Source organism: Bubalus bubalis, chromosome 14 (genome assembly GCF_019923935.1).
Source record: "Bubalus bubalis isolate 160015118507 breed Murrah chromosome 14, NDDB_SH_1, whole genome shotgun sequence".
Lineage (NCBI taxonomy): Eukaryota > Metazoa > Chordata > Mammalia > Artiodactyla > Bovidae > Bubalus > Bubalus bubalis.
The window spans coordinates 5,838,900-5,906,472 of NC_059170.1; the positions used below are offsets into that span (position 1 = coordinate 5,838,900).

General features: G+C 48.9%; 1 protein-coding gene and 1 long non-coding RNA gene across 3 annotated transcripts; one reads left to right on the forward strand and one right to left on the reverse strand.

Moving 5' to 3' along the window:
• The first annotated feature begins 7,705 nt into the window (after positions 1–7,705).
• On the forward strand, positions 7,706–58,096 carry PTGIS (prostaglandin I2 synthase). Of its 2 annotated transcripts, none has more exons than XM_025263307.3 (10): positions 7,706–8,253; positions 23,401–23,524; positions 25,382–25,560; positions 28,351–28,494; positions 33,862–34,013; positions 43,675–43,856; positions 52,104–52,272; positions 53,232–53,413; positions 54,533–54,684; positions 57,269–58,096. In XM_025263307.3, exons 1-10 carry the CDS (start codon positions 7,721–7,723, stop codon positions 57,411–57,413), a joined length of 1,962 nt encoding a protein of 653 aa, XP_025119092.3. In that variant the 5' UTR covers positions 7,706–7,720; the 3' UTR covers positions 57,414–58,096. The 2 variants fall into 2 exon arrangements, with proteins under 2 accessions (XP_025119092.3, XP_044783493.2); XM_044927558.2 differs by lacking the exon at positions 7,706–8,253 and adding an exon at positions 12,100–17,809.
• LOC123329131 lies at positions 35,974–42,004 on the reverse strand. Its single transcript, XR_006544307.2, has 3 exons — positions 41,882–42,004; positions 41,498–41,618; positions 35,974–36,305 (listed from the first exon to the last, which is right to left on the reverse strand). It is a non-coding gene; the product is annotated as an uncharacterized LOC123329131 (long non-coding RNA).
• Positions 58,097–67,573: the final 9,477 nt, after the last annotated feature.

Genomic DNA, 67,573 nt, shown 5'->3' on the forward strand with positions numbered 1-67,573 from the left:
TTGAATTGGATCTACATATTTGTCCTGTTCACTTATTTTGTGTTTCTCCGCTGTAGTCTCTGATTATGCATACATTGGCTCTCCCTTACCTATTATTTCCTTTCTAGTCTTTCTTCAGCTTTTCCCCCTCCTTTTTCATTTTTCCCTTTTCTCTCCTCTGTCATCCATGTCCCTCGCTGTATTTTCTGCAAGGTCTGTCCTTCATGCTGTTTCCAAGTCTGTCTTCATTTCCGTAGTTTTCTCCCTTCTGTTGTTCTCTGAGCTCTGCCAGCTCACATTCATTACCTCCTTTTGCCTGCCAGCTTCTTCCTGAGTCGTTCAACTATATCTGTTTTATTATTTTCCTTCATAGAGGTAATTGCTCATTCAATTTTTTAATTCAAGCCAAAATTATTTGGATATAACATTTTTCATTTGTGATAGATTTTTATGCTCTTTTCTTCATAGTTTTTTATAATACCAAGGTATCAAGGCTTTTACACTTGTCTTTTTTTTAGCATGTCATTGAAAGGGCTTGGTCTTCCTGGGTCAGGTATTTACTGACTGTCTCTATGGGAAGAAGGAGGGTACTTTCTTGGATTTCATAACTAAAACATTATCTCCTCTCTGTCAAAGAGACACACTGTTCCCTAAAAATATGTCTCCTTTCTCCAATTCCTTGTTACATCATCTCTGTTTCTCAGAATCAAATCAGGTCCAACAGGGCTTTGGCTACTCACCCTGGCTCTACCTTCAGTTTTATAAATAAAGAATCCAGTTTTTCATCTCAAGATAAACACTCCTCCCCAGAAAGTACACCTTTGCTGATACTTTCTAAGATTTGCCATCTCTGAACCCACTCGCCACCTCCTGTATGACTTCTGCCCTATTTCAAAGCCACTTTTGGAAATTTCACACATAGTATAAAGCCTATGAATTATAACCCTCTCCTGTGTGTGTTAGCCACTCAGATGTGTCTAATCCTTTGCGAGCCATAAACTGTAGCCCTCCAGGCTCCTCTGTCCATGGGATTCTCCAGGCAAGAATACTGGAGTGGGCTGCATTCCTTTCTCCAGGGGATCTACCCAACCCAGGGATTGAACGTGGGTCTCCCACAATGCAGGCATATTCTTTACCGTTTGAGCTACCTGGGAACGTGGTTTTCCTAAAAATGGAGTTTGTGGGTTTTTTTCCTTTTCATTCTCTTTGATATTTTGGTATAATTTCTAGAAGGAGGAGGGGAATATGTTACCTTCTGCAACCATTTTCCTATTCCCATCCTCTTATTGGGTCCTTTCAGTTCCTCTGAGACATAAACAGAGTAGTTTTGACTGTTGTCCCCTTTTTAACATGAGAAAGCAGAGGTCCGAAGGCTCTCAGGGTGCTGCAGGTGACAGGAGGGCCAGCACTTGAGGTCCGTCTGTGGATCTGACCAACACAGGTCTTTTTTTTCCTTATCTTCTGGGTCAGGCTGGCGCTCAGGCAGGGCAGCAGGGAGTTGAGGAGACTGAAGTCTGGCGGCCTCATTTTTTCCATTCCAAAGTGCCAAGGCAGCTGGTTGGGAGCCATGGGGCCGCCTCAGCCCCTTTTCCTGGGGCATCAAAGGAGCGCACACTCACTGCAGCCCCATCTCCCCTAGCCCCCAGTCCCATCCCTCCCCTCCCGCCCATCGCTGCCACCCCCCCCCACCGCCGCCCCCTGCCCCCCCCCCCACCCCGGCTCCCCCCCCCGGCAGATAGCCTGGAACAAGGGCAGGACAACCGGCGAGCATCATCTCTCAGCCCCAGATGAGGCACAAGTGGAATTCACCTGGGAAAGTGGAACAGAAGCCCACCCAGCTCAGTCCTGCTTCCATCTGGGTAGCTGCGCCCTCCCCCACCACCTGCCTCTGGGCTTTCTGCCAACTCCATTCCCTACATAATCCTGGCTCTCCTCAGGGAAGGACGCTGGAGGCTGGCCTTATTATAGCTGAAATCCCTGTTCATTAGAGACCCTCAGGTGTCCTAATCCACAGACATGCCCCCACCATACAGACAATTCAGCCCCAAGGCCTGGATGTGAGAAAAGAGGTCGTTTCCTCCATCCCTCTGCCTCTAATCCTTTTCTACTCCTGTTGGAAAATGGAAAAAATGGGGGAGGTTGGCCTTCTCTATTTCCTCCTCTAAAATTCTTGACAGAGAGGCTAACAGAGTGCTGGTAAATATATGGTCAGCAAGCGAGTGCTGAAAGAATTATACTTCTCTAATAAAATCCTTTTATTAAGGGCCTACTATGAGAACTAGACCCATGACCTTCTTGAGTCCTTTCAACCACCATGGGAGGGAGGCCCTGCCATTATCACCTTGTACAGATGAGAAAACCAAATATGAAAAGTATGAAAAGTAGCCTATTCTTTGTCAAACTGGTACAAAGAACATCTAACCAAAGGGACCCCAAGATGTTAAGAGATAAAGCCTAGAACAGTCAGTTTTTGCGGCCTAACAAAATCCTCAAAACCTCCATGACTTTTAATAGCAAATTCTCATTTTCCTCACTCCCAGCTCTACAGGTCAGCTGTGGAGTCTTGCTTTAGGCTGCAGGCTAAGTTCAGTCTTGTTCCATGGATCGTGGCCAATGGCAGAAACCAAGAAGGTCACATGGAGATACTTGGTTCCTTTGTAGGTTTTGGTTTTTTTTAAGGTACACACATTTAAGTGTTTTTTTTTTTTTAATATGAAGTAACTTGATTTTATTTATTTATCAGTCACATCGGTGGCATGTGAGATCTTAATTCCCTGACTAGGAATCAAACATACAGCCCCTGCAGTCAAACATGGAGTTTTAACCATTGAGCACCAAGGGAGTCCCCCTCCTCTTGTATCTTTACTCAGAACTGGCACCCCATCATGGCTAGGTGAGGGGGATATTCTCTGTCCATAATGGGGGGCACTGCAGACGTGTGGCAGAGAGTGTGTGTGTTTAATTCCAATCCAGGGAAAGTGTCAGAATTAGAGACCGAGTTCTAATCTACCACAGGACAGTTCTGGGGTAGTTAATTAGCTGTGTGACTTGATGATGACTCTCCTCAGGGTCTAAGACCGCAGTCAGTCGCTAAACCAATCTCCGGCCAGCCTCATCCACTCACGCACTACAGATGTGGGCTGATAGTGTGACCAACTTTCGTGCTTGTCCAGGACTGAGGGACTTTCTGGGATGTGGGACTTTCAGAACTAAAACCAGGGAAGTCTGGGCAAGCCAGGCTGAGTTGGTCATCCTGTGTGTGTAGCCGACTGTTTGGTTTGTGACCTTTAGGATGCAGACATGAACCTGGAAGAGAGGAAGCAGGGGCATGGGGTAGGAAGGGCTGCCCTTTCCCAGGCGACGCCCCCTCGTTTTCTGAAGGAGTCGGTGCTTGACATTATCCTTATGACCCGACAGCATTCAGATAAGAGAGTGGAGGTCGGGCGGGCTTGGGGATTTGTCCAGATGTCTCTGCTCTAGTGGACAGCGGACATCTGGACATACCGAGACGCCTACAGGGGAAAGTCCAGGATGCTTGTCACTGGGTGGCAGCCTCTGATGGAGCTGGAGGGAAGGAATCATTTCCTGAGGTTCACCTGACATGTGGGCTTCACTTTTCAGATGAAGGCTGAGATGCTTCACTTTCTACTGGATGTCTGCCTGTGAACATCACTACCAGCAACATGCCCATTGCACAGATGAGGTAGTTGAGGCTCAGAGAGATGAAGTGACTTGCTTAGTTTTTTTTTTTTTTTCCAGTTCAGTTCAGTCGCTCAGTCGTGTCCTTATTTATTTATGGCTGTGAGGAGTTTTCATTGCCACACACAGCAATGACATCGTGGCAAGTGGGGTCTACTCTCTAGTTGCGGGGCTCAGGCTTCTCATTGTGGTGGCTTCTGTTCTGGAGCACTAGGGCACACAGGCTTCAGCAGTTGTGGCTCACGGGCTTGGTTACCCCGCTGCATGTGGGAACTTCCCGGACCAGGGATCAAACCTGTGTCCCCTGCGTTGGCGGGTGGATTCTTAACCAGGGAAGGCCTTGCTTAGGTTTCATACAGCAAGCGAGTGGGCAATGTTGGGGTTTGAACCTGGTTCTCAAGCCGTTCTTCACGGGCTGAGGGGTCACCCTTAGGGCTGTCGTCCCTCCTCTTTATTCCTGAGGCCACACCAGCCCTGCCCTCTGCAGGGCCCTGTCAGTCCTCACGGGTCAGGAGAGTTTGGGATTTTTCTACTACTTTTCAGAGCCTGCCTGTTCCTGCAATATGCCATAACTGGAGAGCTGAATCCTCTATTAGCCTGATAAGCATAGAAAGACTGAACTGTTAAAAAAAAAAAAAAGCAAAACTAACGAGGAGAAGCGACATTTTTGAATGCTCCCCGGGGCCAAGGTGCTTTGGACGCCTGATGACCTCATGTGGTCCTCAGCACAGCCATAACTGAAGTCATCTTAGTTGGGGAAGGTTTTGGCTGCAAGGAAGAGAAAATCTGACTCATGGTGTCCTCAGCAACACAGGCGTTTGGTTATCTCATTAAACAATAAGTTTGGAGGTGAGTGGTTCCAGGGACAGTTCTTCAGGAGCTCTGGTTTGGGGTTCTGTCATTTTCCTGGCCTTCCCTCAAGAAATGCCCCCATCACAAATGCCTTACACAATGCCCCCCCCCCCCCAAAGATAAGGAGGCAAATAAGGAGGAAAAAATTCCCAGAAGCGCCCAACAAATGTCCAGACGGTGCCCATCTAAGAGGGATATTCCTGGCTGGCTCAGGCCGTTGCTGGTTCACTGCATGGGAACAGGGGTGGGGCCATCTCCCTAAACACCTGTTTGATGCCTGAACAAAAGCAGATTCCACTAGATTCCACTCGCGAGGGAGAAGCCCCCAGATGTTCTTCTCTCCTTGGTATGTGAGCCGTTGACCTCCTTCTGGGTGGGGGGGTACCAGAGAGGGGAAGAAGGACATCTTATGGGTGGGGGGCATTTGGGCTGAGGCTATGGTGGTTTGCACTCAAGGGTGTGGGATGGCCGAGATAACATTCACTGAGCACCTACTGTGTACCAGGCCCTGTGCTAAGGGATTTCATTCCCTCATCATTTAATTCAGCCCTTATAATAGTCTTATGAGGAAGGAACTGTCCTTCCCATTTTTCAGACGAGAAAACTGAGACCAAGCCTTGATCTCGTATGGTGAGAGGCTGGGCTGGAATAAGTGCTAATGGCAACCGACTCCCACTGCCGCTCACTGAGGGTCCGGCACCCTGACAGGTGTGCCACCTGGATCAGGTCACCTCCTCCTCACTTCATCCCCATTTCACCCATGAGGCATCTCGGCTAGAGGATGAGGTGCAGACCACCTGGGGTCACCCTGTTTAGCACTCGCCCAGATAAGCTGTGAACCCCGTTGCCAGAAGGCTGCCCTGTGGGGCTCCCCAAATTTGGAGAAAACCCTCCAGGGCCCGTTCCATGGCCTTTTTGGGATTATTGGCTTCACCGGCAAGTAAGCTGGATAAATAAACAAGTGGTTCAAGAAACTCCTTTTGACTCTTGATGTTCTAAATCTGCTGGAGGCCGCACGAGGGTCATCCAACTGCCTTGACAGCCAACATTAAACAGGCAAATAAATGAATCTTTAATATGATAGCAGGAAATGTTAAGTACTGTCAAGAAAAACAAACCGGTTCAAGGCAACAGACAAGGTTGGTGGGGCTGCTCGAGAACAGACAGGCAGATAGGGAGGGCTTCTCTGAGGAGATGACAACTGAGCAGGGACGGAGGGGTGAGGGGTGCAGTGGAAAGAGCCAGCTGTGCACAGATCTGAGAGGAGTGGCCAGCCAGAGGGAGGAGCGAGTGCAAAGGCCCTGAGGTGGGAGTGAGTCTGGCACACTCATGAGGGCACGGGAGGTGGGTGTGGCTGGAGCAGAGCTAGGAGAGAGGACATCAGGGAGGTAACAGTGGTTGGGGGCAGGTCAAAGTCCTTACAGGACCCTGTGGGCTGAGTGACGTGGAGCCATGGAGGGTCTGAGCAGGCTTCACTAGAGGATCTGACTGAGGTTCTAGAAAAGTCCTTCTGACTACTGTAAGAAGAATGCATTGCAGAGAGATGAGGGCAGAACCCAGGAGGCCAGGGGAGAGTAACAACTCCTCCAAGGGCTATCAGTAAGATGAAACAAAACCTGCCTTAATTCACCAAGCAGTGAGTGGCAGACACAGGATTAGAATCAGACCTCCTGGGTCCTACCTCCAGGCTCTGCCCCACGGCCTCGGAAAACTCACATGTGCGCAGCACTCCTAGTTTGCAATTCCCTTTACTGACAAGCTCTCATGGATTCTTCACAGCAACCTGCCAAGATAAAGTACAACTCTGACCCCTCTGTTCCCAGATAAGGAAGTGGCTTAAAAGAGGTGAAGTTCCCTGGCCAAGGTTAGTGCTAGTACTTCAGTTGTGTCCAACTCTTTGTGACTCCATGGACTGTAGCCCGCCAGTCTCCTCTGTTCATGGAATTTTCCAGGCAAGAACACTGGAGTGGGTTGCCATTCCCTTCTCCAGGGGATCTTCCCAACCCAGGGATTAAACCCGTGTCTCCTGCACTGCAGGCAGATTCTTTACCGTCTGAGCCACCAGGGAAGCCAAGGTTTCCCAGATGTAAATGGGGGTGGGAGGTGTGTAGGTCCAGGCCTTCCAGCTGGGAGCCCGGTTCTCGCCAGCCCCCAGGGGTGGTCTCCTGCAGAGCCACTGGCATCAGAGACCAGCACTCTGTGTCTGACTCTTGCGACCTCATGGACTGTAGCCCACCAGGCTCTTCTGTCCATGGGATTTCCTAGGCAAGAATGCTGGAGGGGGTTACCATTTCCTTCTCCAGGGAATCTTCCTGAGCCAGGGATCGAACCCATGTCTCCTGCACTGGCAGGTGGATTCTTTACCACCGAGACACCTGGGAAGCCCAGCCAGCACTCTAAGCACCAGGTACTGGTGACAATGGCCACCGTGTTCTGAGTGTGTGCTGTGCTCCGGAACAGGTGGTGGACTCAGGCTCACTGGTTTGTCCATTACAATTGTGAATGGGAGACTCAGAGCCAGATGCCCTGAGCTCTTGCGTCCCCTCCACCGTAGTTCAGTTCAATTCAGTTCAGTCACTCATTCGAGTCGGACTCTTTGCAACCCCATGGACTGTAGCATGCCAGCCCTCCTTGTCCTTCACCAACTCCTGGAGCTTACTCAAACTCATGCCCATTGAGTCAGTGATGCCATCCAACCATCTCATCCTCTGTGGTCCCCTTCTCCTCCCGCCTTCAATCTTTCCCGGCATCAGGGTCTTTTCCAGTGAGTCAGTTCTTTGCAATCAGGTGGCCAAAGTATTATTGAAGGCAATATAGGGGCGATATAATCCAGCCCAACTCCACTGCACTTGGACCAACAGAATAGAAAACTAATTAATGGTCTCTAGCCCTTCTCACTTTCATGCATTGGAGAAGGCAATGGCAACACTCCAGTGTTCTTGCCTGGAGAATCCCAGGGAGGGGAAGCCTGGTGGGCTGCCGTCTGTGGGGTCGCACAGAGTCGAACACGACTGAAGCGACTTAGCAGCAGCAGCAGCAGCAGCAGCCCTTCTAGGGTGGGGATGGGATGGTGGGGGGAGGGGGCGAGGGGAGGGCAAGGGGAGAGTCTTCCGTGGTGGCCGATACTTAGGTGGAGGGTGGAGGAAAGGCCCCTTCCTGCCCCTCCCACTTCTATCTCTCCTCTCCCACCATGGGACCCCTCATCTTAGCACTTGCCTCTCTATCCCCGCCACCCCTCCGTCCCCCCCATACTCCTTTCCTTCCTCTTCTTCGGGTCCCCCATCCCTGCTCAACAGCTGCCCCCGCCCCGCAGGACCCCTCCCTCCCTGTAGTCCCCCCCCCTCTCTTCTACATCACCCCTCCCGTCGTCCGCTTTCCCTTCCAGCTAGCATCTCCCCTTCCCGGCAGCCGCACTTTTCGCAAGCCCCGTCTCCAGGGCCAGCGGGTGGGAGCCTGCTCCCGGGAGCTGAGCCCGGGAGCGATCCCACCCGCCCTGGGGACACAGGAGCGCTCGCGGGCCCCGCCCCCGGCGGGTGGACGGGGCGTGGGCTGGGGGCGGAGTCGGCCCCGGGACCGGGTCCCCTTTGCCCCGAAGCCCCCGAGCCAGCCTCCCGCGCTCCGCCGCCTCAGCCTGGACTCCAGCCCTGCCATGTCCTGGGCCGTGGTCTTCGGCCTCCTGGCCGCGCTGCTGCTGCTGCTGCTGCTGACCCGCCGGCGCACGCGGTGAGTGCCCCCCAAGCCGGCCGGGTCCCGGCTCCCCCCACAACCCGGCCGGCCCGCGCGGCCCCGGGCTAGACAAAGGGGCGTCTCCGCTCGGGCGCGCGCCCCCCGGCTGCAGCCAGGGGGTCGCCGAGCCCGCTCAGGCCCGTGTCGGAGCCCCTTACCCCTGCTCTAGTTCCCCGGGCAGGAGGGGGTCACCTTCCCGCTGTCCCCACCATCCCCCAGGCGAGGCTGGAGGTGGGGGTCCAGGTTCTGGTCAGGGGGGCTTCTGCGCTCATCTCCCGCCCTGGGGAGAGGGCCTGGCCCAAAGCTGGGGAGACGCGCGCGGGAAGGTGCCGGGACAGGGGTCCCAGAGGGCTGATGACCCACCGCACACTCTAACAGGGCTGGACCGCAAGAAGCTCAGGCCTGGCCCAGAGCTCCACACCAGTACCTGAGAAGGGGTTTCAGTGAGAACCCTGAGGGGTGCAGTGGGTGCGTGGACACGCTCCGTGTGACTCCCGGGTGGAAGAAGCCCTCTCCTGCCCTTCAGCTTCTGACTGCGTCCTGCACCAGCTCCGCATCAGCCCCCAGCCCCGCTCTCAGCAGCGTGTGGGCAGCCTTGTTCCTCTCCCCATTACACAGATGGCAGGGTTGAGGCCAGGAAGGCAGAGGCTCTGAAGGATGCCCTCTTACCGGGCCTGGAACCACCTTCCACAGGATTCCCCGACCCAGGGGAAGGGGCTGAGTAGTCTGGGTGTTTCCTTCTGCCTGAGAAACGCACTCCTGGAAAGGGGGCTCCCTTCTGCTGAGGTCCGGTAGCCTGGCAGAGAAGGAGAGCCAACTGTCTCATCTTCCTATGATTCTCCTGCTCCTTTGACAATCTGCCATTTAGGAGAAAAGAAAAATTTAAATCAAGGAGATGGCAGTTAAGTCTCTTTTTAAAAAATGTTTAAAAGATTAATTTGAACTGAACAAGGAATTACATTTGACTTAAGCATTTATCCCATTATAGATAAGACTGAAGCCCTTCTAACTACCCTCCCAACAATTCGGTACCTCTCCTGTTGATTAATTTGGGAGGAACCTTCCAGATCTTTTTAAAAGTACGCCTTTTATTTTACATTGGTTTTATATTACAGGAAAGTTGTACAAAGAGTTCCCAGATACCCTTCACCAAATTCCAGCTATTGTTAATGGCTTACGTTATCGTGGTACAATCATTAAAGCTAAAAAAACCAACACTGGCCTGTTAAAATTAGCCAGACTCCAAGCTTTATTTGAATTTCGTCTGTTTTTCCATTAACGTCTTCTTTCTGTGCCAGGATCTCATCCAGGGTGCCTCAGTGCCTTTGGTTGTCATATCTTCTCAGCCTCCCAGCTTTTCTCATCCACACAGACATTTGCCCGTAGAAAACTCAGGGCAGTGAAAGTGTGTTTGAATCAGTGTGTCTGAAGCTTGCAGAAATTTTCTGGAAACCTTTTAGTTTTAAACAGTGTTGGTTGAATTTCCAAACAATGATTTCACCCTAGTTTTCTTCAACCTCTAGACATCTTTCCAGGTGAAACTTAAAACCATACATTCAATCATTTGCCTGGAAAAATGAAAAAGAAAAAAAACCACAGATAAGTTTCCCCATGGATTATGAATTATTTTTCCTAAGTTGTCAGGCTTTTTGGAAATGCTGTAAAGAGTTGTTTTTGGACTGCACCTCTGCTGTTTCCCTCTAGAGTTTCGTTTTGACATCTGTCCATGTAGCTCTATGGACTTGCCTGGTGGCTTAGCTGGTAAATCCGCTTGCAATGCAGGAGACCTGGGTTTGATCCCTGGGTTGTACAGATCCCCTGGAGAAGGGAAAGGCTACGCACTCCAGTATTCTGGCCTGGAGAATTCCATGGACTGTACAGTCCATGGGGTCGCAAAGAGTTGGACACGACTGAGTGACTTTCACATATAGCTCTATGGTGGGTATGAGGGTCACTGACAGCTGGTGGGGAGCGTTTTGTAGACCATGGGGGCAGTTGCTTGGACCCTTGGAAGACCCCACAGGGACCCCAATTGAGACCCCCAGTCTCATTTTATTCTTCCAGCTCAGCAAGGGGGTACTCTTGTTACCCCTGTTTTACAGAGGAGGAAACTGAGACTGGGTTACCTGGATTAAAAATCTAGGCTGTAAGAATTTTTAATTTTCAGAAGAAATGAATTTTCACTCTTCCCACACATTTTATTCATGATCTGAAAGCCCAAAAGTCTTAAACCACATGATGTTAAGATAGTAAGAGAAGCAGCTACAATCAGAAGATTCTTCAGTTCAGTTGCTCAGTCTGTCCGACTCTTCGCGACCCCATGAATTGGAGCACGCCAGGCCTCACTGTCCATCACCAACTCCCAGAGTTCACCCAAATTCATGTCCATCGAGTCGGTGATGCCACCCAGCCATCTCATCCTCTGTTGTCCCCTTCTCCTCCTGCCCCCAATCCCTCCCAACATCAGAGTCTTTTCCAATGAGTCAACTCTTCGCATGAAGTGGCCAAAGTATTGGAGTTTCAGCTTCAGCATCAGTCCTTCCAAAGAAATCCCAGGGCTGATCTCCTTCAGAATGGACTGGTTGCATCTCCTTGCAGTCCAAGGGACTCTCAAGAGTCTTCTCCAACACCACAGTTCAAAAGCATCAATTCTTCGGCGCTCAGCTTTCTTCACAGTCCAACTCTCACATCCATACATGACCACTGGAAAAACCGTAGCCTTGACTAGATGGAAGGAAGGACAAATAATCAAGTGTTGGAAAAGAGAGACATGAGACTGATGCTGTGTAGACAGTGATTCAAAGTTTGAGTCAAAACACTCAAAGCCATGCTTCTCCCACGGCTCATTGCTCGCGCCTAATCAGCATCCCAGGTGAGGTCCATTACCCTACCTGACAGCTGGGGCTTAGGAAGGCTAAGTGACCTCCTTATGTCTGCACGAAAGTTATACTGTACATCTAGCTGGTTCCAAAATTGTTGCTTTTCTCACTCAAAGAAAAAAAAAAGCACTACTTCAGTCAGTCTGGAAAATCCCATGGACGGAAGAGCCTGGTAGGCTATAGTCTGTGGGATTGCAAATAGTCGGACACGATTGGGCAACTTCACCTCACCTTCACCTTCAGTCCAGTCAGTTACTCTTGTCTTTACTTTTGGCCTTTAAAAAAAAAAATCAAAACATTTTTAATTATGAAAAATTTCAACTATATAGAAAAAATAAAAAGAATTGTATAGGAAACCCTTGCACCGGGCACTTGATTTCACAGTTGATAATATTTTTAATTACAGATATTATGATATCTCAACACTAAGTATGTCAGCATACATGTTAAAATTTCTTTAAAAAAAATAGATTTCTACTGTCTTTTATTTTTTTAAGATGCACCACACATCTTGTGGGGTTTTAGTTCCCTCACCAGGGATCAAACTTGGGCCCTTGACAGTGAGAACAGAGTCCTATCCACTGGACTGCCAGGGAGTTCCCTAAAAGATCATTCTTTTTTTTTTTTAGTTTATTATTTTTTTGGCTGTGCTGGGTCTTCACTCCTGTGTGGGCTTTTCTCTAGTTTTGGTGAGCAGGGGCCACTCTCTCGCTGTGGTACACAGGCTTCTCATGTCGGTGGTTTCTCTTGTTGAGGAGCAGGGGCTCTAGCGGCCATGGGCCAGTTGTAGCTCCCAGGCTCTAGAGAGCAAGCTAAGTAGTTGTTGGATGTGGGATTTTCCTGACCCAGAGATCAAACCCGTGTCTCTTACATTGGCAGGTGGGTTCTTTACCTTTGAGCCACGAGGGGAACCGCCCCCACCCCCCACCCCCCGCCCCCAACCCAAAAGATAATTCTTTTTTTTTTTTTTAACCATTAAAGATATTTAATCAATAGTAAAAAAAAATTTCCCTTAAAATTCCAGGATCACAAAGCTTTCTTTTTACCAATCTAATATTCCACAAATTCTCCCATAGAAAAGAATAGGAGGAAACCTACCTCAACGAACATAATCTGTACATCAGACTCCAACAAGGCTAACAGAAGAAAGGAAAACTGGATGCCAGTTTCCTTACTGTACATACAACACATCTAATAAAAATATTATCAACTGATCCAGTAACACTATTAAGTGTACCTTGCTGTCCTTTTCACTACCTATATTCCATGTGACTTATATAATTAGGAAAAGTAAGAAAAATAATTTAAATTGAGCAGGACAAACAAACATGTAACAGAGACAGCTAGTATTACTCGCTCAGTCGTGTCCTACTCTCTGCGACCCCATGGGCTGTAGCCCACCAGGCTCCTCTGTCCATGGAATTCTCCAGGCAAGAATACTGGAGTGGGTTGCCATTTCCTTCTCCAAAGATAATTCTTAATATCTAGTTCCCAGTCCAAATTCAAATTTCTGCCATCAAGGTAAAGATTTTTCAAACCTGGCTCAGTTACCATGAATGTTTCCCCTGGTGTGAGTGTGGAGTTAGGAGGTCTTGGGTTGGGACTTGGAAGTCTAACTCCTGGGCCCTCTGGGGCTAATGCTCTCCCTTGTGAGTATCAGAAACATCCTTCCTACTTTCTGGGCCTTAGTCTCCCCATCTGTGCTCTGAGATGGCTCACGCAGCTGGTCTCCCATGCCCCATCCCACTGCAGCAGGCTGAATGCATTGGTCTTCCTCTTTGTGCTTCTGTGGCTGCTGCAGGGAGCATTGGAAGAGGTCTCCTGGGTGGGAGACCCTTTTCGGTGGCGGGGGCGGGGAATCAGAGGTCATGGTGGCATCAGATGAGGGTTCTTAGAGGCACAAGGGCTGCTCTGGGCCCTTCCAGGATATAGAATTACTGGGCACAAATAACTGTCTCATTTCAACGTGCAGTAACTGGAGGTCCCCAAATGGTAGTCCATGGCTGGATTCAGATCCAGGTGGGTCTGGTGTGCACCACACAGTACAAGGGGAGAAAACTGGGGGAGCCCACACACACGGTTCCAGATTTCCTGCTTCTCCTGGAAGATCTCACGGCAATTGCCTGGCACTCAGCAGCAGAACTCTCTCTAAACCTTGCCACAGTCCCCACCACTCCCTATTGCCTCTTCAACTTTTCTACTTATCGCTGTGCTTGCTCTACTGTATCTTTCTTTATTATGCTGAGAAACAATTCTATGAATCTGTGTCCATTGCAAAAATGGGAAAACAACAAGCTAGAGCAAGACAGCCATGTGGTTTTTCTACACCCTGGAGGCAATGAGAGGGAAAAGTGGAAGAGGGTTAGGGGGAACCCTTGGTGAGCAGCCAGCAGCTTGCAAATGAATCCTGGGGAAGGAACGGGTTAAACAGTTTAAATAGAAGCTCAGGAGTTTCCAGCTCAACTGGGCAGCAAACAGCGTCTCTGGTCCCCCATGGAATCCACCCTGAGGCCCTGAAGGAGTTGAGACTCCTGAGCAGAGAAGCCCGGCAATCCACCTACCCACACTGCTCAGCTAAAAGAGCAGCTTCTGTTCTGGGCCATCCAGAACATGGGCTGTGTGTCAGGCACCTGACCTGCACTAGCTCCCTGAACCCTCTTTTAAGCCCGGGAGGCAGGTGCTGCTCATTGAGCACCAACTATGTGCTTGACTCATTCAACTGAGACATATGCATTAAGCGCCTACTATGTCCCAGACAGAGAAGGAAATGGCAACCCACTCCAGTATTCCCACTGTTCTCAGTACTAGGTCTACAAGAAGTGTCCACATTCTGTACAGAAAGGATGGGATACGTCAAGGGGCCCAAAGGTGGGTGATATCCAGGCATGACTTCCTCCCTGATTCTCTCAAAGTTTCAAGGGAGAGAGAGACGGGACAGGACGTGGGATTGGTGGTGGGGTCTGTGAGCAAAGAATGAGCAGGTTTTGAGGAACTCCTGTGGTGAGAATCAAGGCTCCCAGGAGGATCAGAAGAGCTGCCTCCGTATCTGAACCAGGAAGGGCGGGCAGTGGTCCGCCGAATGGGCCGGAGCTGCGGATGAGAGGGTCAAGCCCGGCATCCCTGTCCCCCACGGTCTGGCGGTGCCTCAAATCAGTGAGAGTGTCAGTGGGCGAGGCTAGAGACCACAGACCCCAAAATAGAGCCTCCTCCGCCCTGCTGGCCTCTGGCTGAGTCACCCTGGAATGTGACTGGGGCCTGAGTTGGATTCCAGGCCCGTGGGCTGAAGGAACCGCTGGCACCTCAAGGGTCAGACGCCCGGGCCCCCAGCTTCCTGCCTTTGTCTGCACCTCCTCGGGACTTTACTGGGGAAAGATGACTGACGCCAGCAATAACAACGGGCTCTCTGGGGAGCTCCGGTGGCAGTCTGAGCGAAAGGATGGAAAGGAAGCCCCACCCACTCCCCAAAATATGTCTTGGGCGAAAACCTCCTGCATCTGGGCAGGTCGCTGAAACCTCTCTGTGTCTCAGTCTCTTCACCGGAAAAGTGGGGGTCCACGTGGCCACTTGGGGTGAATTGGGGCCAGGGTTGGATAAAGACTGTGGGCTCCGTAACCAGGCCTGCCTGGATTAGAGACCTAGACCCTCCACGGTGGGCCCTCGGGCAAGTGGCTTAGCCCCTTCTGGGCCTCAGTTTCATCTGCTGTAAAATGGGCTTGATAGGAATACTTCCTTCTGCAAAGAATACTGAAAGGTTGTTGCTGAACCACGAAAAGATGCTGATATCCTTGCCCTCTGGAGGAGAATTCAATCCGGGGCCAGAGACGAGGCTTGATCGCTCAGAGCTTTTGTGTAATAAAGTTTTATTAAAGTACCCAGCAATTAGACCGATTGTGGAATGCAAAGTAGCAATGAGCCCAGGACGGGAAGGCATTGCCTGGAGGGTCAAATGGCAGACTCAGGACTTTTGGAGTCAGCAGAAGTAGGCTCACATAGATTATCAGGCCCATCTGAAAAGTACAAAGTCAGAGCAAAGACATAAAATGACGCCACTTATTTCTGGTCAGGGTGCCACCTCTTAACTCGAGTGTGATGCACCCATGAATCAATTCCTGGCACTTTGACAGCAGTGGGAGAAGAAAGAATAACCTGGTAAGGGCCTTCCCAGAGGGGCCCAAGCGATTGGCCCCTAGATCCCAATGTTTTTATCAGGACCTCGGTTCCTGGCTCAGATAGAGGCTTGCTCGACTCAGACTGGGTCAGGAGTCATCTCCCGGAGTTCAGTTAGTGCCTGTTGGAAAGCTGAGAGCTGAGTTACATGATTAGCTAATTCTAAAGCTTTAGGAAAACTTTTCCATTGAGCAATTTCAGGAATTACTAATCGTCCATCCTCGGACTGTAACCATCCTTTATCAGTCATCTTTGCTCCTCTTATCTCATATCTTTCTAATTCTTCCTCAGTGTACTGTGGTTTTTCCTGTTTACAGTACCTGTCCAGATCAAAGGCATCTGCAGCAAGGGGTTTCGTTCTGGCTTGACAGCCAGCCAGCTGATTACCTTTGGCTTCTTTACTCGCATCCCTGCTGTGCCCTTTGCAATGCATAATAGCTACTTCTTTAGGACAATATATAGCAGTTAAAAGTCTCTGGATCTCTCTGAAATGCTTAATAGGTTCTCCTGTTGCCATTTTAAATTCTTTCTTTCCATGTAGCAGCATGAGCATGTAAAATCAAATAAGCATACTTAGAATCAGTATATTTACCCGCTGCCCTTTGCTTAACTCTAGAGCTCAGGTCAGAGCCACAAGCTCCGCTAGCTGAGCGCTGGTTCCCTGGGGGAGAGATTTTGCTTCTAAAACCTGTTCAGCCATCACCATGGCATAACCTGCTTTACGCTTCCCCTCCCAAACAGAAGAACTGGCATCTGTAAATATTTCCATGTCAGGATTGTCTAACAGGGTATCCATTAGATCTTCCCGAGCTGCATAAAGTTAGGAATTGGGAAAATCGTGATCAGGTGTTTCATTTTCCTTCTCAGGAAGGAAAGTGGCAGGATTTAAATTTACGCAAACTTTAAGCTTAGTTACTGGTCCTTCTAACAACAATGACTGATATTTAAGAAGCCTACTGTCTCTCATCCAAGTATTAACCTTAGAATTTAAGATTCCACTCACATCAGGAGAAGTCAGTTCAGTAAGGTTTCGTCCATTAATTATTTTTAAAGCTTCAGGTGCTAATAAAGCCGCTGCCCCAATTACTCTTAAGCAGTGGGGCCACCCACGTGAAACTACATCTGCTTCTCAACTTAGATAAACAATAGGTTGCAGGTGAGGCCCTCGGGGTTGTGTCAAAATTCCCGAGGCCATACCTTTTCTTTCAGTGACAAACAAATTAAATTCTGACCCTGTGGGCAAGCTCAAAGTGGGAGCTTGTAGGAGAGCAGTCTGAAGAGCCTTAAAAGCCTTTTGAGTATCTGGAGACCAAACCAGCTTGTCGGTTTGGGCCTGCTGAGTCTCAGCTGTAAGTTTATATAAAGGCCGGGAAAGTTCCCCATAACCTGGAATCCAAATGCAACAGTAGCCTGTGATTCCCCAAAATCCCCTCAATTGTCTTAAAGTCATAGGTAGGGGATGATTTAGTATAGGTTTAATTCTCTCGGGGCCTATGGCCCTAGTCCCTTCTGATACAATTAGGCCCACATATCTAACAGATTGTTGACAGAGCTGAGCCCTTTCTCTTGATGCCTAGTAACTGCAGCCTGCCAGAAAGTTTAAGAAATCTTCTGAGGCTTGTTAACAGGCTTCCTCTGTCTCAGCACAGAGAGAATATCATCTACATATTGTAGTACCACTGCTTCAGAGCTTCTTATCAACCTGCCTAGGAACTGGCTCTCTCAATACCTGAGTGAGCCTCAGGCCGCATCAGGCATCAGCGTTATCACCAAGCAAGGAAACCTTTGGAAAATTCATGCTGTTGTTTAATCTCTCAGTCGCATCCGACTGTTTTGCGACCTCATGGGCTGGAGCCCGCCAGGATCCTCTGTTCGTGGGATTTTCCAGGCAAGAACACTGGAGCAGGCTGCCATTTCCTTCTTCAGGGGAATCTTCCCAGCCCAGGGATGGAACCTGCGTCTCCTGCACTGGCAGGTGGGTTCTGTACCACTGAGGCACCAGGGAAGCCCCCTTGGAGAATGCATAGGACCTGCCATATAGCCGACGCACCCAAGAGTCATGTTGGTCCTGCTTCTCGGACCCGCTCCAGCTGCCCCCAGCTGCCAGGCACCAGGCACTGTTCTGTAACCGCTTCATCTTTGTCACAGCCCGATGTGCTCAGTAGTGTCAACACTCCAGTTTTACAGACGAGGAAACGGGCAGGAGAAGCAAAGTCTCGTGGCCAGCAAGAAGCAGGGCTGGTTGGAAGCCAGGAGGTGCTCAAGTCGGGCCCCTGACCTGTCCTGTCCCCTCCGAATCCCCGCTCTGGTGCAAAAGTCTCCACTCCTGTGTCCTTGGGCTCCGACCTGAGCTGGGTGGGGGCTGGTGCACACTGGTTTCCTCCCACCCGTGCTCTGCCATCCTGGAAACGGAGCCTTCGGGAGATGCTGGCTCCCAGATAGATGACGGGCGAACAGAAGGGTCCTCCGCCGCACCCGCTTCGAGTCCCAGAGCCGCCTGCACCTTTGTGAGTCTGCTCAGTGAGGGGCTCAGGGGCAGGGTGGGGGTGGGGAGAGGAGGCGGTGGCTGGGGAGGTGCTTCCTGCTGCCCTGTGCCCTCACACCTACTGGGACTTCCAAACTGCCCGGACTCCAACCCTCCAGTCTAGCCAGTCTCACCATCCACCATCTGTCTCCCTGTTTGGGTTATGTTGGGGAACAGTCAGATCGAGGAGGCAAGAGGCCATGGTGGAGGAAGATAGACTGGGATGGGGAAAAGGATGAAGGGAAGGTGGTCCCCCCTGGTCTGCTGGGCAAGGCACCAAAGCCCCCTGTCCTGGAAGCAGGGAAGTCGGATGCTAGGCCTGGCTCATGAGGGACTGCAGCCTCCAGTCCCACCTATGTTGATTTAGTCTCCTGACACATCTTCCTCCTGCCTCTCACTCTTGCAACCTTTTTTGGGGGGATGGGGGTGTGTTGTGTGGCATGCACCATCTTAGTATCTTAGTTCCCCGACCAGGGATCGAACCTGTGTCCTGTGCAGTGAAAGTGCAGAGTCCTAATCACTGGACAGGCAGGGAATTCCCTCTTGCAACCTTTTAAAAGCATAACCACATTACTTCCTAAATCCTATTTCAAACCCTCCAGAGGGTCTCCATCACACTTGAAATAAAAGCCAGACTCTCTCCTTGGCCACTGGCCCTTCTGGTCCACAGGTCATCTCCAGTCTTTCAGCCCCACAGTCTTCTCCATTCCAGCCACATGGGCTCCTGCTGCCTTGAGAGCCTCGCCCTGTGTGCTCCTACCCCAGGGCCTTTGCACTTTCTGTCCCCTCTGCCTGTAAAGTTCACCCCTCTCTTTCTTCAGGTCTCTGGTCACATGGCACCTCCTTGGAGAGACCCTCCCTGACCACCCTCTCACTGTATCATATCACCTTCCTTTTTTCTTTAATGAGATACAGTTAATCTATTATAAGATTCAGTCTTTCAAAACATATAATGAATTATGTGTTTTTAGCATTGTTTTTAGTAGAGGTTTTTAGTATCGTCACCGGTGGTGTGGGCATCACCGCTATCTAACTCCAGAGTATTTTCATTTCTCCAAAAAGAAACCTGGTCCCGATGAGCTGTCCCTCTCCATTCCCTTCTCCCCTCAGACCCTGGAGACCACAAATCTACTTTCCCTCTCCATTGGTTTGCCTTTTCTGGACATTCTATAGAAATAGACTCACACATTGTATGGCCTTTTGTGTCTGGCTTCTTTTGCTCAGCATGGTGGTTGCGAGGTGATTCCACATTGTGGCAGGAATCCAGACTCCACTCCTTTTCATGACTGCATAATATTCCACGGGATGAATACACCAGGCTGTGTTTGTCTATTCATCAGTCAGTGGGCATTTGGGTTGGGTCCACTTTGGGGCTATTATGATTAACGTTACTATGAACAATAGTGTGTGTCTTGATGTATGAATGTGGTCCACTGGAGAAGGGAATGGCAAACCACTTCAGTATTCTTGCCTTGAGAACCCCATGAACAGTATGAAAAGGCAAAATGATAGGATACTGAAAGAGGAACTCCCCAGGTCAGTAGGTGCCCAGTATGCTACTGGAGATCAGTGGAGAAATAAGTCCAGAAAAAATGAAGGGATGGAGCCAAAGCAAAAACAATACCCAGCTATGGATGTGACTGGTGATAGAAGCAAGGTCTGATGCTGTAAAAAGCAATATTGCATAGGAACCTGGAATGTCAGGTCCATGAATCAAGGCAAATTGGAAGTGGTCAAACAGGAGATGGCAAGAGTGAACGTCAACATTCTAGGAATCAGCAAACTAAAATGGACTGGAATGGGTGAATTTAACTCAGATGACCATTACATCTACTACTGCGGACAGGAATCCCTCAGAAGAAATAGAGTAGCCATCATGGTCAACAAAAGAGTCTGAAATGCAGTACTTGGATGCAATCTCAAAAACAACAGAATGATCTCTGTTCGTTTCCAAGGCAAACCATTCAATATCACAGTAATCCAAGTCTATGTCCCAACCAGTAACGCTGAAGAAGCTGAAGTGGGACGGTTCTATGAAGACCTACAAGACCTTTTAGAACGAACACCCAAAAATGATGTCCTTTTCATTATAGGGGACTGGAATGCAAAAGTCGGAAGTCAAGAAACACCTGGAGTAACAGGCAAATTTGGCCTTGGAATATGGAATGAAGCAGGGCAAAAGCTAATAGAGTTTTGCCAAGAGAAAGCACTGGTCATAGCAAACACCCTCTTCCAACAACACAAGAGAAGACTCTATACATGGACATCACCAGATGGTCAACACCGAAATCAGATTGATAATATTCTTTGCAGCTCTATATATGGAAAAGCTCTATACAGTCAGCAAAAACAAGACCAGGAGCTGACTGTGGCTCAAATCAGGAACTCCTTATTGCCAAATTCAGACTTAAATTGAAGAAAGTAGGGAAAACCACTAGACCATTCAGGTATGACCTAAATCAAATTCCTTATGATTATACAGTAGAAGTGAGAAATAGATTTAAGGGACTAGATCTGATAGATAGAGTGCCTGATGAACTATGGACTGAGGTTCGTAACATTGTACAGGAGACAGGGATCAAGACCATCCCCATGGAAAAGAAATGCAAAAAAGCAAAATGGCTATCTGGGGAGGCCTTACAAATAGCTGTGAAAAGAAGAGAAGTGAAAAGCAAAGGAGAAAAGGAAAGATATAAACATCTGAATGCAGAGTTCCAAAGAATAGCAAGAAGAGATAAGAAAGCCTTCCTCAGCGATCAGTGCAAAGAAATAGAGGAAAACAACAGAATGGGAAAGACTAGAGATCTCTTCAAGAAAATTAGAGATACCAAGGGAACATTTCATGCAAAGATGGGCTCGATAAAGGACAGAAATGGTATGGACCTAACACAAGCAGAAGATATTAAGAAGAGGTGGCAAGAATACACAGAAGAACTGTACAAAAAAGATCTTCATGACCAAGATAATCACGATGGTATGATCACTGACCTAGAGCCAGACATCCTGGAATGTGAAGTCAAGTGGGCCTTAAAAAGCATCACTACGAACAAAGCTAGTGGAGGTGATGGAATTCCAGTTGAGCTCTTTCAAATCCTGAAAGATGATGCTGTGAAAGTGCTGCACTCAATATGCCAGCAAATTTGGAAAACTCAGCAGCGGCCACAGGACTGGAAAAGGTCAGTGTTCATTCCAATCCCAAAGAAAGGCAATGCCAAAGAATGCTCAAACTACCGCACAATTGCACTCATCTCACACGCTAGTAAAGTAATGCTCAAAATTCTCCAAGCCAGGCTTCAGCAATATGTGAACCATGAACTTCCAGATGTTCAAGCTGGTTTTAGAAAAGGCAGAGGAACCAGAGATCAAATTGCCAACATCCATCTGCTGGATCATTGAAAAAGCAAGAGAGTTCCAGAAAAACATCTATTTCTGCTTTATTGACTATGCCAAAGCCTTTGACTGTGTGGATCACAATAAACTGGAAAATTCTGAAAGAGATGGGAATACCAGACCACCTGACCTGCCTCTTGAGAAACCTATATGCAGGTCAGGAAGCAACAGTTAGAACTGGGCATGGAACAACAGACTGGTTCCAAATAGGAAAAGGAGTACATCAAGGCTGTATATTGTCACCCTGCTTATTTAACTTCTATGCAGAGTACATCATGAGAAACGCTGGGCTGAAAGAAGCATAAGCTGGAATCAAGATTGCCAGGAGAAATATCAATAACCTCAGATATGCAGATGACACCACCCTTATGGCAGAAAGTGAAGAGGAACTAAAAAGCCTCTTGATGAAAGTGAAAGAGGAGAGTGAAAAAGTTGGCTTAAAGCTCAACATTCAGAAAATGAAGATCATGGCATCTGGTCCCACCATTTCATGGGAAATAGATGGGGAAACAGTGGAAACAGTGGCTGACTTTATTTTTTTGGTCTCCAAAATCACTGCAGATGGTGACTGTAGCCATGAAATTAAAAGACGCTTGCTCCTTGGAAGAAAAGTTATGACCAACCTAGATAGCATATTGAAAGGCAGAGACATTACTTTGCCAACAAAGGTCCATCTAGTCAAGGCTATGGTTTTTCCAGTGGTCATGTATGGATGTGAGAGTTGGACTGTGAAGAAAGCTGAGCGCCGAAGAATTGATGCTTTTGAACTGTGGTGTTGGAGAAGACTCTTGAGAGTCCCTTGGACTGCAAGGAGATGCAACCAGTCCATTCTGAAGGAGATCAGCCCTGGGATTTCTTTGAAAGGAATGATGCTAAAGCTGAAACTCCAGTACTTTGGCCACCTCATGTGAAGAGTTGACTCATTGGAAAAGACTCTGATGCTGGGAGGGATTGAGGGCAGGAGGAGAAGGGGATGACAGGATGAGATGGCTGGATGGCATCACTGACTCGATGGACATGAGTCTGGGTGAACTCTGGGAGTTGGTGATGGTCAGGGAGGCCTGGCGTGCTGCGATTCATGGGGTCGCAAAGAGTCAGACACGACTGAGCGACTGAACTGAGCTGAACTGATGTATGAACATGTGTTTTCAATTCTTTGGGATCTATTGCTGGATCGTATAGTCACTCTTCCTTTCAAGAAACGGCCAGTTCAGTTTCTGGAGCAGCTGCACCATTGTACATTCCCACCAGAATACACGAGGATTCCATTTCTCCACATTCTTGCCAGCCCTTATTTTCCTTTTTCTGTTTTTATAACGATGGCCTCTTAGTGGACTTGAAGTGGTACTACATGTTGTTTTGATTTGCCTTTCCCCAGTGATTCATGATGTAGGGCATTTTTTTCATGTGCTTACTGACCATTTGTGTATCTTCCTTGGAGAACTGTCTATGCAGATTCCTCTGTGTATTTTTAAATCGGGTTATTTGTTTTGTTCATTGCCATGCTCTCCAACCTCATCCTCTCTTGGTGGACATGACAGGAAGTATGAGATGACCAGGACCCTGGTCCTTGCTGGCTCAAACAGAGAGCTCTGTATCCTTATACACCTGCAGGGAGATGACCACCTTGATTGGACCCCCTGATATGTTGCAACATCAACTGGTTCCCCAGCTTCTACTCTCAGCCCCCTGTGGTCAGTTCCCTACTCAGCAGTAAAAGACATCTTGTAAAAACCTGAGCCAAATCCTGTCCCTCCTCTGCTCCCACCTCAGAGAAAAAGCTAAAGACCCAAGCGTTGCCTCCAAGACCCCATTTGGTCTGGCCTCTGTTACCACCCTGGCTCAACTTCCGCTATTTCTTGCTCCTGCCAATCCAGCCACACTGGCTCCCTCACTGTTCTTCGAACACACCAGGCATGGTCCAACCTCAGGGCCTTTGCACTTGCTCTGTCTGCCTGGGAGCTCTCCTTTTAGCCCTCCATGTGGCTCCCTCCCTCTCTGCCTTCAAGTCTTTGATCAAGTGTCTCCTCAGGGAGGCCTTGTTGCTGTCCAGCTGCTAGGTCATGTCCCGCTCTTCGTGACCCCATGGACTGCGGCACGCCAGGCTTCCCAAGGTCTCTGCCTTGCACTCTTTTTCTTCTTCTCGGCTTTATCCAATGGTGACAAGTGCTGTGACTTCTGCAGGCGACCTGGCGAGCCTCCCTTGGACCTGGGCAGTATCCCCTGGCTGGGCCACGCCTTGGAGTTTGGAAAAGATGCTGCCGGCTTCCTCACTAGGATGAAGGAGAAGCATGGGGACATCTTTACTGTAAGTGCCTCTTGGGAAGGAAGGGGATGAGCAACTGGACCTGCTGTTTACTGGTTTCTTCAGTATCCATCCATACGCTAACTGTCCAGTGGGCCAGCCAACTTTCTGTATGCCTATCCAACTGTACTCCAACACTCACCTAACACACATCCCTTCATTATCCCTCCAGCATCTTCCCAACACCCGGCTGTGCATTCAAGATCTATCAAATGCGTGTACATTCATCTAACTGACCTCTATCCATTCATTCAACTTCTATCTATCACATATCCACCCATCCAGCATCTTATCCTTTGTGTCTCTGCCCAGTATCTAAGCAGCCTTCTTCCATCTTAGTATCTATCTAGTATTCATTTGTATATTCCATTTCCATCAAACCTCTACCCACCTTCCTAAATATCTATCCATTATCTGTCTGTTCATTTATTTGTCATCCAATCTTCCATCTGTCTACTCAGATTTATCTGGTGTTCTTCCACTCATGGACCCAGCATCCCTCCACCCTTCATCCACAGATTCAGTTTCGAGCAGCTTCCATTCTCCTGCTTACCTGCCCATGTGGCCATTCATCTGCCACCGCCACCCAGCATTCGGTTATCCATCCTCTCAACATCCAGTGTCTGTCCACTTCATACACATCTATTTATGTCTGTCTCCATCCACCACTTCAGTATCCTGACAGTCAGCTGATCCATCCACTTCCATGTATCCTTCTAACTTTCATCTATCCAACATTCTCCTTTCAATCTGTTGGCCCAATGTCCACTTAGCACCCTGCCATCCGTGTACCCAACATTCATTTATACGTTTCATTTGCAACCAACTTGTAGCCACCCATCCATTCATCTTTCCATCCAGTGTATATTCAGTGATCTGTCCTTCCACTTATCCACCCATCTAACTATCCATCCAGAAGCATTTTTTTCTTGGGTATTGGGCCTGCCTTTTATAAGAGTTTGATTAACATGACACATTGACCACATTTTGAAAACAGGGCCAAGACAATGGGTAGTTACAGTTGTGCCCGACATCTGAGGGGAAACACCCTTACGCTTGTTGACTACAGGATCACAGTTCTCCAGTTTCCTTCCCATCTTGAGTAGGTGTTATATACAGAGTTCAGCCTCCCGAAGAAGTAGATAGTGCTTTCACATACACTAGCATTTACCCAACAATATCCTTCCTTCCTTCCATCCATGCACGCACACATACACACACACACACACACCTGTAATGGACCCACTACCATTTATCCACCAACATTCTTTAATCCCTCCATCCATCCATGTATTCATCCACCCAGTTCATCCATCCGTCCATCACTCCTTCTGTCCTTCCATTCATTAGCCCATTCATCCATCCATACATTAACCCACATGAACCTATAATGTATCCACCAGCATTTATCTACCAACATCCATCCATCCATCCTTCCATCCATCCATCCAGTCCATCCACCTGTGATGCACACAGGTCCATCTGCTGCCTTCTGTGGACAGACTGTCTCCTGGCTGCTGGAAATACAACAACCAAGACAACCAAGGCAGATGCTTACAAGTGAGGTAGTTAAGAGCATAAACTCTAGTGCAAAAAAGTGCTGAATCCCAGTCCCAGCTCTGCCACTTCTCAGCTGTGTCATCTTGGGCACAATTTGTGCCCTCTCTAAGCCTCACATGTCAGCTTTAAGTGGGTAAATGATAGTCCCTGCCTCCCAGGGTGGTCGTGAGGGGTAGATGAGGGGACCTTGTCTGTAACGTACTTGGTGGGGCCAGTGCCTGGCACAGGGAAACCCTCGGCCCCTGAGAACCGATGTTGCGCACGGCTGTGCTCCTCGCTCCATCCCCGCCTGCTCCCCAGGTGCTGGTGGGCGGCAGGCACGTCACGGTCCTCCTGGATCCCCACTCCTATGACGCGGTGGTGTGGGAGCCCCGCAGCAGGCTGGACTTCCACGCTTACGCCGTCTTCCTCATGGAGAGGATTTTCGACGTGCAGCTTCCGCATTATAACCCTGGTGATGAAAAGTCCAAGATGAAACCGTGAGTGGCTGCAGATGGCACCCGATGGGTGGGCCCAGGTCAGCAGTCGGCGTCTACCTGTGTGGTTCAAGTCCTGCATGGGCTGAACTGGTCTCCACAACAGGTGTCCAGTAAAGATATTTCATTTTGGACTTCCCTGGCAGTCCAGTGGTTAAGACTCCTTGCTGGAATGCAGGGGACATGGGTTCAATCCCTGGTTGGGGAAGATCCCACATGCCTTGTGGTGTGACCAAAAAAAAAAAGATGTTTTGTTTTGAGAAAACAAAAACAAAGCAAAAAACAAAATGCAGGGAATTGAAATGAAGAAGAATTCTTTCCTTTTCAAGAGGCAGGGCTGATTTTTAGTAGAAGACTGGGGTTGGCGTCAGCCAGACATGGATTCAAACCCCAGCTTTCCCACTGCTTATCTTTGTGACTTTGGGCAAGTCACCCACCCTCTCTGAGCCTCTGTTTCTGCATCTGTCAAATGGTGGTGGTAGGGTGATTAATGTTTTTGAGTCCATACTCTGTGCTGGGCATCATATGATCTCTTGAGTCTTCCTAGCAATTCTGAAGGGTAACTTATGGCCCCATTTTATAGATGAGGACACCGGGGCTCAGAGAAGAGAAGCAACTTGCCTGAGGTCACACAGCAGGTCCTGAAACATAAAGGATGTTCACATCAACAAAAGGACCTGTGAGCACATCTACTGTCTTCACTCACATGTTGGTCATTGTCTTAGATTCACAAGCACAGAATGACACCAACTTCCCTTTGAAAGTGAAAGTGAAGTCGCTCAGTCATGTCCGACTCTTTGCGACCCCATGGACTGTAGCCTACCAGGTTCCTCCGTCCATGGGATTTTCCAGGCAAGAGTACTGGAGTGGGTTGCCATTTCCTTCTCCAGGGGATCTTCCCAACCCAGGGATCGAACCCAGGTCTCCCACATTATAGGCAGACGCTTTGCCCTCTGAGCCACCAGGGAAGTCTGGTGGCTTCCCTTTGAAGACATCTGCCAAATGCCAGGTGTTTTGATAGGCACGTGTTCATATCTGTGCAGCAGCCTTAGAGGTAGGTATTTTTTTATCCATATTTTACAGATGAGGAAACTGAGGGTCAGAGAAGTGACAGGACATTCCCAAGGTCAGCTACTAGCAAGTGGCAGAGCTGGGATTTGAACCCGGGTCTGCTGTGTCCACAGCCCATTCTCCTCCCCACGAGATACTGAGGAGAGAAGACTGCATCTGCGCCTAAACAGTGCATGCAGCCTGGCGGTCATCTTTAGAAAGAGCCACCTCCTGGAGTCAGGAAAAGCATCTAGGGGTCTGGGTTTTGCAGGACTGCTAACGCTGAGGAGAGGCCAGCATCATAAGGTGAATATTGATGAGAGGCAGTACTCTGTCTGACCTTGGCTTTGTGGAGCAGATTTTAGGAGTATTCCTGAGCCTGAGTGTCCTGGAGCCCGCTATTCCAATGGTCCCGTTAGCAACAAGAGTCCACAGTTAGTTCACTGCATGCTATCCCCTGACCCAGGGAAGATCCCAGTTTCCTCCAGCGTCTGCTCCCAGGAGCTTCTGGGCTTTTCTCACAAGCTGGCATGAGGTCCTCTGGGCATGGCTGCTGCCTCTGTTGATGACCACAGTCCCCACTGAGGACTCACGCTTGGAGTCGAGAGATCAGTGTTGATCACTGAGCCAGCAGCTCCCAGGTACCGAGCACTGTGTTAAGCCCTTTAACGTATTGTCTCACGTGGGTCATGTCTATTTTTCCAGTAATGAAACATCCAAAATCTTTTATTATCTGGAAGTTCACAAAACCCCCCTGGAAGTTTTCCCATCTTGAATTCTCAAAAAAAACCCAGGGGCTTGCTCTATCTAAAGGGATCTATCCTATTTCCAAACAGCAGGGGGCGACAGAGAGCTGGGACGCCTGACTGTGCCACTAGTGCTGTTCTTGTTGTTGCCACTAGGTGGCGCTGTTGACCATTGGCTCTGCACCACCCCGTGGACTCTTCACTAGACGCAGTGGTACCCTTTGCGGTTTAGGTTCTTGCAAACTGTAGAGGGGCCTTAAACTTAGATAGAAGATCTCATCTTTACCAGCTTCTAATCATATGCTCAGTCATGGCTCAATGTTGAATGTCGTGGAGGCTCAGTACAGAGAGGCTTCTAGCTTCAGCCACACGTTCTCCCAGAACTGGTCCTCTCTGCAGAATCCTAGGTACATAAATAATGAGACCAGATCACCAGCCATATTCCCTTACTCTGCATGTAGCCTCCACTCGGAGTCATGCCTTATCAGCAGTCCTTGGTCGGAGACACTTTATCCAAACAGATCTCCCTAACTTTGAATCTCAAGGAGAAATGGTAGGTTTCTTAGTTATATCTCTTCTGTAAGTCTGTTGGGTTCCTTATCTAAGCAGGGATGACTATCATGGTTAAGCATTCAGACTCTGGAGTTGGGCAGATCAGGGTTTCAGTCTCAGCTCTATCACTTACTGTCTGGGTGACCTTGGGCAAGTTACTGTCTTCTCTGTCCCTCAGTCTCTCCATCTGTAAAATGGGTATCATAATAGAAACTGCTGTCCCTAGTGTGGTCAAAAGATGAAGTGAGATCATTGTGCTTGGCACAATAAATAGTAACTGTTGCCATTGTTGACAGTGATAGAAATAATAATACCATTCTGTTTAAGCTTGTCATCCAAAGAGGAACGGGAGCCCCGGGACTCTGAGGTCTGGGGAAGGAGGTGCTTGGTGCATATATATATATTTTTGGAAGCTACACTCTCACTCCTTTGTTCCTTGCCCCAGGACTCTCCTCCACAAAGAACTGCAGGTGCTCACGGATGCCATGTATACCAACCTCTGCACTGTCCTGCTGGGTGACACCATGGAAGCAGGCAGTGGCTGGCATGAGATGGGGCTCCTTGAGTTCTCCTACGGCTTCCTGCTCAGGTGAGCCCTGCACTCTGGACTGCTGTGAAGAGTGGCCAAGGGGACCAAGAGGACTTTATGGGTGCAGAAGCAGTTTGGGATGCTCCAAAGCCAAGGCTGCAAGATGCCATTCTGTACCTGGGACTCCGAGTGGTTGCCTGGTCCTCAGCCTATGGGCTGTAAAGGAGACACAGGCCAGGAAAGGGGCCTTGCTGGGCACCCAGATGCTTGGCAAAGACGGCCAGTGTGACTGGAGCCTAATGAGCTGAGGAGATGGGGCAGGGCAATGAGGATGAAGTTGGCAGAAACCAGGTCTCACACAACCTCAAAGCTATGGAATTTATTCTAAGTAAGATGAGTGACATTGGGGGTGTAAGCAGGGGACGTGACACTACTGGACTTAGAACTGTTTATTTGAATATTTATTTATTTCTCTGGCTGTGTTGGGTCTTGGCTGTGCACGTGGGATCGTCATTGTGATGTGCAGGCTCAGTAGCCCCATGGCATGTCAGATCTTAGTTCCCCAACCAGGGAGCAAACCTCTGTCCCCCTGCATTGGAAGGCGGGTTCTTAACCACTGGACCACCGGTGAAGTCCTGGACTTAGAGTTTTAAAAGCTCTCTTTGTCTGCTGGATGGAGACTGGATCATAGCTCGGGTGGGTCACAACAAAAGAGAGACCGGGGGACCTGTTAGAAGGCTGCTGTAGCTGCCCAGGTAGAGAGGATGGTGCTCTGGACCAGGCTGTGGGGAGAACTGGGGCAGCTTTGGGATTCCCTGGTAGCTCAGTTGGTAAAGGACCTGCCTGCAATGCAGGAGACCCTGGTTCAATTCCTGGGTTGAGAAGATCCGCTGGAGAAGGGATAGGCTACCCACTCCAGTATTCTTAGGCTTCCCCTGTGGCTCAGCTGGTAAAGAATCCACCTGCAATGTGGGAGACCTGGGTTCAATCCCTGGGTTGGGAAGATCCCCTGGAGAAGAGAAAGGCTACCCACTCCGGTATCCTGGACTGGAGAATTCCATGGACTGTATAGTCCATGTTGATGGGACCTGCTGAAGGACTTGATGGCCCGGTGGATAGAGGAACATGGCCACAGGTAGTGAGGAAAAGAGATTCAGTAAGGACAGTGCATTGATTTTTGGTGGCACCATTAATGACCAGCACCTCATAAAAGCAAGACATTTCAACCACTCGAAAAAATTACAGCAACACAGTTTCAGAATAGAGGACAGGCATTTGCTGACACATATGAGTACCCTGGGATGTTTATGACACATGTGTACATGTAGGATCAGTGGGTGCTAATCATTTAATCTGCACAATAGCTCTATGAAGCAGGTGCCTCAGAAACCCCATTTGATGGATGAGAAAACTAAGGCCTGGAGAGCCTAGGTCATTTGCCCAGAGTCTCACAGTTGGGACCCGGAGGGGGCTGCCTGCAGAGCCTACACCCTCAAGCATGACCCTTGCTGGGTTCATTTTTTCTCATTTCACCCTGGACTGGCGCAGATACCTTCAAGGGCTATGACTGGTCTGGGTGATGCTGGTCTGGTCCACCCTGTCATCGTATGGTGGGGAGACTGAGGTCCAGAGAGGCCCAAGGCAAGATCACAGTGGGGAGCCCCCAGATCTCCTAGTTCCTGCCATCCTGTATGCTTGTGAGGGCAGAGAAGTCAGAGGAGAAGCTGAGGCTCTGGGGGAGGTAGGGGACACATGGTGGCAGCTGGGTCTATTTCAGTTCAGTTCAGTTCAGTCGCTCAGTCATGTCTGACTCTGTGACCCCATGAATCGCAGCACGCCAGGCCTCCCTGTCCATCACCTACTGCTAAAGTCTACCCAAACCCATGTCCATTGAGTCAGTGATGCCATCCAACCATCTCATCTTCTGTCATCCCCTTCTCCTCATGCCCTCAATCTTTCCCAGCATCAGGGTCTTTTCCAATGAGTCAGCTCTTCGCATCAGGTGGCCAAAGTATTGGAGTTTCAGCTTCAACATCAGTCCTTCCAATGAACACCCAGGGCTGATCTCCTTTACGATGGACTGGTTGGATCTCCTTGCAGTCCAAGGGACTCTCAAGAGTCTTTTGTTTAGGTCCGTGGTAAGAGCAGGCTCAGCGCCTGGGGCAGGTGTAAGTGGATTCCCGTGTCTTTGAGGCCTGAGCCCTGGCTGCAGCTCCTGTCTCCCGGCTTGGCGGCAGCCTCCGGCCTTTTTGTCGCCATCTGCAGCCCCTGAAATAGAGAGGCAGTGGGTGAGCTGGATGACAGGTGCGCTGATGGGGAGGCGCATCTTCATGGAGCCCAGCTCACGGGATCCTGCCCGCCCTGTGTGCGCCTCAGCCCCCCTCAGTCCCATCCAGAGTTCTGACTTTGATTCCTCTGGGATCACCTCACCAGCCTCCTTGCTGAACAGGCCAGGCACGCTCCCGCCTCAAGGCCTTTGCAGTTTCCGTTCCCTTGCCCAAGAATGCTGTTCTCTACACGTCTGCATGGCCCCCGCCTCCCTTCATTCAAGTCTCGTCTCAAGGGTCATCTCCTCAGGGAGGCCTTTCCTGACCCCTCATTTACTATGATGTCCCCAGGGCTTCCCAGGTGGCTCAGTGATAGAGAGTCCACCTGCCAATGCAGGAGATGCAGATTTGATCCCTGGGTCGGGAAGATTCCCTGGAGAAGGAATTGGTAACCCTCTCCAGTATTCCTGCCTGAAAACTCCCATGACCCGAGGAGCCTGGGGGGCTACAGTCCAGGAGGTGGCAAATAGTCGGATATGAGTGAAGAAGTGAGCACCTCTTATTCCCAGCCTTATTCCAGCTTTTTCTGCCTGGCCCCTAGCGCCACCTATGGGTCAAACATGCATTTACAGGTCATGTAATCACTTCCTGCCTGTCTTCAGCTGTTAGGTTTTATTTCAAAGTGAAGGAGACTTAGAAAGGGTGTCACGTCCACAGTGTGAAATCTCGTGGTTCTTCCTGGTTTTCTTTTTTTTTCTTTTCTTTTGGGAGGGTTTTTTTTTTTCATTGCCTATTTTTGGTAGAAATTTTATCTAAGGAACTAGTTTTCTGCTTTAAGAAAAAAAAAAAAAAAAACCAGCAGAACAAGTAGGGTGACAAATGGTGACAGGTGTTTAACTGCGTGTCACAGAGGCCTCAGGGCCGGGGAGGGCCGTGTGACTCTGCCCGCTCTTCCCGCCTGAGAGGGGCGGCAGGGACTCCACTCCTGCCCGGGGCTGCCAGGCAGGACTGCAGGCTGCCAGTGGCCGGACTCTCCCCTCTCTCGAGACGAGACAGAGGGGCAAATCCGGGTTTTGTGTTCAGTTCAGTTGCTCAGTCGTGTCTGACTCTTTGTGACCCCATGGACTGCAGCACGCCAGGCCTCCCTGTCCATCACCAACTCCCCGGGATGACTCAAACTCATGTCCATTGAATCGGTGATGCCATCCAAGATTTTGTGTGAATTTCCCCAAATGTTTAAACATGCATTCAGTTTGTTTTTAGGAAAACACAATTAACCAAACCAAATACGTTTCTGGACTGAATCCAGGCTGTGGGCTGCACCTTTACAACTTCTGCCATAAGGGGGTACTGAGGGCGTTTGTCTGTGTCTGAAGATGAGGATCCAGGGCTTACACGTTTGGAGGAGGAGGAGGGAATTCCTTCCGGGCTGATGCAGCAGCATCAGTGGGGGCCGGAGGTAGACTCTGGAGGGAGCTCGTTCCAGCCGTTCTGAAGGAAGGGTTGCTTCCTCTTAGTCCAGTGGGATGGGCAGGTCTTGAACTTGCCATCTCTAGGGGGTGTGGAGGCCAAGACGGGAGGAGGGGAGGGGAGTGGGATGCAGGGAAAAGGTAGGAGAACAGCTTGGATAACTGAGCTCAGAATCATGGTGGCCCTGTATTGTCTTCTAAGATTGGTGTTTTGGGGATTGTGTTCTAGCTATCCATCCATCCATCCATCCTCCCATCCATCCTCTACCCATCCTCCCATCCACCCAGTCTCCCTCCCTCTTTACCATCCGTTCATCTGTCCAGCGATTCTTCCATCCATCCTCCACCCACTCTCCCTCCCTCCTTCCCATCCATCCACCCACCCTTCCATCCATCCTCCACCCACTCTCCCTCCCTCCTTCCCATCCATCCACCCACCCATCCATCCACCCACCCAACCATCCATCCACCCATCCACCCACCCACCCACCCATCCACCCGTCCTTCCCCTCTTCGTCCCATCCATCCACCCATCCATTGATAGAACGTTCATTGAAGACTTATTGCACATTTGCACTGTGTAAATGAGGGGTTAAGTGGGGACTAGACAGGCGTCTCTCAGCCCCCCGCCCCATCCCTGCTTCCATTCTCTCCTCGGGAGAATCCCTGTCCTGGGCGATCCAGGGACTTAGGAGGACCTGCGGGAAGCTGGTCAGGGCCTCTCAGTGTCTCTCTCAGAAGTCCTGTTCCCTCTCGCCACGTGGAAAAGGTGAAAACCTGTGGTTTCCCTCCCAGGACTGAGGCCAGTGGGGCTGGGCTCCTGGAGCTTTGAAAGGGAAAACCTGGGTGGTGGAGACATTTCCTCTGGGAGCATTCCTGCGGGCAGTATGAATGTGTGTGTGTTGTGTGTATGGTGTGTGTGTGCACACGCCACACACACAAGAGCTTACACTTGCTCTTGTCTCTCATCCTCTCTCTCTACTCCCCCACCAGGCCCTGGCCCTCTCCCGCTCAGACGCCCCTCGGTTGCCCTTGAGGTCAGGGCCAGCCTTCCCACGTTGACAGCCAGCCCTGTGTGATGGACCCTGGCGACTCCCAGGCCACTCCAGCCCAGCACCTGGCAGTCCTCGGACCCAGCCGTGGCTGCTCCCTTGGCCCCAGGCCTTTGCCTGGGCTGTGCCCTCTGCCAGAACCCCTGTCCCCTGCTTATGCTGCAGGTTCCAGCTCAGATCCTGCCTCCTCCAAGGAGCCTGCCTTGACTTCCTCTCCAGGGGCAGGAACCTCTTTTCCTGACCCAGGGCCCCCATCTCGCCCTTCCACCTGCTCTGCTTACCCGCTTCCAACAGCGCATCTGTGCTCCTTCCTGCGGCAGAGGTTGGCTCTTCCCTGCGCCCTGGACCCCTCCCTCTGCCTATCCTGCAGCTTGACGGAAGGAGCGCTCCTCCCCTCCCTCTCCCGCTTGCCCTTCCCTCTGAGCCCTGGCTGGCCCACGACTCCTCCCCTCCTCTGTCTTGCGGGTTTTGTGTGTTTGCTTCTCTGCTGACTCTGTGGCCCAGAACCGTCCCTGACACAGGGTAGGAAAATCTGGTGCTCCCCAGGGATACGAATGAAGAAGAGCTCGTAGGCCGCCCTGAGAGCTCAGCTGGGACCATTCAGAGACGGCCTGCTGACCCTCTGCTTGCCACCCCCAGAGCCGGCTACCTGACCCAGTACGGCGTTGAGGCACCGCCGCACACCCAGGAGAGCCAGGCCCAGGACCGCGTCCACTCAGCCGACGTCTTCCACACCTTCCGCCAGCTTGACCTGCTGCTCCCCAAGCTGGCACGTGGCTCCCTGTCAGCGGGTAAGCACCGTGGGGTCTTCCGTGAGCTGTGGGGCTGGCAGAGGGGCCCAGAGAGGAAGTCCACCCTCAAGCTGAAGGATCATAGATGACACGAAAAGGAAAACATTCTAATGCCTTTGAGGTAGTGAGGTCCCTGTCCTGGGGGGGCGGGGGGTATGTAAGAGCACACTGGTGGGAGGCAGGGCCTGGACCAGAGCTGGGGCTCCTGTTGGAAATTCTGATACAGCACATCTGGAGTGGGGCTTGGGGACCTTTTGTGTCTGTGTCCTTCCTTTCCAGGTTTAAGATTTAATTTGCTTTAAAAATTCTTTTCTTTTTTTCTTTAGAAATTCTTACAAGTAGTTTATGCTGGTTATAAGAAATTCAAGCCAAATAGAATAACTTAGACTAATGAAAGAGTTCTCCACCTTCTCCTCATCCTGGTCTACCACTTCCCTTCCCCTCCACAGAGGTGACCTTTATTACTAGCATGGAGAGTTTTCTCTAAACACACACACAGAATTCTTTTTTTTTTTAATTGAGGTATATTGTATATACAAGAAAGCACACAGTCCTAAATGCACAGCTGAGAGATAAATCTGAACTTGCCATGCCCTTTCCCGGTCAGTATCCACCCCCTAGAGTTAGCCACTGTATGGATTTCTTCCACCTCGGCTAGTTTTACCTGTTCTTGAACTTCCTATAAAAAGAATCATAGAATATGTGCACTTGGATGTCTTTTTGCACTCAACTTTACATCTGTAAGATTCATGGAGATTGTTGTATGTGTCTATGGTTTCTTTTTCGTTGCTCTGCAGCATTTCATTGGAGTGACAATCACACTTGGTTAAACGTTGCCAGTTGCGGGGCACCTGGGCACCTCCAGTTGTGGCTATGGCGCAGGCGGCTGTGCGCGTTCTTGTGCGTGCCTTCCCGAGCGCAGATGCCTTCATGTTTAGCCCTGTTTAGCCCTGTGCTTTTGTAACATCAGTGTAGCGCTCTGGAGCAATTGTTCTGCTACAGAGTTTTCACTGAGCTCCACATCTAGAGCTTCCCACATGGGTTTATAAAAACCCACTGCCTTCATTTTCATGGCTACAGAGGGGAATCAAGATCGGTAGAAAGGTTCCTGCTGGATTCAGGGCACCAGGCCCATAGGAACCCCTGGGGTTCAGTCTCCCCCAGCCACTGTGTCTCAGACTTCCCCAGGGAGAAGAGTCCTCTCGGGCCCTTGTTAATAAGTCTCCAAGCGCCATCCCAGTCCTTTTGATTTGAATGAGCTTCCCTGGTGGCTCAGAGGGTAAAGAATTTGCCAGCAATGTAGGAGTTGTTTAGTCACTCAGTCGTGTCTGACTCTTTGCAACCCCATGGCCTGCAGCATGCCAGGCTTCCCTTTCCTTCACCATCTCCTGGAGCTTGCTCGAACTCATGTCTATCAAGTCGGTGATGCCACCCATCACATCCTCTATCGTCCCCTTCTCCTCCTGCCTTCTGTCTATCAAGTCGGTGATGCCACCCATCACATCCTCTGTCGTCCCCTCTCCTCCTGCCTTCAGTCTTTCCCAGCATCAGGGTCTTTTCCAATGTGTCAGCATCAGGTGGCCAGAGTATTGGAGCTTCAGTTTCAGCATCAGTCCTTCCAGCGAATATTCAGGACTGATTTCCTGTAGGATTGGCTGGTTGGATCTCCTTGCAGTCCAAGGGACTCTCAAGAGTCTTCTCCAATACCACACAGTTCAAAAGCATCCGTTCTTCGGCGCTCAGCCTTCCTTATGGTCCAGCTCTCACATCCATACATGACCACTGGAAAAACCATAGCTTTGACTAGATGGACCTTTGTAGGCAAAGCAATGCAGGAGACCCAGGTTCGATCCCTGGGTCGGGAAGACCCCTTGGAGAAGGGCATGGCAACCCACTCCAGTAATCTTGCCTTGAGAATTCCATGGACAGAGGAGCCTGACGGGCTACAGTCCGTGGGGTCGCAAAGAGTCAGACAGGACTGGACAACTAACACTTTCACTTTCTTCAGGAAGACTGGGACATGCATTTTTGACAAGTTTCTGACAACTCAGCCATGGGAAGGCGGAGAAACACTGTGTCCTGGTCTCAGAAACTTGCAGCAAAACCTGGATTTGAATCAATACTTTGCTTCTTCCTTGCTGGTGATTTAGGGCAAGTTACTTAACTTCTTTTTGCTCTGAGTCTTCTCTCTGGAGGGGCAGTTGAAGGCAGTGGTTAAGACAGACTCTGGGCTCAGGTGGCTTGAGGTGGTTTACTGGCTCTTATGTATTTTCTCCGTGCCTCGGATCCCATCTGTAAAATGGAGAAAACAGTAGGATCTTCCCAGAAGGTGGCTGTTAGGATTGGCTGAGGTAATAAGAAAAAAACATTCTTTGTTGAGCAGTTTCTTTGTGCCAGATACCAGCTTAAATATTGTGCCATTCAATGCTTACAACAGTGCATGACCCACTGAGCCCCTGAGCTGCAGCTGCTGAAGCCCGCTCACTAGAGCCTGTGCTCCACAGCAAGAGAAGCCTCTGCAGTGAGAAGCCCGAGCATCACAACAAAAAACAGCACTCGTCGCAGCTAGAGAATGCCCGTGCAAAGCAACGAAGCTTCAGTGAAGGCAAAAATAACAATATAACAAAAATAAAATAAGTAAAAATTTTCAATTATATATATATAAAAAAGAAAGAAACAGGAACTTCCCTGGTGGGTCTAGTGGCTGAGACTCTGTGCTCCCAATGCAAGGGGACCGGGTCTGATCCCTGGTCAGGGAACTAGGTCCCACGTGCCTCAGCTAAGAGTTCACATGCTGCAAGTAAATGGCCCTCCTGCCACAACAAAAATCGAACATCCCGTATGCCGCAGTGAAGACCTGATACAGCCACATAAATAAGTATGTTTTTAAAAAGAAACACAGTCTTGTGATAGAGGTAAACAGGAAAAAGTAATAATACTCTTCCAAACCCATCTTCCTATGGAAACCAGTGTTAACATGCTAATATATCCCTACAGTGTTTTGTAGGGATACTCTATTTTAAAAATGGAGACAAATATATATATCTAAAGTTTCACTGTGTGTATTTACAAAAATGGATTATATTTATTATCTACAACTTAATTTTCTAACCTAACAATATAGCTGCATAATCTCCCTTGTTAATTCAAACATCTTCTAGAGGCATTAGCCAATGCAATTAGATAAGGGAAATCAATTACCGATATAATAATGAGTAAAGAAGAAATAAAACTATCCCTATTTGCAAGTGATCTGATGCTATACCCAGAAAACCCCAGAAAATCTATAAAACTAACTCAAGCATACTATATATATACACACACTGCATAGCAAAGCAGAAGGATGTGAAAATCAGCATAAAAAATCCAGACATCCTTCTGGCTCTTTTAGGTCACTATTTAGATGGCCACCCCACTCCAGTGGGTATTTATAATTGTTTCCTTTGTGTGTGTATGAGTGTTCTAGCATTTCATTGTGCTTGTTATCTCTTCTACAACCTGGTGATTTTATTTTTCTCTAACAGTTTCCTGCAAGTGGGTTTGCCAGGTTAAAGGGCATACACATTAAAATTTTTATTAGCTGTTGCTGTATCTTTTACAAAGCCATGGAGCAATTCATACGCCTACCCAAAGGGAAGGTGTCTGCTCATTCCTCACCAGATTTTATCAGTCTTTCCAATGGTTTGCCAGTCTAATGGGCAGAAGTGAGTAATTGGTCATTTTAATTTGCATTTTCCCACAACCTTGTGAGCGTGCAGTTATGAGACTTTGCTGCTGCTGCTGCTAAGTTGCTTCAGTCGTGTCGGACTCTGTGCAACCCCATAGACGGCAGCCCACCAGGCTCCTCCATCCATGGGATTTTCCAGGCAAGAGTACTAGAGTGGGTTGCCATTGTGTCTTTAAATCCTTATTAATCTGATGGGCAAAAAAGAGCATCTGGCTTTATGGGCATTTCATCCTATGATGAAAAAACATCTTTTAGTGCTACCAGCCATTTGCTTTTCCTCTTTGTGAGTTGCTTGTTCATGATTCTTAATGTCTTTTTTGAGACAGCTCCTTATCTTATTGAATCCTGACATCAGTGCTGAAAAGTTGGTATTGTTGTTGTGCAGTCGCTAAGTTGTGTCCAATTCTTTGCGACCCCACACACTGTAGAATGCCAAGCTTCCCTGTCCTTCACCATCTCCTGGAGTTTACTCAAACTCACGTCCATCGAGTTGGTGATGCCATCCAACCATCTCACCCTCTGTCGTCCCCTTCTCCTCCCGCCCTCAATCTTTCCCAGCATCAGGGTCTTTTCCAATGAGTCGGCTCTGCGCATCAGGTGGCCAAAGTATTGGCGCTTCGGCATCAGTCCTTCCGATGAAAGTTGGTGTTATTAAACTCTTTTTTCAGGTAAAGAAACTGAGGCTCAGAGAAGTGAAGTCATTTTTCATAGACACATGGCTGGTAGGTGGCAGAGCAGCAAGGTAGAAGCTTGATCTGTTTGATTGTGAAACCTTGTGCACGGAGCACGGCCGGCACTGATTGCTTCTCGCGGGAAGAGCGGTTTCTCTGTTGCTGTTTCTTCCGTACAGATGCCCTGGAGGAGTCTGGGTAGATGCAGAGAGGGACCCTCCCTTTTATCCGCGGAGCAGCTGTGGGCTGGGTATGGGAAGGCTGCATTTCTCAGTATGGGCAGCAGGTGGCAAAGTGGGAGACTCTTTCTCAACTTAGACTGGGAGGCTGGGGTGCCGAAGGGCCCCCAGAGCTTGCTGTGGGGCATGTGAAGCTCTGCAGCTACTTTGGAAAAGCAGTTTGGTAGAACCTATCAGCATAAAACACACACACCTTTGATCCTGTACTTCTGCTTCTTGGAGTTACCCCACAGAGATGCTCCCATGTGTCGACAGATCCACAGATACTCATTGCCATGTTATCTGTGGAAAACTGTTTTCCCTGGAAAATTGAACTGATTCCTGGTGCCAAAAAGTTTGGGGACCACTGTCTTAGAATTTCTTTTTCTTTTATTATTATTGTTGTTGTTGTTGTTTACTATTTTCATGCATTATTCCTCCTCTGGTTTTAGAAATATAAACATTTTAAAAGAAGATTGAGCTTTTGGGGATACTTAGACAATTGAATTTGGTGCTTCTCATACAGGAGAGAGTTGGGGGGCAGTAGGGAGTTAAATGGAGCCCTGAGCTAAGCAAACCACTTCTTTTTGGAATAATAATTTCACTGGATTATTGACTGTTTTATTTGAATATTGTTTGGGGGTGGAGTATTCCTATATTAAAGAATCACAGGGTCTAATGCAAAAATCAAATGCATTTTAAAGGTGAAACACAAGACTTTAAAAATATGTCTCCACTGGGGGCCTTGCTGAACTGTACTCTTGGGTCTCCAGGGGACAGAGGTGTTTCCAAACCTAGACCTCTTGCTTTACATGGGGAGACTGAGGGACTTCCCTGGTGGTCCAGTGGCTACTCTGAACTCCCAATGGAGGGGGCCCTGGTCAGGGAAGTAGATCCCACAGGACGCAGCTAGGAGCTCACATGCCTCAACCAAGGATCTGGCGTGCCTCAGTGAAGAGTGAGGATCCCGAGTGCTGCAGCTGACCTGGTGCAGCCAAATAAAAAAAGAAATGTTTGAGAAAAAAAATGCGACTGAGGCTCAGAGATGGACAGGGCCTCAAGCCAAGCCCACACAGCATGGGAAGTCTGGGATTGAACCTGTTTCTCCTGCTTCCGACCAAGTTACCGATCATATGAGCCTGGCGGTTCTGATTCACAGCCTCAAGTCATTACATGGGGGCTGATAAATAATACCTTATAAGAATGGCAGGATATAGCCAGTGCAATTTGCCAAACCCCTTCCAGTACGGAGTATGTTCCATGTGTGATCTTTTTCAGTCCTCATAATGGTCCTCTGAGCCAGGTTGCCCCCGTTTTTCAGATGGGGAACTGAGTCTCAGAAATAGAGAATGATTTACCCAAGATTATCCTCCTAGGAAGGGGCAGAGCTGGGATCTCAACCTGGGTCGCTGTGGCTGCAAACTAGGTGATCTTTATTTCACCATTTATTATGTCTTAATTATGGAAATAATACATGAATGCATTCCTCTAGGACTAATAATTTACTAACATTCATTCAGCTTTGTTTAATAATATAGCTAATGTTTATTATGCCTGGGCCAGGCATCACTCTTCAGGCTTTATATGTGAATGCATTCAATCCCTGTACAACCCTATGTGGTGAGTACTCTTACCCTAATTTATAGGTGAGGAGACCGAGGTGAGGTGCCTTATTCAAAGTCAGGCACTCTGCTCCAGAGCTTGGGCTCTTAAATGGGCTCCCCCGCCTCTTGTGAAAAAATAAAATATTGCAGAGAAGGCATATACTGTTTTGACCTCACTCCCTCTACATCTATCTCCAAGGTAACTGTTGTTATCAATTGAGTGTTGTACTGCTGCGGTTCTTAGGGTCACGAACAGTTGGACAGGACTGAGCGACTGAACAACAATGGCTAAAACAGTGCCATCCTGTAGAAATAGGATGCCGGCCACATACGTAACTTTACATTTTCTAGTAGACACATTTAAAAAAGAATAGTAAGTGTTAGTTGCTCAGTCGTGCCCAACTCTTTGCGACCCCATGGACTGCAGCCCACCAGGCTCCTTTGTCCATGAGATTTTCCAGGCAAGGATACTGGAGTGGGTTGCCATTTCCTTCTCCAGGGGATCTTCCCAACCTAGGGATCAAACTCGGGTCTCCTGCACTGCAGGCAGATTCTTTACCGACTGAGCTACAAGGGAAGCTGTAAAAAAGATAAATAAAGAGGAATTCCACATCATTCCAGTGGTTAAGACGCCAAGCTTCCACTGCAGGGGACACGGGTTCGATCCCTGGTTGGGAAACCAAGATTCCACATGCCACAGGGTGCAGCCAGGGGGAAAAAATCCCATAAAAATAAATACACAAAATTAAATTTAAAAAAGAAAGAGGTGAAATCAACTTTAATAATATTTTTCTTTAACCCAATATATCTAAACTATTAGCATTTTAGCATGTAATTAATATAAAATTACTGTCATATTTTACATTTTGTGTCTGTCGCCAAGACTTGAAATCTGGTAGGTACTTTTGACTCACAGGACATCCCCATTCTGAGTGGCCACATTTTATGTGCTCAGTCAGCATATGTGACTTGTGGCTTTCTTTCTGGACAGAGTTGGTCTTGACCCTTCTCCAAGTACACGTGTAAAATACAGTACACCCCAGTTATACTCAGATCCAAATACAGCAAGCCCTGGTTTTCCCAGCAGGAAGGGCTTTTTGTTTTTTGTTTGGTGTGGTTTGTCTTTTTAGTCAACCTAAACGTGGAAATAATTAGGGCTGGAAATGAAACAACATCTCCTTATTGATGTTGTCGAGCAACCGTGGTTAAGCTCACACGTTGTATAAACTAACCGTTTAGAGACGTCGCTCTCTTCTCACCTCACCTTTCAGGAAGTGGCTTATTCAGACTCCATCTCAGGCACCTGTGTCATCTCCGTCAGCGGGCTGGCAGGTGGAGTCACCAAACTCGGTTTTCCAGAACCTCTTTCTTCACTCCTGTATCATCTGATTGAAATATAGAATGAACTTTTTAGAATCTATCCATCCATGAATCTATTCTCTTTCGCTGGAAATTCTTTACGGGGCTGGGCTTGGTGCCAGATTTTGGTTCACGTGATTAAACGTTGGAAATATAGAATGGTGACAGTGAGGTGTCTCCCATCCGTCCCCCCACCCTGTCCCCCCACCCCGCCCGCCCATGAGGCGTCTCCCATCCGTCCCCCCACCCTGTCCCCCCACCCCGCCCACCCACGGTCGGCTGGTGTTACCAGTTTCTCCTGGATCCTTCCAGAGTTCCTTCATGCGAATACAAGCGGACATGATGTTGTTCTTTCTTTTCTCTTTTGCCCACAGATGCATGGCAAACACACTGGTGTGGACACTGCTTTTTCCTAATAGAGTAGCTATGATGAAATCTTGTGTAAGATCTTGTGTGTCCTCTACTAGTCTAAGGGCTCTAAAAATGTTAAGCTGATTTTACCAAATTGCCAATATAGTTGTTGGGTTTTTTGGGGTTTTGTTTGCTTATTTTTTTTAAGACTTTTTCCTGGATCCTTTGTTTTATTTATTTATTTTATTATGATTCTTTTTTTTTTTAAGAGCTGCTGTAGGTCTTCGTTGCTACAGGGGTTTTTCTCTAGTTGCGGCAAGGGGAGGTACTATCTAGCTGTGGTACAAGGGCTTCTCATTGTGGAGGCTTTTCCTGCTTCAGAGCACAGGCTCTAGGTGCATGGGCTCGGTAGTTGCAGCTTGCACGGGCTTAGTTGCTCTATGGCCTGTGGGATCTTCCTGGACCCGGGATAAAACCCGTGCCTCTGGCCTTGGCATCTTTACCACTAAGCCACCAGGGAAGCCCCGAAAATACACATAACACATAGCAAATATACATAACAGAAAAATCATGTATTTCAGACGAATAGTTGGCCACATTGCTTTAAATTGAGGAGTATTTCACCTGAAAAAGTGTCTAGAGGTGGAAGAAAAGCATATGGAACGTATTATGTGAAAACCTAATTAATGTGCTTAAATAAGCTTTGCCTCCATTTTACATTCCATCACATGAAGCCTGATTTAGAGCCACTGGGTAGCTGGGTCTTCCCGAAACACTGCTTTATGGCTCAGAAAAGTCAGTGAGAGAGTTGCTAGTATTTTGGAATTTTGTAGCAATCCGAGTGACTCCTTCTTTTCCAAAGGGTGATTTTGGGGAAAGAAAAGAACAAATTTCATATTTGCACGTGTGTCAATGCAGCATCATCTTGTAGCATTAACAAAATATATGAATAGCAAGCACTGACTTTATGCCTTCGAGGGTCTGCCTGTGTGGGCCGCTGCACAGTTTTCCAGAGTGTAAACACGCAGTCGTTTACTTAATGGTGTTTGTGAATTGGTGATCCGGGTGCCAAAGCGGACCCTCAGAGAAGTTTTTGTGACCCGCACGGTGATTAAAAATGACTTACTGAGATGCTAACTTTAAAACACGAGAGGATTCCACGTGAACATTTGGGTTTCAGCTTCTCCTGGAATCACAGGCTCCCTGGCTGTGCCTTCTCTGTCAGGCCCGAGGGGCTGGGGGGTGGAGCTGAGTGCAGCCCTGGGACCCTCCCATCAGGCCCTGCCTGACCCTCCGCCCTCGTGCACTCCACCTGCCCTTTCCTGCAGGTGTTGAGTTTGAAGCCCAGACCCTTCTGTCCCCTCTTGATGGTCCGCTCAGTCATTTCTCCTGGCCGACGCTGTGCCCTCGGGGTCTCCACACACACATGGGCTGGCCTTCCTCTGGGATCAGGCCCCGGGAAGGAAGCACACGGCTCCCTGTTTCCTGTTCCCTCCCCTGCTCTGCGAAGAAACCCATTCATTTAACAGATGCTGGCGGAGCACCTCCTCTCCACCTGGCCCGCATTTCAGGACTGGGGTCCCTGGAGCTTTCTCCTGCAGGAAGTCCCCACCCACCTCCCTGGGGTGACACCCGAAGACCCTTGGCCTCAGGGGGGAGGGTGGGGCAGGGTGGCCCTGGGCTGGAGGTGGAGCTGTAACCCCCCCCATCCTCTGTGCTCCATCTCTGCAGGGGATAAGGACCGGGTGGGCAAGGTCAAAGGTCGCCTGTGGAAGCTGTTGTCCCCAGCCAGGCTGGCCAGCAGGGCCCACCGGAGCAGATGGCTGGAGAGTTACCTGCTGCACCTGGAGGAGATGGGCGTGTCGGAGGAGATGCAGGCCCGCGCCCTGGTGCTGCAGCTCTGGGCCACACAGGTGGGTGCCAGCGGCTGCAGATGTGAGGCTGTGCATGTGAGCGCTTGTGTGTGTGTGTGCACTCACACGTGTGTACTATGAGGCACACTAAGGCAACAAGCCTGCGAGTCCGTGTGCATGTGCTGGCGTGGGCCTGTGTGTGTGCCTGTACACGTGCGAGTGTGGGCCACTGTGAGTGTGGGTGTGGGGCTGTGCACACACACCCAGCTGTCTGCCCCCGTTCCCTCACTCTCTCAACTGTCAAAGTGCTCATGAACAGGACCTTTCATTCAATATGTAATTTTTAATTTGGAAAAACATCAAACTTAGAGAAGGTGTATGAATAGTTTCATGAACTCATACATACTTCACCTTAATTCTTCAATTTTCTTTATTTTTATTGGAGTATAGTTGATTCACAATGTTAGATTCCCCACTTGACCACATTTGCTTTCTCTCTGTCCTACTCTGATTGTCTTCTTGAATCATTTGCAAATTAGTTGCAGGCATCATGATTCTTTGCCCCTAATTTTTTCATTGTGCGTCTCCTAGGAGCAAGAATATTCTCTTCCATCTCCACCGCCCAGTGAGCAGATTCAGGGCAATTAACCCAGATACAGGACCATTATCTAATATACAGTCTGCATTCCAGTTTTGCCAGTTGTTTTAATAATCTCATCTTGGTCCAGCACTGAACCCAGGATCACAGACTGCATTTAGTCATTATGCCTTCTTAGTTTTCTTTAGTATGGAACAGTTTTGGTGCCTTTCATTGTTTTTCATGACCTTGAGATTACTGAAGTGTGCAAACCAGTTATTTTGAAGACTTGTGTAGAAGTTCCAGGAGCTCTATTCTGTGCTCTGAATTGATCTAAATGGGAAGAATATCTAATATATATATATATATATATATATGTACATATAGCTAATTCACTTTGCTTATCATCCAGAAACTAACACAACATTTTAAAGCAACTATACTCCAATAAAAAATTTTTAATTAAAAAAAATGGAAAAAAACAGACCTAAAATCCATTTTGATTGAAGCCAAACTTGGTTGAATCCTATTTACAATGACCTTAGATAATTTTGCTTCATTATTCAATGTATTATGTTTGCATTGGGGATTCTGAAAATAAATTACTTGCTCAAGAAAAATAAAAGTTCCACCGAGAACTTAACCATGGACCTCAAAGACACCACTCTGTGCTGCTCATATTTTATCCAGGAGTGGGGGTGGGGGAGACATCAAGAAAACATGCAGGGTGATTTTAGCTGCTGACATGAAGGATATAAAACAAGGTCATGACTAGATAGGTCCTGGGGGTCTACTCTACTCTGGCCAGGATGGCCTCGCTGGGGAAGAGATGACTGAGCTGAACGCTGGATGATAAGAAGGAGCTAGATTTGGGGACTTGGGGAGGGTATAGGGATAGAATATTCCAGGAAGGGGAAACAGCATGTGCAAAGGCCCTGGGGTTGGCTCATGCCAAGTGTTTGAGCAGCAGTGAGGAGTTGAGTGCGGCCAAAGCAGAGTGGGGGCTGGGGGTTGGGCTGTGGGACTGAGGGCAGAGATCATGGAGGGCCCTTTGGTCCTACTCAGTAAAGACTCGAGACTTTTTTTCTGGGTGAAGTGGAAGCCCTGGCAGGGTTCTGAGCAGAGGAGGGACAGGCTCTGAGAAGCGGGGACATGGTGAGCAGACAGTGGTGGCCGTGGAGACAAGGAGGTGCTAGATAGACTCTGGGAACAAAGGGGAGGCCGCGTCAGTGCAGCTGGTGACGGCCCGCACGCTGCAGGCAGCGAGAGCGAGCCGAGTGAGGGCACTGCATCTCCAGGCCTGGCCCCAGCCCTCACCCCAGCCCAGAGCCCCTCCTTCTCTCGGCCCCACCTCGGCAGTGACAGGCGGTTGCACAAGCTGACGTTTCTGGGTAATTCCTCTCCCATCGACTTATGACTTATTTTTAGTTTTCTCTCAGAACGGTAAAATGTCCTTGCAGGCAGAAGCTGGCAAGGGATGGGGTGGGTTTCGTCAGCAGCTGGTGCCCCATCAGTGTCTAATAACATATTTATGGGCAGTGACTTGGAGCTCCAAACTGTCCCCAGAATCCCTTATGGAAATGGCCTCTGTCAGCGGAACTGGATGCTGGCCTGGGGGCTTGAGTGGCAGCGAGTCTGGGGAACAGCCCTTGGCGGTGCCAGGAGAACCGGGAGGGAGTTGGGGTCCGGATGTCCTCTCAGGTTGAGTTGTTGGCAGCGTCCACAATTCAGGCCAGTAGAAGACCCTTTGAGGTCTTGAGTCTTGAGAGCAGGGCCAAGAGGTTGAGTAGCTCAGCAGTTTGGGGCACAGGCTCTGTGAGCAACCTCCCTGACCTTGGATCCTGAATCTCTGCCACTTCCTGGAAAGTCAGATCCTTCACTTCTTGGTGCCTCAGTTTAGAGTGCAAGTGAAGTCGCTCAGCCATGTCCAACTCTTTGCGACCCCATGGACTGTAGCCCACCAGGCTCCTCCGTCCATGGAGTTTTCCAGGCAAGAGTACTGGAGTAGATTGCCACTTCCTTCTCCAGGGGATCTTCCTGACCCAGGGATTGAACCCAGGTCTCCCGCACTGCAGGCAGACACTTTACTGTCTGAGCCACCAGGGGAGCTCGTTTTACTCCTCTGTAAAACAGAGACAGCAAGACCTTCCTTAAGGCATTGTGGGGAGGGTGAAAGGAAGTGATCCAGGTAAAGTCCTGTAACTGTGCTTAGCTGATAACCAGAGCTTAATAACCATATTCAAGGGACTTCCCTGGTGGTCCAGTGGCTAGAACTCTGCATTCTCAGTGCTGGGGGCCCAAGTTCAATCCCTGGTCAGGAAACTAGATCCCATGTGCTGCACCTAGGAGTTCCTTAGTGCAACTCAAAGATCCCACGTGCCAGAACTAAATATCCTGCATGCCGGAGTGAATACCTGGTGCAGCCAAATAAATACACAGATAGATAGATAAATACAATTTTTTAAAAGTCATTTAAACAATTCAAGAAGTATTTAGTGTGCCACCCATGTGCCAGACACCATTCTAGACGTGGGAATAGAGCAGTGAGCAGAACAAAGATCCCTGCCCTTAAGAAGCTGACATTCTGGTAAGAGAAGACAATTGATAACTTTGTAAGATGTATTACAGATAATGAGTTCTACAGATAAGGCAGAGAAAGGGAGTGAAGAGGGGCTGCTTTTTTGAGTGCTCAAGGAACGCCTCACCAGGAAGGCGGCATCTGAACAGAAACTCAAAGGCAGCGGAGACATGAGCCATGTAGATGTGTAGGATGGGGAGAGAATACGGTGAGTGAAAGGCCCTGAGGTGGGGACAAGGGTGACACGGCAGGGAGGTGGCAGATGCCAGACCAGGGAGGGCCCTGAAGGCCACGGGTAGGACTTCTGGCTTTTCCTCTGAAATGGGAACCCTTTAAAGGCTCTGAGCAGAGGAGGGACATGGCCTGCCTTCTGCTTTAGGGGGGTTATTCTGGCTATGTTGCTGAGAACAGACTGTAGTAGGTGGGAAGTGGCAGCCGGGAGACCAGAGAGGAGGTCTACAGATGCTCGGCCAACGGGAAATCATCTCGTGGAGGTGCTGCACTGTGAGCATGAAAAGCAAAAGCGGTGTTTCGGGTCAGACAGACTCGGGTGGAACCCCAGCTCTGCTCACTGACTGGCTGTGCGACCCTGAACAAGTCGCTTCAGTATCACCATCTGAAAAGAGGTCAGGGTAATAAGAATAATAGCTGTGCACAGAACTGGGTTTTCCCCCTTCGGTAGTTTGATTTTGAGATAATTTTAGGTTATAGGAGAGTCACAAAGATAGCACAGAGAGTTCCCAAATATCCTTCACCCAGCTGCCCCCAGTGTTAACCTCTCACAGAACCACAGCGAATGCGGGGAAACTAAGCCGTCAGCACTGCTGACTAGTCATTGAAAGTCCGTAGTTCGTTCAGATCTCCCGTTTTTCCACTCATGTCCCTTTTCTCTTCCAGGGTCCAGTCCAGGACCAGCTTTGCACGTATTCTTTCATTCCCTTAGAAAAAAATTTTAATCCCCCCGAAAATGAAATGTTATCTGTGATCTCCCCCACCCCTCAGTTCTGGGCTCTCTTGAGCCTCAGATGGACTTGCCCCGGGGGCGGCAGGAAAGGCCACCAGCAGCTCCTGGCAGCCACTCCTCCCGGCGGCGGAGGGCTTCTCTCTTGAATTCTAGCGCAGATCCTAAGTCTGGTACCCACTGGTCCAGCCCAGGTCACCCGTCCCCTCTGAGTCCATCACTGACTGACTGACTGACTGGACCAGGCCGGCTCCTATGACCACACTTAGGTCTGGAGGGGGTTTGTTCAGCCCCAGACAGTCCACACAGACTGCGAGTGAAGTGGAGGAAGTTCTCCGAAGGAAAATGGGCTGAGGAGCGATGCGCGCAGGCAAGGCTGCAGGCCAACCCCGCTCCTGTTGAACGGACAGTGCGGTGGGGAGGCCACAAGGTGGCGCACGTGAGTCACCGCGCACAGGGTCTGGCCCCTAGGGAGCGCCCCCTGGAGGTCAGCTCCCGGGTGACGTTCACAGAAAAGGTAGAACAGAGCTCGGATGCTGTTCTGGATGCTGCTGGGAGGTGGACTTTGCTGTGGGCGGGTATGAGATGAGACCAGAAGTGTCCTCCTGGGTGAGCTGAGGCAAGGCCCCAGGGGAGAACACTCAACTTCCAGGGTAGTGGTCTAAAGATCTCAAGGTTGTGTGATCAGACACACACACAGACACATGCACACTCACACCTCTGTGCAGCTGGGTGGAAGGCAGTCTTTGTCACCTCCTTAACTCTCCACAGCTTCCTCCTGAAAGCAGAATTGACTGAGCAGCCTCCTTTCCCAGTCCTGCTTTGTAATTAATGAGCGGTGGCCCCAGTCTGACCATCTGGACTATCTAAAAGGGCCTTGGCACTGAGTTAACCCAGAGCTGAATTATTTATCGCCAATATTCCACCGGCTGTTCAAGTGATGGGCAGCAAGTGACCTTGCTTGTCTCAGCTGGACCTGAGGTGCTGGAGGAAACCTCAGAAAGAGTCCAGGGCCCCCATGGGTTCTCAGCCTGAGAGAGGGGCCGGTGAGAGGGAGAGACCGTTTCTGAGCTCAGCTTGAGGAGGGAATCCCTTATACTCCTTGTGGCCACCCCAGGAGTGAGTGTGTTTTTACTCCCATTTTACCAAGAGGGAGGTTCTGAAACCCAGAGAGGGGAGGGGCTTGTACAGAGTCACAGGAAGTGGGCAGCTGGGATTTGCACAATTCTGCCTGGTCTTGGTCCTGGTCCAGGGCTCTGCCAGCCCCCTTCCAAGCTTCCTTGGAGGTCCCCAGCCCAAAGGGACACAAATAATTTATTCAACAAATATCACTGAGCCCCCGCTATACGCTGGGCAGCGGGCAGGACTTGGACGTGCTTAGATTTCCTTTTCAGTTAAAGGTGGGGTGATACCGGTGCCTGCTGCACGAGGGAACTGGCACCTCTGAATTCATGAGAAATTCAAGAGAAAGAAAATCCATCCCGCCGTCACTGATGCGCCTCTCAGCTTCTGTCCCAGAGGCAGCCTCAGCTGCCAGGTTCTAGAGTCTCTTTCCAGAGCTGGTCTGTGCTCTTCATATATATATATCCCTCTTTAAATACACACAAGTGGTAGCACGCTGAGCCCCCGTCCTGCAGCTTGCTTCGGTGCGTCTTGGCTCTAGTCACACATTTGAATGCACAGTCAGTTCCTTTTTAACCACTGCCGGTATCATCATCCTATGGATGGATCATCGTTGATCTCACTGATCTCCTGTTGCTAGATTTGCGGTTGCTCCCAGTGCACTTCTGCTGTTACATCAGCACTGTGATAAATATCCTTGTGCAAATGTCCTTTTGTCCACGTGCAGTTGTGTCTGTAATAGAATTGCTGGGTAAACATGACGTTTGATGACTACTTAATATTCCATTATGAAGATTGGATATGAGAGTCATTTATGGTAGATGAAAATCTTCCTCCGAATCAAGGTTAATTTGTATTCCAGCCATGTCTGGAGTTCATTTAAGGGTACCCCATACATATTTAGCCACATGCTGAATACCTGAGTGTTGCTCAGCCAAGGATGAAGTCTTGGAGCAAGAAGTTTTAATCCATTTTCCTAATTACCTAACTCCTGAGAAGTTTTACATAATTTTTGTTCAGGAAACAAATAGCTTTCACGATCACCATTGGTTATTACTGCTTTGCTATATCCACATACGATACTCAAATATTTGAAAGCAAACATTCAGATATTGTACCAGTTCCCTATTGCTGCATGACAACTGACCACAAAAACTCAGTGGCATACCCTGATGAGTGTTTATTTAACTCACCGGTCTGTGGGGCTGCTAGGAGTCAGCCAGTCTAGACTGGGCTCAACTGGATAGCTCAGCTCTGCCCTGTGTTTCTTGGCCTCCTCTTGGGATCAGATAGCTCGTCAGGCAAGTGGAAATGCACAAGGTCTCTTAATGCCTGTGTTCAGTCAGTTCTACCTCGTTCTATTGGCCAAAACACATCACATGGCTGATGGGACTGAATCCATGGGACCAGGAAATACATCCTATCCTTTTAATGGGAGGAAGTACAGAGTCACATGGTAAGAGGCATGGATGTAAGGAAGCATGGGGAATTGGGGCTAAGGATGCATCCATCCTCAGATTTAACAATAATCTTTGCTTTTAAAATCTTTTCTTGAATTTATTACAATATTGCTTCTGTTTTATGTTTTGGTTTTTTGCTAGCAAGGCATGTGCAATCTTAGCTTCCTGACCAGGGATCAAACCCATACCCCCTGCATTGGAAGGTGAAATATTAACCACTGGCTTGCCAGGGAAGTCCCAACAGAAATCTTAATTGATACATTGTGTTCTTATTACCAACATTTTCACTGATTCAGTTCCTTTCAGTTCAGTTGCTCAGTCATGCCCGACTCTTTGCGACCCCATGGACTGCAGCAAGCCAGGTTGCCCTGTCCATCACCAACTCCTGGACCTTGCTCAAACTCATGTCCATCGAGTCAGTGATGCCATCCAACCATCTCATCTTTTGTTGTCCCCTTCTCCTGCCTTCAGTCTTTCCCAGCATCAGGGTCTTTTCCAGTGAGTCCGTTCTTCACATCAGGTGGCCAAAGTGTTGGAGTTTCAGCTTCAGCATGAGTCCTTCCAATGACTATTCAGGACTGATTTCCTTTAGGATGGACTGGTTGGATCTCCTTGCAGTCCAAGGGACTCTCGAGTCTTCTCCAACACCATAGTTCAAAAGCATCAGTTCTTTGGTGCTTAGCTTTCTTTATAGTCCAACTCTCACATCCATACATGACTACTGGAAAAACCATAGCTTGGACTAGATGGACCTTTGTCAGCAAAGTAACGTTTCTGCTTTTTAATATGCTGTTTATGTTGGTTATAGCTTTTCTTCCAGGGAGCAAGCATCTTTTAATTTCATGGCTGCAGTCACCATCTGCAGTGATTTTGGAGCCCCCCAACATAAGGTCTGTCACTGTTTCCATTGTTTCCTTATTTGCCATGAAGTTATAGGACTGGATGCCATGATCTTAGTTTTTTGAAAGTTGAGTTTTAAGCGACTTTTTCACTCTCTTCACTTTCATCAAGAGGTGCTTTAGTTCTTCCCTTTCTGCCATGAGGGTGGTGTAATCTGCCTATCTAACGTTATTGAGAGTTCTCCTGGCAATCTGGATTCCCCCTTGTGCTTTATCCACTGCAGAATTTCTTATGCTGTACTCTGCATAGAAGTTAAATAAGCAGGGTGACAATATACAGCCTTGATGTACTCCTTTCCCAATTTGGAACCAGTCTGTTGTTCCATGTCCGGTTCTAACTGTTGCTTCTTGACTTGCATACAGATTTCTCAGGAGGCAGGTAAGGTGGTCTGGTTAGCTATGGAGAGTCACTGAAATCACTGTGAATAGTTCACTGATTAGCTGCAGAGATTACCTGTGTGACCTCAGCACAGTCATTTTGCTCAAGGTCAGGGACGCCAAGAACGGCCTTGAAGTAGGCACGGGGCTATGCCAAAACCACAGAGCATGTTTGAGCCATGTCCTGAGCTGAAGGTATACGGGGGTACTGCGGGGGGTGGGGTGGAAACCCAGGCTTCCCAACCCCTGTACCTGGGCCAGGGCTGTGTCCATGGCACAGACCAATCAACTCTCACCCCAGCTTTGCCCTCTGGGGCTTGTTCTCATTGCAGGGGAACATGGGTCCTGCCGCCTTCTGGCTCCTGCTCTTTCTCCTCAAGAACCCGGAGGCCCTGGCCGCTGTCCGTGGAGAGCTAGAGACTGTCCTCTTGGGAGCAGAGCAGCCCATTTCACAGATGACCACCCTCCCACAGAAAGTTTTGGACAGCATGCCTGTGCTGGGTGAGACACACTCCAAGAGAGCTCTAAAGACCTGGGCATCATGGGCACCCCCCAAGCCCTTCCTCCCCATCATGGGTTCCCATCAGTTCCTCTGACCTAAGGCCCCCGCCCTGGGCCTCCTATCTTCACAGACCTGGTGTCTCCACGCCCTGGTCTTCACTACCTGAGTCTCATGGTCTAGTGGGAGGCTTTTGGTTGCAGGTGGCAGAAAACCTAACTTAAAAGGGCTGAAGCAGTAAAGGGATTTCATTGGGGGCAGGTAACTAAAAAGTCTAGAGGGACTAGCTCCAGGCCCAGGTAGATCCAGGTGGTTTAACGACAGCCTCAGGTCTCAGTCTGTCTCCATCCTCAGCTCCACTTTCTGCTCCAGTCTCGAGCTGGCAAGATGGCTGCCAGTGACGCCGGGTTGCCTGCCAGGGAGCGTGTGCGTCCCTGCCACGTTCCTATCCAAAGTCCTAGGAATGGCTCTCCTTGGCTCTCTTCAGGCCATGTGCCCATCCGGAGCCAATCATGAGGTCTGGAGGGTTGGGCTGCTCTGATTAGCCAGTTGCAGCGCAATCCCAGGTGTTGGGTGTGGAATGCGCAGCCCAACCCCTGAGGGTGGTAGCAGGGTGGTCCCTGGAAGAAAACAGGGAACTGTTTCCAGAAGGAGGACGTCTGTTGGGCAGGCAGACATAGCCAAACCCTGCTGTCTCTCCAGCCCTTTCTGATATGTGCCTGGCTCCCACCTTCCCACGCAGCTTCTTTTAGGATCAGACCCAGAACTTCATGTCTGAGGTCTCTTCAGCAAATGCCTCTCATCAGGCGGCCGGTTTGGGCCTGGCTTTGCAATGGCAGGAGAGCCATGCACCCTCTCTCAGTCTCTGCACCTGCCTCTGTCAGATGAGGGCCAGGGGGTGGCATTTCAGTGGTGGAGGGGACGCCGCTGACCGCTCCCGCCTTGAACCTGCCCCGTGCAGACAGCGTGCTGAGTGAGAGCCTCAGGCTCACCGCCGCGCCCTTCATCACCCGCGAGGTCGTGGCCGACCTGGCCTTGCCCATGGCGGATGGGCGGGAATTCAGCCTGCGACGTGGGGACCGCCTCCTCCTCTTTCCCTTCCTGAGTCCCCAGAAGGACCCTGAGATCTACACAGACCCGGAGGTAAAAGGCATACCAGGGGTCATGGGAGGAAATGAGTGGATTCACGTTCTGCCCAGTCTCAGCAGCAGCCCGTTGGGCTCTTTATTTGCCATGAATCCTGGCCCAGATTACTGTCACCTCTGTGTGTCTGTTTCCTCACCTGTGAAATGGACCTCATAATAGCATGTACTGCCTGGGGTTGTGAGGAAGATTACACGTGATTATGTTAAGAAAGATCTTCACAGCACCTGGTACACACTAAGCACCTTGCAAGGGCCAGCTGAGCAATTTTTCCTATTTTTAGCATCTTATAATGTTAGTTTCTCAACGCTTTTCCTTCTCCCTAGATTTCGAAATGTGGCAAACTTTCACAATTTCTAACAGTTTCAGATGTTTACTGTGTGCCATGTTCTGTACGTACATGCGTGCGTCCATCCACCATCCATCCCTGCATCCATCCTTCCATGTTACATCCATCCGCCATCCATCCCTGCATCCATCCTTCCATGCAGCAATCATCAACTCACTCTCCCATCTGTCTGCCCACTGGTCCAGTCACCTATCCTTCCACCTACTCTGTACAAAAAGCCCCGTGCTCAAATACACTCTTCACGTTACCACTCTACAATGTTACCAGAGGAAACTGGCATTCTCTTTTGTAAAAATAATTTTAATTTCATTTATTTTAAATTGTTTTATATTTAAGACAGGAATATATATACATTTACAAATAAAAACCTGTCTTCATTCCCCTTCCTCTCCACTTCCTCAGGGTTCCCTAACTGTGGTTGGGAGCGTGTCCTTTAGATATTTATGTCTTTTTACAGACACACAACATGCTCACACTCATGTGAATAAGTATGTGTTTACGTAGTCACAGAATCACACAATATTCTGACACTTTCTTTTTTCACCCAACAACCAGTCTTGAAAGTTCTTTCCAATGTCAGCACACACAGACCAAGCTCAGCCGTATCATTAGCTGCCACCATTTTTAGCCAGTCCCCATCGGCTGAGCTTTACATTGTTTCCACTGTTTCTTTCTTATAAACAAGACTGTGATAAACATCTTCAGACATTTTTCTCCATACATCCCTGTTTTGGGGATGGAGTCAGAAAGGGAACTTCTTCCTGTTTCAGGTATTTAAATACAACCGATTCCTGAACCCTGATGGATCAGAGAAGAAAGACTTTTACAAAGATGGGAAGCGACTGAAGAACTACAGCTTGCCGTGGGGAGCAGGGCATAACCAGTGCCTGGGGAGGGGTTATGCCGTCAACAGCATCAAACAGTGAGTTCCGGGCACGCGGAGCCATGGGCCCCGTGCGCTTTGGCCCTCAGATAACAAACCAGGGCTATGACATCCGCCTGTCCTTCTGTTCAGCTGGGTAACCTCTGCCTCTGTTTCCGCAACTGTAAAATAGGGGTACTGATCATCTTACAGCCCAAGGGTGTCAGGACGAGTAAATGGGACCTTTCTAGGTGCTTCAGCCACTGCCTGGCTCATTGTAGGCTTTTAATACAAGTTATGATTGTAATTACTACTATTACGACTTTAATGTGCAGACATTATGCTAGTGAATGGGCACATTCCATTAACCTTTGGCCTCAGTTTTCACAGCAGTAGAATGGAGATCATTTATAGTTGGTTCCACTCTGAAACTTCCAGTGTATTCTTGAAAATCCCTGCGCTGTGGGAAACCACACAGTAAAAACCACAGGGCTGTGGTGGAGATAGGGCCGGGGCCCAGCACTCAGAAACCTCATCAACGACGCAAAAAGAGAACGCACCCTGGAAAGTACGGTAGCACAGGTTTATTGTTGTTGTTCAGTCGCTCAGTCGTGTGACTCTTTGCGACCCCGTGGACTGCAGCACGCCAGGCCTCCCTGTCCATCACCAACTCCGGGAGCTTACTCAAACTCATGTCCATCGTGTCGGGGATGCCATCCAACCATCTCATCCTCTGCCGTCCCCTTCTCCTCCTGCCTTCAATCTTTCCCAGCATCAGGGTCTTTTCCAGTGAGTCAGTTCTTCACATCAGGTGGCCAAAGTATTAGAGTTTCAGCTTCAGCATCAGTCTTCCAATGAATATTCAGGGTTGATTTTCTTTAGGATTTACTTTAGGGCCCTATCACAGGTTTACATATGTTAAATGGAATAAATAGAAACACCTAAGTGGTAGAATAAATACGATGCTTTACTTTGGTGATGACCTGACGTTTGCCATGGAAGTGGACATTGGATGGAGCTGTGAGTCACACTGAAGCCTGGGAGGGGGGTTATCTGAGGTTGGACGCCTGATGGGAATGGTGTGACGCACCACCCACCTGGTGTACTGAGGTATCTGGGGGCAGAGTTTAGGAGTGTGCATTTTGTGAACGCCTGCTCAGCTGCATTCAGCTGGGTGCAGTTTTTCATTCTCTTAGTGTTTCTTGCGGATGAAGTGACCACAGGCAGACGTGAAATTGCGTTACGCTTCATTCGCACCCTGATGGATAAATCCCACTGGCACGAATTCTCGTGTTCAAAACAAGTGTTACAGCAGAACTGACTGTAGTTCCTACTCCAGAAAGTTTTTGGACAGATGAAAGAGATAATGGATACAAAATGCTTAGCAAAATGTCTGGCACATAGAGTTCAGTAAGTTAGCTAATCTGTTATTTTTGTCTCAGTTCATCGTCATGATAACTGACTCTACAGGTCAAAGCATTCCTCACGGTCAGGCACCTGGTGAATGAAGGTGCCAGGCTCCAAGTGCAGGTGTGGGTACAGACCCCCCAACACACTGGTATAAACTCACCCTCTACCACTCTGCAGCTTCAGAGCTGGAAGGAACACAGCCCACCCCTTTGACCCTCTTTGACCAGGCGGGGAAACTGAGGCCCAGATTGGGGAAGAAACCCGACAGGAGTCACACGCCCTTCAGAGGCAGAGCCTGAGTCTGCGCCCAGCTCCCTGCCCGGAGTGCTGACGTCGCTCTGTCCTCATCTTACCTCTTTTGCACTCATCTAGTCAGATGAAAGGATCTTCCCTGCTGTGTGTTGGGCCAGCATTGGGCACCTGGGTGGCAGTGGGGGACGGGTGATGGTAGGGCCCAGAGGAGTAGAGGATCCAGGCTGCCCTTAACTAACACAGGCAGAGGTAAGATCCAGCTGGTGGGACCAGTTCACACTGCGGGGGGTTGGGCTGCCACCCCTTTTACAGGCCCACCAATGGCATCATCACACGGTTTGTGTACGTGTCAGGACAGCATTCCAGGCAATGGCCGTGCCTGCTGTGCGTCCTGCTCTCCCAGCATCCCCACGGCTGTCTGGAGGAGGGGTGCCCGCTTCTGATCTCACGAAGGCGGCTGTGGTTTAGCAGCAGTCCAGACTAGGGCAGACAGTCGGGGTTCCAGGAGTTTGCTGGGGCCTGGGCTGAGGATGGCGGGAAAAATCAGGAAGGGTCAGTGAACGTATTAACCAGGAGAAGCTCAGTTTTGAGGCTGTGGCAAATGACCCCCAAGTCGACCCCCAAGCTTGTACAGGTTTGGTTCCCACTCATACAACGTCAGCTGTGGGTTTGGGGGGGTGCTCTTCCACTCCGTGCAGGGACTCAGGGGCCAGGTTCTTCCCGTCTTCCAGCCCCATCATCTCAACATGAAGCCCAGGCAGCTGGGAGAGCTGGAGAGCGGGCACTGGCTCTGAAATGCTTTGGTTGGAATTGACACACATCATGCCTGCCCATAGCCTGTCAGCCAGGACTCGGAAGTGTGTGGCCTTTGTGCTCTGCTTGCTCACCCTCCTTTCCCAGTTTTCCCAGAGTGAGAGCTGGGGTCAGACCAGGAGGATGCCCCCCTTTGCCCCCTCATGCCTCTGACACTGCCTCTCTCCAGATTCGTGTTCCTTGTGCTGACGCAGTTTGACCTGGAGCTGATCACCCCGGACGTGGACATCCCCGAGTTTGACCTCAGCAGGTACGGCTTCGGGCTGATGCAGCCGGAACACGACGTGCCTGTCCGTTACCGCATCCGGCCATGAGCTCCACACGCCCAGCCTACCCCATCACCCAACTTCCTATGCCTGCGTTCAGCCCGGGTGCTGGGCTTTGAACATCCAACGGTTCCAGCATTACCCCTTCCCTGCTGTTCTTCAGAAGACTGTGCCTGGGGGTGGTGGAGGGGGGCGGGGGAGGAGAGTGAAGAAAAGACACCAAAAGCTGCACAGATTATCTGCGGCAAAGTTCCAACATGAGACTCTGCTCCCAGCTCCTCCCACCGTTATGAAATCCGCTAAAGCTACGGGTGCACGTGCTCAGTTGCTCAGTCATGTCTGACTCTTTGTGGCCCCACAGCCTATAGTTTGCCAGGCTTCTCTGTCCACGGAAATGTTCCAGGCAAGAATACTGAAGTGGGTTGCCATTTCCTGCTCCAGGGGATCTTCCCAACCCAGGGATCGAACATGCATCTCTTGGATCGCTAGCATTGGCAGGTGGATTCTTTATACTGCACCACCTAAAGCTGCAACAGACAGGGCAAACTAAGAGACCTCCTCACTGCTCTGTCCCCAACCCCCAAGGGACTGCCATCCAATGCCCTGGGTGTGGTCCAGGTCATAATGAGTCAAAGCAGACGCTGGCCATAAAAAGGCCATTCAGGGCCTAGCAGTCCATCTGTTGATGTAAACTCTGTCCCTGAACTGTTATTAAACTACCTAAAGCCAAAGAGTCTCTTAGCATATCCGCTTTCCTGGATGCCCCCTTCACTAGACACCTCCCCCATCTCTCCGTTTACACCGATCCTTGAGAAAACGCAGGAGGGTTTCCCGAGGCTGGGGCTTCCACTGGCTGGGTGCGGCCTCTGGATGCAGGGCTCTGAGGAGCAGGCTTCTCAGCACACATGGGATGGGCTTTCCCAGCGCTGGGACTCAGGCAGGGAATTAGCAGGACACAGCCCAGACCGGGTGGCCCCTGTGAAAGCAAGCAGCCAGGACTCCTGGGGCTGGTGGAGCCAAACAAGAGGAGACCTTGGTTTCCTCCATTCTAGCTCAGGAGCTCCAGCTCTGGGCCCCATCCAGATTGCAGGCCTGTTTCGTTTGGCCCACATTTATAGAAAATACGGTAGTGTTACCTTGTCATCTTTGGAAGAGTTGATTGAAAATGTCCAACTTCTCTTGAAGGCTTGAAAGATCTGTCCACACTGGGCCCGTGGGCCCGAGGGCCACCGTTAGCCAGAGCCGAGTAGCAGCTGCCTCCCTTATCCGGAGCCCATGTGCTCTGGTTCACCAGCATTTCTACTCTCTGCTTTTCCGTCCACAGTACCTCCTATCCCCCAAAGGCACCGGTTTGAGAACCCTGTCCCTACTCTTGGAGGTGGTATTGTAGGAGGTGGTAGGGTCCTGCCAATGGATTGTTTCTCAGACCAACGGTCCTTCCTATCCTGGGTGCGCCACCCTTTGATCAAACAGATCGGTGATGACAACTTGCCTTTGCATTTAGGGGGAAAAAAAAGATCGAAGAGAAAAATTACCTGGAAGCCGTTATTAAGATGATAAGTATTCTTGTTAATAGTCAGTTCAGTTCAGTCACTCAGTGGTGTCCGACTCTTTGCGACCCCATGAATCACAGCACGCCAGGCCTCCCTGTCCATCACCAACTCCTGGAGTTCACTCAAACTCAAGTCCATCGAGTCAGTGATTGCCATCCAGCCATCTCATCTTCTGTCGTCCCCTTCTCCTCTTGCCCCCAATCCCTCCCAGCATCAGAGTCTTTTCCATTGAGTCAACTCTTCGCATGAGGTGGCCTAAGTACTGGAGTTTCAGCTTTAGCATCATTCCTTCCAAAGAAATCCCAGGGCTGATCTCCTTCAGAATGGACTGGTTGCATCTCCTTGCAGTCCAAGGGACTCTCAAGAGTCTTCTCCAACACCACAGTTCAAAAGCATCAATTCTTCAGCGCTCAGCTTTCTTCACAGTCCAACTCTCACATCCATACATGACTACTGGAAAAACCATAGCCTTGACTAGATGGACCTTTGTTGGCAAAGTAATGCCTCTGCTTTTGAATATGCTATCTAGGCTAGGTCCTGCTTATTGAAGTCCCTCTAAATGCCTGTGACAGGACCAGCTTCTATTTTGACGGCATCTCTGCGAAGAGAGGATGGTTACACGCTTTTTATAGATGAGGAAATGGGCTTCAGAGAGATGAAGTGACCTGCACAGCTAACAAGATGATAGAATTTCACAAACAGATTTAACTCTCCCAGCAGCGAATGCTAGATGGGCAGCTCTGTGCTCCTTGAGCTCAGAAGGGTGGTGGAGGGGCAGTTCTGTTTGGCATCAGACAGCCAGAGGCACCCATGGGCGGATGCACCTCATGAGATGCAGACACACACACACACACACACACAACTAGGTTTCTGTAGCTTTAGCTGGAGGGATAAGAGAAGACCTGACATCTCTGAATGTTCTGGGGTCTAGTCTTTTCTCAGAGAGGCACCAGGGCTTGGGGGCTTCCCTGGCCCCCAGCCTCCAGGCAGCCCCAGGATTCCCAGACAGTCTTTGTGATTGGCAGGAGGCAGGATATCCCTAGGGAAACCCATCTTCACGCCTGGGTGACCCCCGCTGCCGCCTGCTTCTTAACTCTGCTGGAAATCGGAGCTGGCAGCCTCCTGTGGGAGGAGGAGCCGGTTTCCATGGCAACCCTCAGCTGCTTTATCCTGACTTGGAAGGGAAGGAAGAAGGCCGGCAGAAATAGCTCCGGGAAGATCTCTGGCGCGTGGCTTCTACCCTGATGCGCTCGGGAAAAGCCCTCTGATTATCCCCTTCCACATTAGGGCTGCTTTGTCACTGAGACTAGATTCTCACCCATGTTCAAAGAAGATCCTGTTCTCTTTAAAGGGGACACCTCCTTGGAGCCACAATGATTAGGAAGAGACAATTCTCCCACCAGGCAGCCCCAGCTGGTATTGGAGATCAAGTACAGCTTGGGAGAAAGTGCTTTGAACCCACCTTTGTTTTCATCTTTTTTCTTTTTTTCCTTTCTTCTTCTAAAAGTACCAAGGTCGGAAATACCCAGACGTTGACCTAATGGAGTATTTCTGTACCACATCATGATTTTTATTTTTTGCTGTATTTTGTATTGTTGTTTACCAGTTTATTTCCTTTAAATGGTCTCATTTTTTAAAACTTAAATTTGTTTAAAAAGGGAGCTTCTTTCCCACTGCCGGTAACGGACAACATGTATCACTTGCTGCCAAGAATAGAAAGGGACTGTGAAGGATAAATCTGCTGGGGAGGGTCCCTGTGCTGGTGTCACCAAGGCTCAGAGCCCGAGCTCTGTCTCTTCTGAGTTACAAAGGGAACAGACAGGTGTTTGAGTGGCGTTAGGGCCACGCCAGCAGCACCCTGAGACTTGGTCCTCTACAGTTACAGGGTGAAGGGGACGGGAAGAGGAGTACGGTGCCCACTCCACAGGGGCGCATCACGCCCAGTGCGAGGAGGGCCACCCTGGGTCATCTCCCACAGGTGCTTCCCGCCCACAGTGAGCGGGGGACATCCCACCTGCCCATTCTCCAGATGGAGAAACCGGCCCTGAGAGTTGAATCTTCTGGCGCAATGACATTAATCTGGATGTTTTTTGTTGTTGTTTTTAAAGATGGTGTTTTGTGAGTAGCAGTGATTGTTCCGCCTTGCTGTTTTAATAAAGAATTCTATTTTTATATGATATTGTCGAGCAGAAATGTGCTGAAATACATCAAATCATCCTTGTTTGTGGACTGCCTCTGACTGTGAATCAGGTTGAGAGTGGACTATGTCCAGAGAGGCGAGCTTAGCGCCTGGGAAGGGAATGGAGCACCAGAGTGCCTGGCTCTGGGAAACGGCCTTTCATGGACAGAATCAAGTCACATCCCCCAGCCTCCCACCAAGTGACATGACGTCTCCATTTTAGAGGAGGAAACTGAGGGTCAGAGAGTGAAGTGGCTGGCCAGGATCACGTGGTTAATAAGTAGTAGACCCGGGATTCAATCACAGGCTCCCTGCCTTCTGAGACCAGGCTCAGAATCTATCAACAATCCCCCTGAGGGCAGAGGAGAGACCAGGTGTCCATAGAGGACCTTGGGGAAAAGGCTCACCACCCAAAGTAAAGCAAGCAGAGAAAGTCTCTTAAAAATTTGCCACATGTTCCCTATGCTTCATGTAAATACATGCATTTGTTTTAATATTTAAAAGAAGGGGAGAGAAGGTTTGTGTTCTGGGGGAGGGGGGCCACACCTCGAGGCTTGTGGGATCTTAGTTCCCTGACCAGGCATCGAACCTATGCCCCTTGCAGTGAAATGCAGGGTCCTAACCACTGAACCACCAAGGAATTCCCGGGAAGAAATTAATTAAATTAGCTTTGGGAAAACTTGAAAAGGGAAAATTGCTCTTTTTTCTCTCAAATCTTTGAGAAAAAATGCTGTCCTGAGGCAAATGTCATATCAGTTTCCTCATCTGTGAGGGGCCGCGGAGGCACATTTGGTGGGATTGGATGGGGCTGTGACAGACGTCTGAAAGTTACAAGCAGTACTTTACACATTAAGATGTTTATATTCAACACAGCAGTCATTGCTTTCTCTGTCATACAGATACAGGAGATCAAGAGGTGGTGTGGCATCTCCACAGTCACCAGGCTCTTCCTTTTGGTCCCTCCAGCATCTGTAACCAGTGCTTTCTACTTCAGGGTCCAGGATGGCTGCTTGAGCTCCTGCCATTTTGTCCGCATTCCAGCTAGCAGGAAGGAGAGAGGAGCAAAGAAGAGAAAAATCTACTTCTATCTCATTGGTCACAATTTAGTTGCATGACACTCTTTACTGCACAGGAGACTGGGAAATGTAGTCTTTCTCTCCAGGAGACCAACATGTGCCTGAGGAGGGGAACTGTCCCCCAGCTTGAGAAGTGCTGCATTATGCTCTCTCTTTTACCAGTCCTGGTCTGAGCCACATGCAGGGCCAGAGGGACAACACTTGGCTTCTCTGAGCCATTGACTTTATCAGCAGTCTGCAGCTCCAGGGTTTTGACCTTTCAGATTCTGTTCCATAAAAGTTAACAGAAAGACTCCAGAGTTTTATTTTGCCAAGTAAGAACATTAAGAAATGCATCTGTCATTTACTTCCATTATCAATCTATGAATGGACATTTGAATACCCCTAACACAGAAAAGTAGCTTCCATATCAGAATTAAACAGTCACTCAAGAGTCGATATTAAATAACTCCAAAGTGGAAACAACCCCAATGTCCTCCAGCTGAGGAGTGGATAAACACAATGTGGTATGTTCATACAACGGAACACTAATTGTCAACGAAAAGAAATGCTGTGCTGTTCCATGGTACAATGTAGATGAATCTTAAAAACATACACCTAGCAAGAGAAGCCAGTCACAAAAAGCTACACATCGTATGACTCCATTTATATGAAATGTCCAGAATCGGTAAGTCAATAATGGCAGAAAGTAGGTTAGTAGTTTCCAGGGGTTAAGGAGTGAAAGTTATGGGGAAAATGAGAGGTTTTTTTACACCCTGATGGTAAATATCAGATCAGTTACTCCCTTGTTTAAAACCCATCAACTCCATTGCAATAAAATCCAGACACCTCCAGACAACCCTGACCTACATGGTCTTTCTCTCCTCCTCTGTTTTTCTCTCCCACTCCTTCTCAGTCCATCTTGCCTTCCCATACTCGGCCCTAGTCACAGCTGCCCTCTTCTATCTCCTTCAACCCTCCAGCCTGCCCCAGGGCCTTTGCACCCGCTCTCCTTTCTACCTTTATGGCTTGATGATCACTGACTTAAGACTCATCAGCATCATCACTCTCTCAGGGATTTCTTGAGCTGAAGTCACTGCCTTTCCTTCCCATTATTTTTTTTTATTCCCTATGCATTTTTATTCTCCAGTTTAGTTAATTTTTCATCTTCCCTGCACTTAGAGGCTGCCTATGAAGTCATTACCACCAATTGTGTTAGCTGTTGTAAATAAATAATTGTTGCTTGGACTGTCTGCATGGGGAGGTGGACAGGACTCTACTTCTGAGCACAAACTTCCTGGGGCTCAGCCCAAGAAGGAGGACAGGGAGCATCACCACTTTCTACATAGCACAGCAGCAGATGTTTTCTAAAGGAAGGAGGGTTTTAAAGCAACAACGAACCTTTCAGCAGAAATGATACCACCATCCTGACAATCGCCCATTATGTTCTGGCAGAAGATTGTATTGATTTTTGGGCTTCCCTGATGGCTTAGATGGTAAAGTATCTGCCTGCAGTGTGAGGGACCCAGGTTTGATTCCTAGGTCGGGAAGATTCCCTGGGGCAAGAACTGGCAACCCACTCCAGTATTTTTGCCTGGAGAATCCCATGGACAGAGGAGCCTGGTGGACCAAGAGCCATGCAACCATGGGGTCGCAAAGAGTTGGACATGACTGAGCAACTAGATAGCATGACATGATGTGATTAAAATCAGAACATGAAGGATAGACTGTCATGACATGCATGATTCTTGGATACATGCTAAGATAATCAAGAGGGAAATATTTCACAGCCCACTTTTAAAAATTAAATAGTATACAATAAGATATAAGACTCCATGCACACTCAGTCCCTCAGTCATGTCTGACTCTTTGAGACTCCATGGACTGTATCCCACCAGGCTCCATGGAATTTTCCAGGCAAGAATACTGGAGTGAGTTGCCATTTCCTACTCCAGGGGTTCCAATTATTCGTACTCTCACACTTCTACTTCCTTCCTTCACAGTGAGTATCGATATTAGATCATTTTTAAATGTCTCTGTTTATGTCTCCTGTTTAAATGTGAGCTCCAGGAGAGTGGGTTGGTTTCACCACTGCTTCATTCCCAGCATGCAGCCTAAGCTCAACACCTAGTTGGTGCTTGGGGAATATGTGCTAATATGTAAGTGAACGGCCTTTTTCTCAACTTGGGAGAGTTTTTCCTTTATCTAGACAGTGAGGAGTCATAAAGGATTATGACTTTATGAGGAATGAGTTGGTCACACTTATGCCTTTAAAGGTCAACCCTCGTCACAGCGGGGAGGTTGGAGTCAAGGAAGTATAAAACTAGGGAAGGCAGATGAAAGAGGAGGCAGAGAAGATGGTCAGCGTGGACGAGGGCGATGAGAAAGAAGTAGAAGAGAGATCAGTCCCCAAAGACCAGGAGGGCTGGATTTAATGAAATATTATCTTCGGAGAATCAGTTAATTAGCTCTTGATCTCTGTGGCTTTGATTTCCTCCTTTTGCTGACTCGTGCCTTTTCTATTGCATCTTGGAGTTCCCAGGCTCTTCTGTGGGGAAGAGGTATCAGTTTACCTGTAATTGCTCTGCTGGAAGGCCATGCATCCATCCTGTATTTCATCATTGTTTGGCCACAGACCCTGGATGGAAGTCAGTGCCTTTGGCAAAGTCCAGGCCATCAAGGGCTCATGGACTACATGCAGGTTTACCAATCTCCCTCTGTGAGGACACTCTGGTGGCATCCACATTTTCCCCCAGGGAGGGAGTTCAAGAGATCAGGCCATGGCTTAGCACAGAGCATTACCTGTAGTAAACACTTCAGAACGGTAGGTGGTAGATGGTGGGGATGTCTGAGAAAGTGCATAGATTCGTGGGTGACTAGGTGGGTAGATGCGTGAATATCTGGGCTGGATGAGTGATTGGGTAGGGATGAATGAGTAGGTAGAGGCATGGGTGAGTGGATGGTAGGTGAATGAGTGAATAGGTGGCTAAGTGATTGGGTATATGGATGGATGGGTGAATGGCTGGATGGATGAATGGGTAGAATGACAGATGGATGGAAAGACGCTATATGGGTGGGTAGATGCATGGATAAATGGTAGGTGAGTGAATGAATGGGTGGAAAGATGGATACTGGGTAGAATACATGGATGAATGGAAAGAAAGATGGATGAGTGAGCAAGTGAGTGCACGGATTGATGGGTAAGTAAGTAAGTAAATGGGTGGGTGTATATCTGGGTAGTTTGGTGGCTGAGTATATGGGTGGACACATGGGTGGTTGGGTTGATAGGTAAGTGGTGAGCAAAAGATGAAAAGAAGAATGGGAAAATGTTTAGGTTGATCAGAAAACCAAGCACACCCACTTTCCAGAAACCTAGGCCAGAAACTCAGGGCTTGATAAAGGTAACCAGGCTAGCATAGAACAGGCGCTAGAATCAAACATCTGGTCACTCAAGGATCAGCCAACAGCTAACTGCTTAATGTTAGCTGCTGTTACTGTGGTTGTTAGTATTGTTGCTCATGTTGTCTTAATATGAACTTGTTAGTGCTGTGCATGGTGCTGAGCACGTCACGTGCCTTATCTCATTAGTCTCTCCCAGCAACCCTGGGAGGTAGATTCTATCATTAACCCCATTTTACTCATGATTATGATTATTATTATCTGATTTTATTATTATGTGGTCAAAAGAAAAGCAGGCAAAAAGACCAGAATCCAAGCTGCTAAAAAAATCCCTGGGGCTACTGGAACTGTATCTGGGCAAGGCCATAGCATAGAACAGTTGTCCCGAGTGACAGCCACTCAGAGATGTCCATTATTTCCCTAGAGCCTTTGGGTACCCCCATAACCACCCTTGGAAAACAATGATTCCTTCCCAAGGGTCCATGGGCAGAGGCGGGAGGGGATTAATTAGTTCTCGGTACCCAGAAGTGCCCAGAAACCTGAGTAAGACACTTAGTGGGGCTATAAATAAGTGATGCCTGGTAGTTTGGAGTCCAAGAAAAAAATCTGACTTCAGACAGACATGTCTCTGCCAGCCCAGCTTAGAGGGGGATTCATTTGTATTTACGTGGATGAATTAGGCTGACTTGACCTCACACAGCCTCAGGGAAGCTCTCAACACCTCTCAGTGGGCAGTCTGCCAAGAGGGCCTGAGCAGGAGATAGTTTGTGACTTAGTGCTTGTAATCGGCTGCCCGCTCACTGGTTGACCTGTAAAATGAGATGGTTATACTTGAACTCTCAATGCAAGGCTCCTCTGTGGGGCATTCTAAGTTTTATTACTCTTTTTGCACTGTTTCCTATAAGTGCATTATAAGATGGTAAACTTCTGATTAGTGGAGAGAATCAAATCAGATGGGCTCTTTGGGACTTAAATGGCATAAATCACAACTCAGTCTGGCTTAGGTAAGAAGAGATATTTACTAGTTCCCAAAAGTGGGAAATCCAGAGGCACTGCCTTCAGGTATGGCTGGATCCAGGAGCTCTATAACATTGACAGGACTCAGTATCTCAGTCTCTGGTCTTTACAGTCCCTTCCATTGGCTTTACTTCTAGATAGTCTCTCTTCTCGTGTTGATGGAAAATTCTAAGAAATGAAGACCAAATGCTTTCAAATAATTTATAGTCTTTTCATTCAGAAAATAAAATTTCTAAACTGGGCACTCTGCAGAGCCTGGGGAAACAGAAAGCAGCAAGACAGCTTCTTTGGATTTCCATGCCTTTGTGCACAACAAGCATGAGCTTAACTTTATACCAAGATGAGGAAAGCAACATAAATGAGAAAAGTGACTTGAGTGAGGAACATTAAGGAGTGGTAGGGACTGTAGCCAAGTAGAGAGCACGTTCTGCCTGAAGGGTACAGCTGTGATTCAAGGCCAGCCATGCCTCTGTGATGGCTGTAATTGCCGTGTTACACAGGAATGTGGGCCAGTGTTAATCAGTTCCTCTAATTTTTCAAGAGAATCCAGAAATCCAAATTTTCATGTAAACTCCTCTGATGTTGACTTAAAAACAAACCAAAAACCCTGTGATAGCTATACAACCAAAGACTGCAGATAACCAGCTCATAACCTCTGCTATTTAGCATAGGGGATTGCCCAGAGGACTTGCACACTGCTTACATATTGGCCATTTCTTTTAAAAGGATATGTACAAATATCAGTTCAGGTGATTTGAGACTGTGAATCATCTCGGGGGGACTCCTCATGAAAGGCCTGGAGTCAGAGAAAAGGACCATAAGAGAATTCTTTGCCAGTTTTATTGCCTATATACCTTGCCCCCATCCTCACTAATAGGACTGAATATGCTTGGAGTCAGAGATGTATATTATTCATAGGTGTTTATATACCTTCCTATAAGAGGATTTATTTGTTCATTGAATAAATATTTATTGAGCATTTACTCTGTCCTTAGCATTGTGCTG

Excerpts from the sequence above, each read along its gene's own strand:
- PTGIS (XM_025263307.3), top strand. The coding sequence starts at position 7,721 with ATGGGACCCCTCATCTTAGCACTTGCCTCTCTATCCCCGCCACCCCTC. Across the intron at positions 23,525-25,381 it reads AGCATGGGGACATCTTTACT|GTGCTGGTGGGCGGCAGGCA; the intron begins GTAAGTGCCTCT and ends CCTGCTCCCCAG. Across the intron at positions 25,561-28,350 it reads GAAAAGTCCAAGATGAAACC|GACTCTCCTCCACAAAGAAC; the intron begins GTGAGTGGCTGC and ends TCCTTGCCCCAG.